Genomic DNA, 56696 nt, shown 5'->3' with positions numbered 1-56696 from the left:
GGGGATCTGGCAGATTCACACTGAGACTCACCTCTCGGCCTTGTCTCTTCTCTTCCTCGATCACTTTCGATCAGTACTCAGCTCAGCTTTTCTCTCAATTAATTGGCCCTCATATCAATTATACCCATATAGAGTATATCTTCTCTAAATTCTATGGGGTATTTATAGGTGAAAAGCTTTGACTCTTGGCTTGTGGACCCCACTTCTTGTTATGGAAATTTTGAAGATGGAGGAATATATTCCTTCTGTTATGCAATCAGATCATCAAATCTGCACAACGGTTAGTTGTACACGTGTCATAATCCTCCGTGTTTGCGTTGCTCAGCTGCATCTTTCGATCGGTTGCTTGCATGCGATATTGTTTTTATTACCGCATGCGGTTGAAATTCAGCTATGGGTCGACTGTCGCATTGTGCCTCATTGCGTTAATCGTCTCCTCATTGTGGTTTGACGGGCGCAATGTAACAGAGATGCGTTGTTTAGTTTCTCGTTGAGCCTTGATCGCAAACGGTGACTTGGTTTCCTGTAAAACAGAGTAAAAATATTCTCTTCTACCATCTTGACGATATTAGTGGGTGTAATTGCGATAATTATATTTATTGTATTTTCGAGCTAATTTTCATACAATCGACGAATATTCCTTCTCTTTTGGCCACAATATCTAGATAAGGCAGCATAAATAACTTGTATTTCTACAAGTTATCAGTTGTAACATAGGATTTGAAACAACTCAAGCTCTAGGGATGGATAAGATTTCTTAGGTCCATTCCCAACCTTGACTCTCCACTATGGTAGCATAGTTGAGGCCGACACTTTGACGTCTGAAAACGGAGGGTTACACTTACAGAATTATTAATTGTTAATAATTTCTGACCAAAAGCGGTACCTAAATGGCTATCAGAATATGAGTTATTCTGGAGATAGTATTTAGACAAAAATGTCTAGTTGTAGTATCGTTGCAAAAGAATAATCTTGGGTACATTATTAAAATTGATAAAACTTGATTGGATTATAGTGGAGCTAAGAGAGATGAGTTCCTCTGGTTAGTTAAAAGATCGATGACGGTCGCTAAATATGAGCAGAGATTCACATAATTGTCGCAATACACTCTTCCAATTATAGCGAAAGAGAAGGATAAATGCAGGAGATTTGACAACGGTCTGAGGAAAGAGATCCATACTCCAGTCACTTCTACAACTAATAGGGTGGATTTCACGAGACAACTGTCAGAGTTGAGAGGAGTCTAGCTGATGTAGATCAGACATACAAAGGAAAAGAAGAGCAACATAAAATTCCAATAGAATCGGGAGGTAAGAGTTTTAGGCCTCCATTCTTTGGATAATCAGCTATAAGAGGACAGGGAGTTGTGAGCCAGCAAGGAGCGACCAGAAAGAGATCGAGACCTACAGTTGGGTCAGTTAGTAAATTAGTAACTAGACATACTGGTGAGTCTATAGCTAGTACCGGTAGGCAACCCTCTTGTGAAAACTATGGTAAATAGCACTCAAGGATGTGTTATAGTGGCAGGAATGTTTGTTTCTATTGTGGACAGACAGGACATTTCAAGAGAGATTGTCCTAAGTTAGCTTGTGAGGCTCAAGCAGAAACAAAAAGTTGCTTCTCAGACAGTAGATCGACAAAAGGCAATTGGAGCCAAATGAGAGGGTTCCAGTGGAGCTAAACATAATGGGGCAGTAGGACGACCCTAGTAGCAGGGTAGAGTGTATGCAGTGACCCATTAGGAAGTAGAAAAGTCTCCAGACATCGTGACCAATACAATAACTTTGCATTATTTGATCCTGGTTATGTATTATTTGATCCTGGTTCTACGCAATCATTCATATCTAACATATTTGCATTGCATATAAATAGAGTGCTTGAGAATATGCCTGAGAATTTGTTTATTTTTACGTCTGTTGGAGATGTTTTAGTAGTGCATAAGTATTACAGGAATTGTGAGGTAGTCATTGGAAGTCAAAGTTTATGGGTTGATCTGATTCCATTAGAGTTACTTGAGTTTGATGTTATTTTAGGCATGAACTTCCTAAGTAAGTATCATGCCTCTGTTGATTGTTTAAAGAAAGAGATAGTATTTAGGAGACCAGGGAATAGAAGACACTATTTGTAGGAAGTAAGAGATTACTCTTAGGTAGCTTAATATCAGCAATGAAGGCTAGGAAACTGCTAATAAGGGATGTGAAGCCTATCTGGCTCATGTAGTTGTTTCACAGGATAAGAAGCTGAACCTGTAGATGTACCATTGTGCAGGAGTTCCTGGATGTATTCCCTGAAGAGTTATCCGCTTTGTTGCCTAACAAGGTAGTAAAGTTTAATATTGATTTGATTCTAAGCACCACACCTATTTCATAGGCACCATACAGAATCACGCCAGCAGAGTTGAAGGAGTTAAAAGTTCAGTTACAGAAGTTAATGGATAAGGGGTATGTTAGACACAGTGTGTCACCTTGGGGAGCAACAGTCTTGTTTGTAAAGAAGAAAGATGGTACTCTCAGGTTATGTATAGATTATAGGCAGTTGAATAAGGTGACGAATAGGAACAAGTACCCATTACTTATTCAAGATTACCTACGAGTGGAAGCGGATCTTTCCAATTCATTGTGACAAAATTTCCACATGTACATTCAAACATACTAAAAGGCATTCATAATGCTAGAGAGATCGAGAGGTCATACCGGTTGAAGACTTCTTCTTCACAGCAAATCTAAAGCCCAACCGTCTACCTCGAACAGTCTCCACAAGAACAAAAAGAAACGGAGATGACACCACTACTCAGAGCCCTCAATATTCTTGGAGTGAAAATCCAAAGTGTGGGCTTTTTTTGGATTTGGAAGAGGGGAGGAGGAAGAGAGATCGTACACAACGATCAAGCAAGTGGGAGATGAGTTTGTCTATCGTATAGACAAGATGCTTGATCGTTTAGGTGAAGTATACGATCGTGTAGGAAAAGGTAAGCGATCGTCTAAACGATCGTGTAGGAAAAACTAAGCGATCGTTTATACGATTGTTTAGTAAATATCGGGAGCTAAACTCTTTCTTAGGAAAAGGTAAACGAACGTTTAGTAAATAGCACGCGAAGGTATAAACGGTAAACGATCGCTTAGCAATATCGTATAATTAAGCAATCGTGTAGGCACTATCGTATAGGCACTGCTTTTCTAAGCGATTACACACTCTTTAACACAATGTCTGTGCATCTCATGCTTAACACATCGTGAGCTATTTATGCATCTCAAAGTGATCTTTCAACTCACTCATCCATTATTAAAACAAAAGAGATGCCGTCCCATTTCCCTTTTAACCGACGAATGAATGTGATCACATCATATTCATAACATATAAATAATATCATATATTAATTATAGTATTTTTCCTCTACTAGATATAAATCATATTTATACCCAATTTTCTTCAAATTAATGTATCTCATACATAAAGTTAATTATATCATATATAATTAACTAGTTCAATTATATCATATAAAATTGAACTCCCTTTTGTCAATTTGAACATTTCAAACTGACCTAAAAACTGACTCTCAACTTGTATCCAAGCTACCAAATGGACCTTATGGACCTAAGGCTCGAAGCTCCAAGGTACGTGAATAGCTGACTAAACTCTTTAGTCACGATATCCACCATCCGTTAACTGCCAGGCATTCCACTAAAGACCGACAGTTGAACTCTTCTTGCCATAGATATATTTCTATATCCATTGGATATAACAAATCATCAGTACGACGACCTTTCACAGATGCTCATAATTACAGTAGGCCAATTTTCTAATTTTTCCTTTGTAATTACATCTTACTCCTTAAGTACCACTGATCTCTCTAATGAATAATACAACATAGTCCTACTATGTGTGAACACCTCTCGGGCCATGAGAATGTGTGTGGCTCTACATCGTTCAAGGGATCAGCTCTTAAGAGAGCAATCTATCTACTACTTACCCCTGTTTTGGGGAAGGAGTGAACTCCATCTTGTGAAGTTGAGTTCCTAGCTCCCAAATCAGACAAATCCCCAACGTGGTAGGTTTGAGTCGGCGCTCTGCCACCTGCACCCATGAAAATCAAAGTACCATCCTCAATGGCAGGTGTTCCCAACTCACTTAGGATTGAGGTCATGTTACCTATGATCATTCTAGTGAAGTGAAGTCTTAGTCATGAATGAAGTTATATGACGAGACATTAACACTTCGAGGTCAGGTCTTGTACAAACTCTTCGTATAGGACACCCCCGCTCACATGTCTATTACACGAATGATCAGGATTAAACCATTTGTGACAGGTCCAACATTTGTAACAATTGATAACGGGCAGAAATGCAAGTTATAACAACACAAAGATATAAAACAATGAAGGATTGCGACGGTAAAAATATATAAAAAAACGTGTCCAAAAGCATTAAGTTGAGAACATTGTGATCGCATGCGTCCATTGCATTAAAGTAGCTAATTTACGTATTTTGTGCAGGAAAATGCGTTGGCACAAGGCAGAATTGCAATTCAAGGAATTCAACGTCCGAGCGCATTAAGAGATTGCGACCGCAAGGCTATGCGATCATTTGCGTTCGCGAAAATCTACTCAAGAAGGTGGCCGCATAGAGACGGCACATCAAGTTGAAAGCTTAATAAATCACGATGGGATAGAAAGCTGATGACGGTCGTATCCGAATTTAGTTGACAAGCCGTTAACGACACACTGTAGCAAGTACACTCAACCTGTCTCTTATACACATCTAGATGTGTATAAGAGACAGATGGAGAAAGGGTCTACTCTTGCGAAAGCAAGATTGATCTTTTTGGACAAAGTAGAGAAAAACGCAGTGTAAAAGCTTTGGGAAGCAAGACATTGCTACCAGGCTCCCTATCCTTACTTCCCATTGTCATTCTGTATTCTGATTTCATTTATAAAATGGAAACTGCATCTCTACATCTGTTCACTCTCTTTAAATTACACATGAGTAACTAAACTTCCTAATGGGTTGAGAAGCACTTATCTAGCATGACCTAAGATCTTTATTGTATGCAATCATCTTGTCTTATGCATGCATCCATCACCCCTTTAGAGCTGCTCGAGAGAGAGTCTAAAGAAAGAACCTAGGCTTGAGAGAGCTAGGTTAGAATCTAGGCTTGAGAAAGTTAGATTAGAACCGTATAAGCAAGAGATAGAAACTTAAAGATAAGTTTTGTTTGCTAATATGCATCGCATGCACCCTAGAAATAGGTTATGGTAGTATGCGGTCGCCTTGTGTATGTGCGTGTCATTCATCATCACATAGACAAGAATAGAGGCTTAGATGTAAGTCCTATAGACATCATCGCATACATCGTATGCGTCCTGAAACTAGGAGCTGTAGCATTTGAATTGAGAGATGATTTACTGTTGTATGTGTGTAGCATGATTGCATAACGTGAACACAATCTTAGAAAGTATTAGCTAAATCCCTTCTCAACCCGTTCCCCCACATACTCATTATAACTTTCGTGTTATTAACTCTTTTCTCAATTCTGCCGCATAGAGTCTATACCTTAAACAAACATACCAATCAACTCATTGTTTTATTTGTTACCGCAAAGAAATCTGAAATTACTGTCGCATATTGTCTCTTTAGTCCTTGTGTTCGACCCTGAGCTTACCAGGCAACCTAGTAGGATTTATACTTGGATTTTGCTAGGAAAACTTGCATGCACAATGCATACACCACCATTGCAATATACACCATTATTTCATCATATTCACAATGCACAAGTTTTTGGCACCATTGCTAGGGACTACAGCAGTACATATTATGTTAACAGTAACTTTTTTATTTTCTTTACAGCTTTCCATCTCTGTGCACTGCCTCTCCTTTGGTAAGGGAAGAAGCGAGCGTCGTATGAGCGAAGGACAAACTCCTGAGCCCAATTACGACCCAGAGATTGAGAGAACTTTTCGAAGAAGAAGAAGAAACAGCCGCCACCAACAACAAGATAAAGATCCTAACATGGCGGAGCAACCGGACCAAACGCAAATAATATCATGGTGAACCCCATCCTCTTGGCAAACAATCACAATAGGCCCATTTGAGACTATGCATCGCCCAACCTTTATGATTTCTCACTAGGAATCATGAGGCCAGCTCTGGACGGATCAGGTTCAAGATGAAACCAGTGATGCTGCAGATGATTCAAACTGTCGAACAGTTTGGCGGTAGGCATGGCGAGGATCTGCACGCTCACCTCCGAATTTTTATTGAAATATGCAATACGTTTGTGTTCCCAAACATCTCTGCTAAGGAGGTTTGACTAACGCTATTCCCATTTTCGCTGTGTGACCAAGCACAGAAATGGGCTTATTCTCTCGAACCAAGGGAGATCACATTGTGGAAACAAGTAGTGGAAAAGTTCATGAAGAAGTACTTCCCTCCAACAGAAAACACCAGAAGGAGAAAGCTGATTACCAATTTTGAACAAGATATCGAAAAATCGCTCAGTGATTCCTGGGCGAAGTTTAAGTGATTGGTGTGAGATTGTTCGCACAATGGCTTACCAGATTGTCTACAGATGAAAATATTCTACCACGGTTTGAACCCTGCATCGCAGATGATTGCCAATGCGGCAGCAGCTGAAGGTCTGCTTGACAAGACATATGACGAGGCTAAGAACATACTTGATCGCATTTCAAATAATCATGAAGACTGGAGAGAAAGTGATCAATGACTGAGAATTAAAGACAGTGATGCAAGCAATGGGACCATCGCATCCCTACAAAACCAAATGAATACGATGTTGAATTTAATACAAGGAATCGCAATCAGCAGCACGGGAAGGCATAAAGGGCTGGTCAACTCAATCACTCAAATGACCATGAGTTGCATCACCTGTGGGGAAGCACATCCGATTGAAGAATGCCCAAGGAATCTGCAGTCAGTGTGCTTCATAAAGAATAACCCTTTCGCGATACATACAACCTCGAGTGGAAAAATTAACCCAATTTCATGTGGAAAAATCAACAATAAACTATCAACCTATGGCGCAAAAGGAAGGGCCGTCGGGATTTTTCCCGCGAATGAATGGTCAAACATGGAATCAAGCCAATAGTTCACAGGCACCGCAATCTTCATCTCTGGAAAGCTTACTGAAGTAATATACTGAGAAAAATGAAACAGTACTCAAGAATCAAGCAACGTCTATTCGCAACCTTGAAATTCAGATAGGAAAAATTGCGGGCGAGCTCAAAAGTAGACCGCAAGAAGTGTTGCCGAGCTCAACTGAGCTCTCTCGCAACTCTGAGGGTACAGGAAAGGAACAATGCCTAGCAGTCTTCTTGCTAAGTGAAAAAACGACAGCGGAAAAAGAGGAAGAGCTCATCAGGACCAACCCAAATATGGTGAAAACCAAGAACCCATTGACATATGATTCAGAAGATCCCGAAAAGATGAACCCAGAAGTTGCATCCACCTATAAGCCTCTAGAACATGAGACAGAAGAAGTACAGTTACCACCGTCCCGTAGAGATTGAAAAAGAAACAGAATGATGAAGAAAAGATCGCTACAGTGGCAGTAATGCAAGGGTTAAATACTATGATCCCACAAAAAATGTGCGACCTAGGAAGCTTCACGATACCCTGCTCAATTGGAGGGGTCTATATTGGTCAAGCACTATGCGATCTTGGAGTGAGCATAAACTTAATGTCGCTATCAATTTTCAAACGATTAAATATGGGAAAGCTAACGCCCACAAAGGAAACTCTCCTGCTTGTGGACAGATCCCAAGTACACCTTCAGGGAGAGTTGAAGGATGTCACGGTCTCAATTGACAAATTCATTTTATCGGCAGACTTTATCATTCTGGATCATAAAGCGGACAAAGATGTGCCCATCATAATGGGACGACCATTCCTATCGATTGGTCACGCTCAAATTGATGTACACAATGGAGAAATCGTGATGAATGTTAATGCGAAAAAGCTCCGGATTGAGGCAATCAAGATTCCAGAAGATCAAGAAAAGAAGAGAAAATCACCTTGGATGTAAAGAGCCCAGATCGTAAGGAATAAGCGATCCTTGCGTTGTTATGCGATTCAAATTCATCAAGGACACAATCCTTTTTTAAGTATCCTCTGAAATCTTCAGTTCATGAACTCAGTTCTACCCCTTTATATCCGTTATCATTTTTTCCCGTTCTTTACATAAAAAAAAAATTAACTTTGTCGTTTACACTTTTGACCCTCTCAATGTTTTCTTTGCAACAATCGTGGTGAAAGATTACGGGGGAGCTACATGATAACTGAACGATGTGACTAGTTTGGACAGCCACCGCAATCGAAGAAATCGGCTCGCCGCAAAGAAGGATGCAATCACAAATAATGCGGGCAAAAGAGCAAATTTGGGGGTTGTATCTTTCCTTGACTTTATTTATTCCAAATTTTACACTCTCACGTCTCATTTTAACTTTGATAATTTTATCATCACATCCTCTTTAGTCGGCACAATCATTAAACATTGATTAATTTAGTAAGTCACTGCATTGTTTTTCTTTGCCAATTATGATTTCAATGATGAAATGCGTGACTCTATTTTTCATCACATGCACTAGAGTCAACTTAATTTTAGGACAGTAAATTCATGAAATATTTCTAAAAGTTAGTGGTCCAGCAGCTTTCTTTCAAACTAACCTTTATGAAACCTCCTAAGAGCATCACATGAATTCTTTCAATTTTTCAGTAATGAGGCCCTGTCTCTTATACACATCTAGATGTGTATAAGAGACAGGATCTTACTCGTAGTTGGATGTCCGCATGACACACTTGGGGGCAAGCCAAAACGAAGGTAGGAATCGTGATCAACGCATAAATAAAATGATCGCAACTCCGCTGCCAAATGGGTATGAGTTTAGTCTGAGAAAGAGTGCATTGCTCGAAGTTGGATGTCCACATGACACACTTGGGGGCAAGCCAAAACGAAGGTAGGAATCGTGATCCGCATAAATAAAATTATTGCAACTCCGCTGCCAAATGGGTATGAGTTTAGACTGAGAAAAAGCGCCTTGCTCATAATTGGATGTCCGCATGACACACATGGAGGCAAACCAAAACGAAGGCTAGGCACTTGGATCAGCGTAAGGTCATAGAAAGAATATCTAAACTACGCAAAGATAAAATTCATTTGAAAACACCCTAGTGAAAAAGTATTTTTATGAAATAAATAATGTGATGCCCTGGAAACAAGTAAAGTCTTTTTTTTTTAATGTTAAACTTACGATCCCTAAATTTTAGAAATATTTTAAGAAGAGACCTGGATAGGAATTAAAGAGATTTTGGTACATAGGATTTGAATAAGGCAACGATGAGAAATCTAGGAAAGAAGAAGGCGGTCGACTTTCTAGAGAAAATCTTTAGTTTATGCTTGAGGACAAGCATTGTTTTAAATTTGGGGGTGTGATAACGGGCAGAAATGCACATTATAACAATGCAAAGATATAAAACAATGAAGGATTGCAACGGTAAAAATATGTAAAAAAGTGTCCAAATGCATTAAGTTGAGAACATTGCGATCGCATGTGTCCATTGCATTAAAGCAGCTAATTTGCGTATTTTGGAAAATCTGCTCGAGAAGGTGGCCGCATAGAGATGGCGCATCAAGGTGAAAGCTTAATAAATCATGATACGACAGAAAGCTGATGACGGTTGAATCCAAATTTAGTTGACAAGTTGTTAACAACACTGTAGCAAGTAAACTCTACTTTTTGGTGACAATTAATCGGTGCATCAGACAAAGATTTAATGACATCCCATCAGTGCAACCATTTGAGAGAAATGAGTCCTTTTAGCATGTTTTGTCCTCACTCACATGCATCTTAGGAAAATTCCTAGGATGTCACCCAACATAGGATTGCTCCAAGCTAAACACGCTTAACTTTGGAGTTCTTATGATTGAACCACCGAAAAGGAAGGTGCACCTTGTTGGTATAGGTAGTAACTTTCAATTCTTTTTAAGCCTTTCTTAACCATACTTTCATGTCCTTAGGATCCCTCTCATTCGGATATGATACCGGTTCATTCATGTACCTCTCCTGAACTCGGGTTGTTACATGCCCACCAGCTTCCGCTTGGTTCATTTTCAGACCACATCTTACTGGGAGAGGTTCTGCTCTGATACCATCTGTAATGCCTCAGGCCTAGGATTATGAATCTTGGGCCTGGGGCATTACATAGAAGGCGGAGATGGGTGAAGAGAGAAGATGCCGGAGGATTTTTCTTAGTCAGCTCGAGAGAGTGCCGAGAAGTGTTGAGAACGGAGAGAGGGTCGACTCTTGAAAAAGAAAGATTATTTTTTTGGACAGAGTAGAGAAAAATGCTGTGTAAAAGCCTTGGGAAGCAAGACATTGCTACCAGGCTCCCTATCCTTACTTCCCATTGTCATTATGTATTCTGATTTCATTTATAAAACGAAAACTGCATCTCTACATCTGTTCACTCTCTTTACATTACGCATGAGTAACTAAACTTCCGAATGGGTTGAGAAGCACTTAGCTAGCATGACCTAAAATTTTCATTATATGCGATTATCTTGTCTTATGCATGCATCCATCACCCCTTTAGAGTTGCTCAAGAGAGAGTCTAAAGAAAGAACCTAGGCTTGAGAGAGCTAGGTTAGAATCTAGGCTTGAGAAAGTTAGATTAGGACCGTATAAGCAAGAGATAGAAACTTAGAGATAAGTTCTGTTTGCTAACATGCATCGCATGCACCCTAGAAATAAGTTATGGTAGTATACGGTTACCTTGTGTATGTGTGTGTCATTCATCATCGCATAGACAAGAATAGAGGCTTAGACATAAGTTCTATAGACATCATTGTATACATCACATGCGTCCTGAAACTAGGAGCTGTAGCATTTGCATTGAGAGATGTTTGCTATTGTATGTGTGTAGCATGATCGTATATCATGAAGGCAATCTTAGGAAGTGTTAGCTAAATCCCTTCTCAACCCATTCCCTACATACTCATTGTAACTTTCGTTGTTATTAACTCTTTCTCAATTCCACCGCATAGAGTCTATACCTTAAACAAACATACCAACCAATTCATTGTTTTATTTTTCACCACAAAGAAAATCTGAAATCACCGTCGCATACTGTCTGCACAACGCATACACCACCATCGCAATATACACCATTATTTCATCATATTCACAACGCATCAATATCATGTAGACCCAAACTTTCTAGATGACCCTCAAGCACTTTAGCCATGAGAGCCTTTATAAATAGGTTAGTAATGTTATGCTCCAACGCGATCTTCATGACAATCACATCACCTTGATGCATAATCTCCCAGATCAAATGATATTTCTGTTCTATGTGCTCTCCTCTTTGGTGACTCCTAGGTTCCTTAGAATTTTCCACAGCACCACTGTTATCACAATAAAGTGTGATGGGCAAAGAAATATTTGGAATAACTTCCAAATCAATAAGGAACTTCTTAAGCCAAACAACATCTTTAGCAGCTTCACTAGTAGCTACATATTTGGCTTCCATAGTGGAGTCCATGGTGCATCCTTGCTTGATACTTCGTCATACTATAGCTCCTCCATTCAGAGTGAACACTAACATTGATGTGGATTTCTGAGAATCCCGATCAGTCTGAAAGTCAAAGTCTGTGTATCCTGTAAGGATCAAATCCTTATCTCCATACACGAGCATATAATTCATCGTTCTCTAAAGATACTTGAGGATCGTTTTGACTGCCGTCCAGTGATCTAATCCTAGATTGGACTGATATCGACTGACAATCCCTATTGCATAGCAAATGTCAGGTTTAGTACATAACATTGCATACATAAGGCTACCAATAGTCGATGCACAGGGAATCCTCTCATTTCCTCAGCCTCTTGAGGAGTCTTAGGTCACTATTCCTTAGACAATACAATTCCATGCCTGAAAGATAATAAACCCTTCTTGGAATTGTGCATCGAATATCTAACAAGCATCTTGTCAATATACGATGCTTGAGACAAGGCTAACCTTTTGTTCTTACGATCCCTTATAATCTGGATTCCTAGAACAAACTGTGCCTCTCCCAACTCTTTCATTTGGAATTAGGCGGCTAGCTATTTCTTAACATCAATAAAAAAACCTACATCATTCCTAATGAGTAGGATATCAACCATATACAACTGAGCTCTTGATGATTTTCTTGTGACCGACAGTTGAACTCTCCTTACCGCAGATATATTATGTGTCCATCTTAACCAATTAGCATTCAAAAATGTAGTCTTGACGTCCATTTTGCATATCTCATAGTCATAATATGTGGTTATGGACAAGAGAATCACGATAGACTTTAACATGACAACAGGTGAAAAAGTTTCTTCATAGTCTACTCCCTCAACCTAGGTATAACCCTTTGCCACAACACTAGCTTTAAAGGTCTGTACCTTTCCATCTATACCTCTTTTTCTCTTGTAGATCCATTTACAACCTATAGATTTTACCCCATCAGGTTGATCGACAAGCTCTCAGACAGAATTGAAGTACATGAACTCCATTTCTTAATTCATGGCTTTAATCCATTCATCTTTGTCAACATCTTCCATTGCTTGCTTATAAGACAATGGGTCCTCAACACCATCATCAGATATGATATTTTAGGCTTTTGTTAAACCCTTGTAGCGTACAGGTGGGTTCATAACCCTCCCACTACGTCGAGGCAATCTCAACTCTTGAGATGGATGACTAGATGAACTGACATCAATAACCCTTGTTGATCTATTAGTTTCTTAAAAAACTCTTGTTGAAGCCTCAGCAATCTCATTAGAAATCTCATTTAAAACAAGTTTACTTCGTGGTTTATGATCCCTCATGTGGTCTTCTTCCAAAAAGGTACCGTTTGTCGATACAAATACTTTATTCTCACTTGGATCATAGAAGTACCCACCTCTCGTTTCCTTGGGGTAACCTACAAATAGGCACACTTTTGAACGAGGTTCCAACTTTTTGGGGTTTTCTATAAGCATATGGGCTGGACATCCCCAAATCCTAAAGTGTTGTAAGTCTTTTTTGAAACCCTAATTCCTATTTTCCCCTTCCTTGCATGTTGTAAATTGAATGTTGTGATGCATAATTTGTTCTAATTTTTTTATTCTGTGTAAAAATTAATATTGGAACGATCCACACTTTCACATAGGGCATTCACAGGTTCCTTCACACACGTCCAAACATATGTTTTGCTGTTGGAATAGTCAACAGATTTAAGTCCAATCCTGAATATAATCATTGGACTATCGTTAAGAACATCCTCAAGTATCTTTGAAGAACGATGGCCTATATGCTCCTATATGGCTCTAAGGATTTGATTTTTACAAGCTACATTGATTCTGACTTTCAGACCGATGTGGATTCTAGGAAATCTACATCGAGATCAGTATTCATTCTGAATGAATGTTCAATGTCAAGAATTTATGACGTTAGTTCAAGCTTAACCCAAAACAAAAAAAAAATTGTAAAATTTGCACAACTACTAATACTAACACGTAGATCACGGGATCGATCCTTAGGGAACCTATATTTATTGGGAAATCGAATTTTGAATTCCAATTGTGAGGCAGGGGGGGATTTGTTGGTTTCTGAAAAAAAAAGTAAAATTAAAACAAGAACTTGATATGAATTTTTGGTAATGAGATTAATGAGAGGAAAAGTTTCAAGAATTTCAATGGAAAAGAAATCTTGGGGTTTTTTTTTTTTTTTTTATGTAGATTAACCCAGTTCCATCATAAGCGTAAATGATTTCATTCAATTCAATTATTCCATAGTTCATTAAGGTTAAGCCCTAATGCCCTAATTAGCTAACTAACCTAAATTTGTCAATCAAAAGCCAATTAACCTAATTTGGTCAATTAACCTTAATTTAGTTCATAAATGCTTCCTAAAGACACTCCACATTTAATTCCTAAATTGCATGTATTTCATGGGTTTCTTTAACTATGACATTCGTGAAATTAAGAAGATTAAAATCAAGCATGATTAATATGAATGTTCTAAATTGGTAAATCTTTTCAAGAAAATAGAAAAAGAAGTCCAAATTTTCCATCAAAATCACTAGTTCTCGCAACCTAATTACAATTTTGCTATAGATCTATATAATTTTACATACAAAAATCATTTAAAATTGAGTTGTCAATTCAATCTTTAAAATATTTAATTGAAATTAACAGCAAAAACATTCAAGAACAACAAATTGCAAGAAGAAATTTAAAGAAAAGCCTCAAGAATTGATTAATCTAACATAATCCTCAAGAAAAGAACTTACCTACTCATGAAGTAATAAAATCCTTAAGAAATCCATTGAATCGTGCAATAAAATGTGCATGGATTGAAAGAATGATAAAAATTTCTCTAATAAAATACAGAGAATAGCTTTCTAATTCGTAAAATCTGTTATCTCTCTCTTGTTCTTCACTTCCCATTCACTCTTAATGAAATTCATTGAGAAACTGACTTTTAATTACTGAAGGTCGTAACGTTGCAACGCTTGGCATCAGCATCGCAATGCTTGCTTGCGCAAAGGCGTACGCACTCTTATTTTTTCTTCCGTCAATATACATAGTGTTGCAACACTTTGGGATAGCGTTGGAATGCTGCCCTATTTTGTAGAATATGATGCTTTCTGCTTCTAGCGTTGAAGCAACATTGGACCTTTGTAATTTTTTAGTATTGCTACTGATAGAGTAAAGATGCATAAAATGGAAGCTAACATAATCATTAAGCACTCTAATTACACTTAATTTGAGTAATAAGCATGACAAAATAAGTTTCAAAATAGAAAAGGGTTTCAACATTACAACCTTTGTAGAATTCCACTTAATCCTTGCAAGTTCCACAAAATTGACCTTCAATTTCTTCAGTAAACCACCAAGAGAATCTTCTCTACTATTCTCAGCCTTAGAATTGAGTGGTGGAACTCTGAATAGAGAGGGATTAAGATGGGTTTAAGAGAGCTTGAGAGTAAAAATGGTTTTTGCAGAAATTTCACAAATTTCAGATTGCATCATACTTCAACTTCATAAAATGGAGCATTTAACAAGTTGATACATGCAAACACTTGCTAATTCAGCAATTTGACACATCAAATTGCACTTAGAAAGTTTGCTAGGTCTTGAATTGTGGAAAAGTCTACTAAAATCCCATTTTGGGATAAATCCACTAAAAATGTCAAATTTTCAAATTTAAATTAATTAAATAAATTTAATTTAAGAAATAAATTAAATATAACTTACATTCAATTTAAAAAATTGAACTTCCTTTTAAATTTGAAATTAATTTTAATTTAATGAATTAAATAATAATTTAATATCAAATATTAAATTAATAATACACCTAATTTACACATGAATCCTTATTCACGTAATCAATATTTAAATATTTAGAACTCTCCAATTACATTTAAATATGAGAAAATTAAATGTTTAATTATATTAAATATAATTATCCAAACCCTAAAAACAGAATTTGAACATTTCAAATGGCAAACCCTAATTTCGAATTTGAACACTTCAAATTCGCTCAATATTCTAATCCAAGGTTCAATCTTTTACGAGCTAATAGAGGGAGCTTATGGACCTACAGATCATGAGCTCCAACGATTTGAGATTAATTGGTTAAACTTTTTAATTCAAATTAATCAATATTCGTTAACCACCAAGACACACCACTATAGCTCGATGGTTGCACTCTCCTCACTGTAGACATATTTCTATCCACTTGATTTAACCATAATCAGTAAGTCGATCCTTCACTGGTTGTTTGTAATAACAGCTGGGTTAAAAGTTGTTTTACCCCCGAGATTACATCTTGTTCCTTAAGTTCCACTGATTCTCTAATGAACAATTGGTTTGTGATCCAATGACCAAAAGAAGTCCTTATCGGGCCAATGAAAGGGTGAGGCCCTTGTTCAAGACCTAGAATCAGTACTTAAGATAACAACTACTCTACTATCCCTAAACACGTGTAGAAGTGAATTCCGTCTTGCACCCTATGTCCCCAGCTATCTACCCGGTCTTATTCCTGAAATGGGATGCTTATTGAGCTGGTGCTGTTGAGCCAACCCTCACCTGTGCAAATCTAAGGATAATCCCGAATAAACAGGAGTTCATAACTAGCTCAGAATTCAGGTCGAGTTACTTAGGTCATCGATTTGAAACAGACAGTCTTAAACAGTAAATACGTTATAAAGTATGAGTGACTTATTTCTTTGTCCTAGTCTTATACAAACTCCTTGCATAAGATGCCTCCACTCGCATGTCTCCATATGAACGATTCAGGATCACATCATTTGTACTAGATACAAAGTGGATTATATCCAATAGTGTTACCAGAATAAAGTACCTAACCTTATTCATATATATAGACCGTTTTGGCTATTTACTATCCATCTTTATGTCTCCACATAAAGCCCAAGTATTCATGTAATAGTCATGGATCTTAATTTATTGGATTTAGTCATTACAAGTGCAATTTACAGACTCAACAACAATTTTATTGAATAAATATCAATAACATCTTTATTGCAAATAGCATATATTTGACATTACAAATTATGAGTTTTAGGACATACAATCCAACATCAACGTTGCTTTAATGATGGCAAAACTGTAAATATATTGATTTCTTCTAATTAGGTATTTTTCTGGTTTTTGCTCCGTTTAGCTCCAAATTTCTTCTAATGACTCGAAGGTGCTCCAGGAACTACTTAACCCCTTCTCTAAAGAATGTACTTGGTATTTATAGGGCATCAAAGATGAAAGGTGGCTTCTCTCTCCTGGCTGTATAAATGGGACAACTTTAATTCCTGACTGATGCGCCAGATAATTGTCACCGATAAAGCTGGATGTACTTTGTGACCGTTATTGGCTGTCAACTTAATTTGGTTCCGACTGCTATCAGCTTTCTGTCCCATCGATCTTAATTGTCCTTTCATTCGGTTGCGCCCACCATGTTGCGATGATTCTTCTTGGGTGAATATTTTTTAGCGCGATCAACTCAAAGTCTTGCGGTGAAGTTGCGCTCGACCGATGAATTCCTATGATCGCAATCTCTGCAATGCGTTAATGCATATTCTGCACAAAAAATACAAAAATCAATAGTTCCAATGCACTGACGCACGCGACCGCAATATTATAGATTTTATGCTTAATAGATGCAATTTATCATTTTTTATCAACACAATCTAACATTGTTTAATAACTTAGCACTATGAGAATGTGCATTTCTACCTGTTATCACACCCCCAAATTTAAACAATGCTTGTCCTCAAGCATAAGCTAAGGATTCCTTTAACAAGTCCACCGCAAAGTTCTTTTCCTAGATTTCTCAAGGATACTTCATTCAAATCCTATATACTAGAATTTTCAAAAGGAATTTACTAAATTCTTGGAACATCGCACGATTTATTTCAAAAAGAAAATTTTCTACCGAGGTGACAAAGGATTTATCCTTGCACAAAAAATTTCTTTATTGCTATTTTTTTCTGACCTTGTTTTGATCCGAGTGCCTTGCCTTCATTTTGGCTTGCCCCCACGGGTGTCATGTGGACATCCAACTACGAGCAATGCATTCTTTCTCAGACTAAACTCATATCAATTTGGCATTGGAGATGCGGTCATTAATTTATGCGTTGATCCTAGTAACTTACTTTCGTTTTGGCTTGCCCCTACGTGTGTCATGCGGACATCCAACTATGGATAAGTGCCATTCACAACTTAACTCTTATCAACATAGGTTTCCCCTTTGCGTTGATAGTGGAGTTGTTATTCTAAAAAAAAATGTTTTTTTTAGAACCGAAAATAGCAAGGTCAAAAAATAAATACCTCACCCCCAAATTTAAAATGCGGCAATGTCCCCATTGCCAAAAGATTAAAATAAATTATGCGATATTCTAGAATACGTTGTAAAGAGAGTTTGAAAGAAAGCTAGCAAACCCCTAACTTCTAGAAATATTTTATGAGGTGACTATCTTAAGATTAAGTTGACTTTAATATATACGAAAGAAATAGAAGCATATTTTTCATTATTGAAATCTTACTTGTTAAAGAAACAGAATGCGGTAAACTACTAAATATTTATACTTGTTAATTGATTGCGGTAATAAAAAAGGATGTGATGATAAAACTTCGAAAAGAGAAATGCAATGTGATAGTGCAAAATTTGAAATAAAGATAAGGAAGAGTACACCCCCAAATTTTGCACTGTCGTCTGCATTGTGTTGACGCATCCATCCTTTCGGCGATCTTTCTTCTATGGGTTGCGGTGATGGAATAAAATGAATGCTTCTTCGTTTAACATCGCCGCAATCCAACGCCTCGATCATTGTAAGAAAAACAAAGAGAGGGTCAAATTATTTTAAACAAAAGAAAAATCGTTAACGCAAATTATTATTATTATTATTATTATTATTTTGTAGAAATAGAACTGAAAAACGAAAAGATAGTTGAAAGATAGTGAAGATTCTGAGTAGTGGAGAAAAGAGTTGAAGACTTGAAGTTTTCCAAAACTTGCATCCCTAAGAAATTGTGATCATGTGACAATGCAGGGACCACCTACTTCCTTCTCTATTCAAAGTTTCTTAGTTCAATGTAGTCGACTTGGCGATGTCAGTCTTCTCCATGATATACCTTTACTCTCTGCCCATTGACTTTGAATATGTTGGTACCGTTGTCATTTGATAATTCCATCGCGCCATGCGGAAGTACTTGTTGAATTATGAACGGTCCCGACCAACGAGACTTTAGCTTTCCCAGGAAGAGTCGTAGACGTAAATTGAAAAGCAAGACTTTCTGTCCCACTTGGAGGTTCTTGCCTCATATGCGTTGATCATGCCAACGCTTGGTGCGCTCCTTATAAATTTTTGCATTTTCATATGCGTTGTTCCTCCATTCTTCTAGCTCGACCAATTGCATTTTCCGCGCTTCCCCTGCTTCCTTTAGATCGAAATTCAGTTTTTTGATTGCCCACAATGCTTTATATTCCAGCTCCAAGGGCAAGTGACACGCTTTGCCGAATACCAACGCATAGGGGGAGATGCCTATAGGTGTTTTAATTGCAGTCTGGTATGCCCATAATGCCTCATCAAGCTTCATTGCCCAATCTTTTCGTGAAGGTTTGACTACCTTCTCAAGTATTGATTTAATTTCTCAATTTGACACTTCAGCTTGGCCATTCGTTTGCGGATGGTATGCGGTGGCCACTTTGTGGAGGATGTTGTAGTTGCGCAGCAGCTCCTTTATATTGTGGTTGACAAAGTGTGATCCTTCATCACTTATGATGGCACGGGAAGTTCCAAAACGCATGAAAATATTTTTCTTCAGGAACTGGGAGACTACTGCTGCATCACTTACGGTGCATGCAATTGCCTCTACCCACTTGGAGACATAGTCAACGACTAATAAAATATAGTGTTTACCGTTTGAATGAGGGAATGGTCCCATGAAATCAATCCCCCATACGTCGAATAGTTCCAGCTCCAAGATAGTATTCATCAGCATTGCATTCTTCCATGAAATGTTGCCAATGCATTGACACCGATCACATTTCATTGCGTAGTCAACAACATCCTTGAATATTGAAGGCAAAAAGAATCCACTTTGCAAAACTTTGGCTACAGTACATTGTCCTCCAAAGTGCCCTCCATAAGGTGAATGGTGGCACTGTGACAATATGCATTGCTGAGCAGCATCCGGTATGCATAATTGAATGATTTGATCTGCACCTCTTGTATACATATTCGGCTCATCCCAATAGTAGCGTTTGCATTCATTCTTGAGTTTCTTCCATTGATGGTAGGTGTAACTTTAGGAAATTGTTCACAGACCAAATAGTTAACGATGTTCGCATACCATGGCAATTTTTCTATGCGAAACAGCTGTTCATCCGGTAACACGACACTCATTTCAGATTCATTATGGTCAACCTCAGAATTTTCCAGTCTGGACAAGTGATCCGCAACTTGATTCTCTGTCCCCTTTTGATCAATTATCTCGATATCAAATTTTTAAAGAAGGAGAACCCATCAGATCAATCTCGGCTTTGCATCCTTCTTTGTCATCAAATATTTGATTGTCGAGTGATCAGTATGAATGAGTACCTTGGTTCCTAACAAGTATGCGCGGAATTTTTCCAACAAAAAAATCACAGTCGGGAGCTCTTTTTTAGTGGTGGTGTAATTAAGTTGAGCAGGGTTCAGGGTTTTACTCGCATATGCGATGGGTGCAAAATTGTTTTCTTCTTTTGCGCTAACGCAGTTCCCATCGCATACCCACTTGCATCGCACATGATTTCGAATGCCAATGTCCAATCCGGCACAATTAAGACGGGTGCAATAATCAGCACATCCTTTAGAATTAGAAATGCGTTGAGGCAACTGTTGTCAAATTCAAACTTTCTGTCTGCCTCTAGTAACACACTCAATGGTCTTGCTATCTTAGAAAAGTTTTTAACGAATCTTCTGTAGAATCCAGCATGCCCCAGGAAGCTTCGTATTGCCTTCACGTTGGTTAGAGGTGGAAGTTTTTCAATTGCGTCAATCTTTGCTTTGTCCACCTCTAACCCTTCTCTAGAGACCTTATGCCCTAACACTATACCTTCTGTCACCATGAAGTGACATTTTTCCCATTAAGCACCAAGTTCGTCTCTTCACATCTTTTCAGAATTTTTTCCAAATTGGCCAGGCAGACTTCATAAGTGTTCCCATATACGGAGAAGTCATCCATAAACATTTCTACTGAGTCCTCGAGAAAATCTGAAAAGATTGCCATCATGCACCTCTAGAACATGCTTGGCGCATTGCAGAGGCCGAACGGCATGCGGCAGAAAGCGAATGTCCCATATGGGCAGTGAATGTGGTCGTGTCTTGGTCTTCAAGAGCTATCATGATCTGGTTGTACTCGGCATATCCATCCAAGAAACAGTAAAAATCATTCCCTACTAATCTGTCCAGCATTTGATCGATGAATGGCAGAGGGAAATGATCCTTCTTTGTGGCCGCATTCAATATGCGGTAGTCCATACAGATGCGCCATCCAGTGATGGTCCTCTGCGGTATTAATTCATTTTTCTTGTTGGGGACTACCGTCATTTCGCCCTTCTTCGGCACATATTGCACGGGGCTGACCCACGTTCTATCTGTAATGGGATAGATAATGTTCGCATCTAGCCACTTGATGATCTCTTTTTTGACGACCTCTTTCATCGCAGAATTAAGTCTGCGTTGATTCTCAATGGTTGCATTGTGATCATCCTCAAGACGAATGTGGTGCATGCAGTACGCGGGGCTAATTCCTTTGATATCAGCGAGCGTCCAGTCGANCGTTGATTTTCAATGGTTTCTTTGTGGTCGTCCTCAAGACGAATGTGGTGCATGCAGTACGTGGCGCTAATTCCTTTGATATCAGCGAGCGTCCAGTCGATTGCTCACACATGCTTTTTGAGAATGCTCATCAACGCATTCTCTTGATCTGCGTTAAGTGCGGAGGAAATTATCACTGGCAGCTTCTCATTCTGCCCCAGAAATGCGTACTTCAGGTGTGCTAGTAGGGTTTTTAGTTCAAGGGTTGGTAGCTCCACGAGAGAAGGTTGCGTTATTTTACTTTCTTCCTTTGTCTCTTCTTCTTGTGTTGCGATCGATCCTTTTTCTTTGTGCGTTTTTGCTATGATCGCATTACAGGCAGCTACGGATGCGTCGGCATCCTCTTCTTTTTACTCTTCATCAGAATTTTCTTCTTCAATCAAATTCAATACATCTTCCGAATCTTGCAGGTTTTCCTCATCAGGAAATTTCATGACACGAATTATATTAAATTTGAGCGTATGTCCATTTATGCTCAAAGTGATCTCGCCTTTGTGCACATCAATTTGAGCACGACTTGTTGATAGGAAAGGTCGCCTCAAAATGATGGGCACATCTTTATCGGCCTCATAATCTAAGATGATGAAGTCAGCTGGCAAAATAAATTTATCAATTGTGATCAGCACGTCCTTCACCTTACCCTCTAGATGAACCAAAGATCTGTCGGCCAGTTGAAGAGGCACGGATGTGGGCACAAGTTGCCTCACATTTAGTTATCGAAAGATTGACAGTGGCATCAAATTTATGCTGACCCCCAAGTCACACAAGGTTTTCCCAATATAGAGTCCTCCTATGGACCAAGGAATAGTGAAGCTCCCAGGATCGCTCATCTTTGGTGGGATAATAGATTTGGAACTTTGCGTTAATGCCACTGTGGCAAATTTTCCAGCGCCTCTTTTCTTGGTTACCATATCCTTCGGAAACTTGGCATAGGCAGGCATTTCCTCAATCGCTTCACTGAAAGGAATGTTAACATGTAATTGCTTTAATATAGATAGGAAGCATTGGTACTGTACCTCTTCATTTTTCTTCTTCTTTAGCCTCTAAGGGAAAGGTGGTAACTGGACTCTCACGGTTCCTGTTTCATTTGACTTTGAGGTTAACGCAACCTCAGGTTCTACTGCTTCATTTTCCTTTTCTTCTTCTTGCGTCACCACAATTGTAGGTTCAGCGGCGATGGAGGTTGATCTGTTCTGCTCCTTCTTTTCTCCCTCCACAGTCTTTCCACTGTGCAATGTCACAACTTGACATTGCTCCTTACCTGAACCTCCTGGGTTGCGTGGAAGCTCAGTTGAACTTGGTAGCGCCCCTTGTGGTCTAATTTTGAGCTCATTTGCAATCTAGCCCATTTTCAATTCAAGGTTGCGAATGGACGTAGCCTGACTTTGAAGCACCGTCTCATTTTTCTCTATACATTGCATCAATAGGCCTTCTAGGGAAGAAGATTGTGGTGGTTGTTGTGAGCTACTTGCTTGGTTGCTCTATTCACCGTTGCTGGCATTGAAAGAACCTGGTGGCCTTTTTTTTTGTGCCACAGATGAAAACTTTTGTTTGTTGATTCTTCCAAGCAAAGTTTGGGTGGTTTTTCCACTCGAGGTTGTAGGTGTTGGAAAAGGGGTTGTTCTTTTACAAAATATATACTGACTGTGGGTTTGTGGAACAATCCTCCATCGCATGCCCATCACTGCAAATCCACACCTGCGGTGTTTTACTTTAATGTGTGATTTGCCACCTTGCGGTGTGGGACTGCGAATCATCATTCCTTGAATCAAATTCCATCATTGTTTGGTCATTTGTTCTACAATGAAACCAATAGCAGCGTTATTTGCAGTCAGAAATCTATGAGTCTTAATCTCTGAGTCGTCTCCCTCCAGTCCTCATGATTCTTTGAGATGCGATCCAGATATCTTGGCTCATCTAAAATCCTTGTCAGCAAACCACCCAGCTGTTTACTGCAATTAGGCAGCGATCTGCGAAGCAGATTCCAAACCTGACGTGGAGAAAATTTCCATCTGAAGGTAGTCTGGATAGCCCATTATGCGGACAATCTCGGACAAACCTTTTAAACCTCGCCCAGGCATCGCTGAGCGATTCGTCCATGTCTTGTTCAAAATTAGTAATAAGCTTTCTTCGTCTCGCGTTCTCTGGTTTGAGCAAGTAAGCCCATTTCCTAGCTGATCATAGAGAGAAAATGGAAACAACGTTAGTCGAACCTCCTCAGCAGAGATATTCGGGAACACAAAAGTATTGCAGATTTCAATAAAACTTCAGAGATGGGAGTGTGGATCCTCGCTACGCCTTCCTCCGAATTGACCTGCAGCCTGGATCTTTCGCAGTATCACCGATTTCATTTCAATTCTTCTTCCGTCTAAGGCAGGCCTCATGATTCTCGGAGAGAAATCATAGAGGTTTGGTGATGCATAGTCCCTAATGAGCTTATTGCGATTGTTGGCCAATAGAATTGGATTTGCAATGACATTGTTGTTGTTTGGTGCTTCATTCCTAGGCTGCTCCGCCATTTCTTCTTTATCGGATTGTGGTTGCGGTTGGCAGTTCCTTAGTCTTCTCCTAAAATTCCTCTCAATATCCGGGTCGTAATTCGCCAGAGATTTAGAGTCCTGCAAAGAAATAAAAACAAAACTACTGTTAACAAACAATTTTGCTGAAGTCCCCAGCAACGACGCCAAAAACTTGATGTGTTATTTTATTAAATGTGGAATTATGTTGTGCACTCAAGTTTCCCCAGCAAAATTCAAGTGTAAATTCCCCTGAGTTTTCTGGTAAGTCCAGGGTCGATCACAGGAACTTGTGAAAATAGTTTGCGTTGATAATTTTCTTATGAAAACTTTGCGGTAACCGGGTAAATAAATAAGGTGGTTGGTTTGTTATTGTGTTGATAAAAAGATTAATAAATGCGACAGAGCTCAAAAAGAGTTGGCAACAGGAAATACGATGAATATGCGGTGAACGGGTTGAGAAGGGTTTCAGCTAACACTCCCTAAGTTGCGTTCGTGCCTTGCGATCATGCAACATGCATACAATAGTAAACCACCTCTCGGCATGAATGCCACGACTTCTAAGGCTAGAACGCATGTGATAAATATGCGATAAATCTACAGGATTTACACATAAACCTCTATTTCTATTTATGCGATGACAACATGACATTCACACAAATATGCGACCGCATTATATCATTCCTATTCCTAGGATGCATGCGATACAAGTTGACAAACAGAGCTTGTCTCTAAGTCCCTATTTCTTGTGTATGTAGGCCTAATCCTTCTCTCTCAAGCCAGATTCTAACCTAGCTCTCTCGAGACATTAGGTTCTTTCTTTAGATTCTTTCTCGAGCAACTCTAAAGGGATGTTTCGCACAACATAAAACAAGACAATTGCAAGCAATGAACTTCCTAGATCATGTTAGTTTAGTTCCTCTCAACCCATTCAACTAGTTTAGCTACTCATATGTGTTAAGAGAGTGAGCAGATGTAGAAATATAACTTCTATTGAATAGATAAAAGATGAAGTACAGATTAACAATGCAAGTATAGTAAAGTGCCTGAAGCAATTTCTTGCCACCAGGTGTTACATTGTTCTACTCGTGCTCTAAAGATATTCTCGCTTTCGCGAGAGTCAACCTGCTCTCTGCTCTTACGCCCAAGGTCCTCTCTCGAGCTGCCTTGGATGATCTCCGACGTCACCACTCTTCTCTAGCTCCGTCGTGACATGGAAAAGAAAACTGTGAACAGAGGTGTGAACTTGTAATGTGATGAAGTAATCGATTGCTTAACCCCTTCTCTGAAGAATGCACTTGGTATTTATAGGGCATCAAAGGTGAAAGGCGGCTCTTTTGGCTGTACAGATGGGACAGCTTTAATTCCTGACTGATGCGTCAGATAATTGTCATCGATAAAGGTGGATGTACTTTATGACCGTTATCGACTGTCAACTTAATTTGAATCTGACCGCTGTCAGCTTTCTGTCTCATTGATATTAATTGTTCTTTCGTTTGGATGCAGCCTTCATGTTGCGGTGATTTTTCTTGGGTGAATATTTGCGAGCGCGATCAATGCAAAGTCTTGCGGTGAAGTTGCGCTCGATCGATGAATCCCTATGATCACAATCTATGTAATGCGTTAACGCATATTCTGCACAAAAAATACAAAAATCAATAGTTCCAATGCGCTGACGCACGCGACTGCAATATTATAGATTTTATGCTTAATGGACGCAATTTATCATTTTCATCAACGCAATCCAACATTGTTTAACAACTTAGCACTATGATAACGTGCATTTCTGCCCGTTATCAATATACTTGTATATGTTTAAACCTACTGGAGTTTAAGTCCAAGTGGGAATTTGTTGGGTTATACGCCTAAAACTCGCAGTTTTTAAAATTTAAACATATTTATATTTACAATAAAGATGTTCTTGAGATTGTTTCAATAAAGTTGTTATTAAGCATATAATTTACATTTATACATTCCTAAATCCAATAAACTAAGGTACCCATGGTTATAACATGAATTAATAAATTTTATGTGGAGGCATAAAGGAGAATCAAGTTTGAGTATATAGCCAAAACAATCTATAAGTATATGGATAGGGTTGGGTATATTATCCTGGAAACACTAAAGTCGTTTTGTATATTGTACAAACGACGTGATCCTAAAGTCGTTCATGTGGAGACATATGAGTGAGGGCATCCTATGCAAAATATGCTTGCATAAAACCAGACCAGGAGATAGTCACTTTTCTCTATAACAACCATTTACTACTAAAACTAACTATTTCAACTCAATAACCTAAGGCAACTCGATCTCAATTCTGAGCTAACTATGAACTCCTGTTTATTCGGGATTATCCTTTAATCTGCATGGGTGAGAGTGATCAACATCGTCGCTTAACAAGCCTCACATTTTAGGGGTAAAACCGAATAGATAGTTGAGGACATAGTCCTGCGGGACGGAATTCACTTCTACCTGTTTTAAGTTAGCAGTATGTTGTTCCCTTAAGTACTCTCCTAGTCTTGAACAAAGGGACCCCACCCTCTCTATGGTTGAGAGGGACTCGGTTTATTGGTAAGACTATAAAATAATTGTTCATTAGAGGATCAGTGGAATCTTAAGGACCAAGATGTATTATAGGGGTAAAACGATAATTTTGATTTAGCTGTAAATACAAACAACCTGTGAAAGACCGACTTACTGATTATCATTAAATAAAGTGGATAGAAATATATCTATAGTGAGGAGAGTGCGACTACTGAGCCATAGAAGAGTGTCTCAGTAGTTAACAAATATTGATTAATCCGGTTTAAAAAATTCAACCAATTAATCTCAAATCGTTGGAGCTCATGATTTGTAGGTCCATTAGGTCCATCTACTAGCTCGTAAAAGGATTAAACCTTAAAATAGCATGTTGAGAGAATTTGAAATGTTCAAAATCGGTTTAGGGTTTGGATTATTATATTCGATATAATTAATGTATAATTAACAAATTAAACGGTTTCGGAGAGTTGTAATATTCATGTTTGGATTAGATATTTAATTAATTTAATATTTTATATTAAATTATTTATTAAATTAATTATTTAGTTATTTATTGTTTGTTACTATTGTGAGATGTTCTAGAAGTGTATTGTATAGAATAAATTGGAGAAATAAGTTCTAAGTATAAGTGATGCGTTTATGCTTTGATGTGTCTAAGTAATGGTAATGCATTGGGGCGTTAGTAATGTGCACAGAACGCACACAACTCCTTCTAATGACGTTCAAGTTTTCCTAAACCAGATCCAAGTATAAATCTAATTTAGGTTCCTGGCAAGTCCAGGGTCGATCTCAGGGATTCAGTTAACCAAACGCAGACCTTGCATTGTATCTATTGTAGGGGTTTTCCTAAATGAATATGAGAAATGTATTATCTACACTAACTTCCTGAGCCTGTGCAAGAAGATACAAAAGAGTTGAGTGGTGAATGATGGATCATGCGAAAATGGAATTTAAGGTAGGTGGACACGTCGGTCTAAGATGAATGTACACAACTAAGATGTGATTTGGATTAGATGAGATGATTTGCTTATTTTCTTGTTTATGCGTTAGTCCTTATTCCACACTTCTCAATGCGAATAACATACAAAGCCTATCTCTAGGGTGCATGCATCTAACACAGAATGTAGGAAACACTAGTAAGTCTATCTCCAGCTATACTAGGCGTTCTATTTGATGTAGCTTATTTATTCTTTCGAACAATCTAAGTTAAAGATACTTTTACCAAGTTGTCAAGTTGGTTTGAGCGTTAGAATGAAGTTGTGCATAAAGTATTAATGTGTTCAACATAAACAAGAGATAAACAATAGTAAGTATGATGGATCAAACATATGAATTTTATAAAGAAACAAGGAGTCTGTAAAAAAACAATATTCAATCTAACGGAGTGAAAGCGATAAATAAGAAGGAAACTGAATCAAGCCAAAGAATACAATCTCTTGTAGTTCTTTGGCTCAATCTCGTTGTGTACAATCACTTATATAGGCAGTGGATGGAGTATCTTTCTCAAGAGTGGTTTCCTTCACTCCTCGACCGACGGTGTTGGTGGTTCTCAACCCTTTTGATCGTTTCAACACCACAGCACAGCTTCTACAAAACTAAGATTATAACTACAATTTACAGAGAGTAAGGATCTTGATGATTTTCGAACTTCTTAACTCTAGAGGGACTTCATCTATTTATAGGCATTGGTCACATCCACTTGTTGAATGAGCAGCATTAAAGTCCATGCCCTGGTTAGTCGTCTGACTTTCGGGAGCTTTTCAGACGCCGCCTACTGCTTGGAAGCTTTTCAGACGCCGCCTGCTACAGGTGCCCATATTTGCAAGTGGTGATGTGACATAATCAGCCTGGAGCAATGAATCTTCTCTGCATTGAACTCCCTCCGATGCATGGCCCATGCGTTAGAGCTTTTCCTGCAGAACTTGTATAATGCGTTAATGCTAATCCTTACATTGAAATCATGCAAATCAGTGCGTTAGTGCTGCGATATTTAGTCATAAACTTCTTTTGCATGAGTTTGCTGATGTTTGAATAAATCCATGCGTTTCTACTAAAAATGAGGAGAGTTTATCATTAAAAACTTTAGTTGTTCCAACTCAAGAGCAAAAATAACTTGTATTTCTACAAGTTATCACCACCCCCAAATTTGAACAATGCTTGTCCTCAAGCATTCCAAAATAATCTTTATTGTCTCCTTTGTCTTAAGTGTGAATAGTTCACCTCTCATCATATTCAGTCATAAACTTGAGATAAGAGTTTGGAAAATATAACTCAGATTGACTCTTTTCTTAAAAGGACTAATGTTTAATTTCCGGTGCAACAGGCCTTTTATCACAACTTCTTTCATTTCTCAAAACATTCCTATCTTTTCTAAACCAGCAATGTGTTAGATGCTCTTTGTAAAATAAATGTCGTATAAAAAGAAAAAGATTATGAACTTACTTACCCATGCGTTGTTCCAGGTATCTCACTTTTATTTTGGCTTGCCCCCATGAGGCTCATGCGAGCATCCAACCACGGGTGAGAACCCTTCACAACTAAACTCATATCTAATATCCATGTGTTTCAAGATATAATTTTTTTTTTTTTCAGACTAGATAGAGGAGTTATATGGGACGCATTGGTCTAGGAGACTTAACTTCGTTTTGGCTTGCCCCCACGGGTGTCATGCGAGCATCCAACTACGGCTAAGTGCCTGTTCCAACTAAACTTATGTCATTTAAGGTTTTTTTTTTTTCTTTTGAAGTAATGACAGAGGAGTTGCGTTTAACATTCTTCTTATTTTGCTGCCTTTTTCTTTATGATGTATTCGTTTCATGCGTCTTAACTTGGATTTCCTCGTTGTTAAAAGAGAAACAAAATTTCAAAAGGCTCTGAGAATCTGAAAGGAGTTTAAGATTTCATATAGTTGATATCATTGAGGTTAGGCCAAGCACAAGACTTAGAAAATATCCAAAGAACAAAAATCAAGCATGCCAAGGTTAAACGCAAGGAGCAAAATGATAAAGAATTTTCATTCATTTTCAAAATTTCACATGAATTGAACAAACAAGGCAAGTACATGCAAAAGAACAATTAAATCAAAATACAAAAAAAATAACCCAACACCCCAAAACTTTATTGTGCTGGCGCATCGTTTCTGCGTTCTTCTTCGGGGTTTTCATCTATGAAGCGTAAGGGGTTTCTAAGATGAGCAAGTAGTGGAGGCAGAGCAAACGTTCCAACCAAAACCTGATTGATGTATTGCATTGTGTAAACAAATAGGTCTTGCATCCGTCTTGTTTGTTGCCTTAAATAATCCCTTAGTACCTGATTCTACTGCTGGAGACCTTCTATAGACGCGGCTAGTGGTCTGAGTTGATCACTGATAAACGTTTTCAACTCTTCCAAGTCTGCACTGCATCGAGGTGTTGGTTCATCTCTTCCAATTGGGTCTTCAAAAGTTGCTGCATTGCTTGACCCTAGACCAGTTGGCTCAAAAATTATTGGAGGAGGCACGAAGTTGGGAATCGGACTTGGTTGGGGCGAAGGAAGAGAATAAGGGATGTCCTGATCCATAAGAGTTGGTTCTTGGTGCATTTGATCAGGATTCCCTTTTAGCAGGGCCAATGGTGAATCATAGGAATTAAAATCAAGGGCTGGTTGCGCTTCTTCAGCCAGAAGTTCAGGCTCAGCTTCATGTTCTTCATGCTCTAAAACTTCATTGTTATGTTCAACAATCAGGACGCATCTTCTTTTGGGGGCGCATTTTGATGTTCGAGGCTTATGTGCCACTTCCTTGGCAGGTAAGGCAGGTTGATGTGGTGAACCATGAAGTAGATGCCTTACTAACTTTATGTCTATTAAGCCATCGACATCTTCATGATCATCCCCCAGAGGGATGCCCCCACGTTCGCACAATGAACAGATCAGCCATAGAAAGTAGAGTTGCCCTCGTGGCTTAGTCTTGATGGCTTTGATATGATCCCTTATGATCCTTCCAATGTCTAGAGGGATGCACTGCATAACGCAATAAGTAGCCAGGATGCGTTCCTTTCATAATGTCTCATCATGTGTTGTATGTATGATGCTACGTTTGATCAAGTAATACCACAAATTCGCGTCTGGAGTTAAATTCCTGAAAGCTAACATTTTTGCCCCATTTCTCAATGTTTGCCATTTACTTCCAAGCTTGGCTACTGTCTTTAACGGATCTTCTAACTGAGATGATGTAGGCTGCTCCAAAATTCGATTTCCTTTCGTGTCTAGGTTACTGTCAATGTTGAACACTTCATTTATTTTATCAGCTGAGAAGCGCACTAACACCTCATCAACAAAAGTAGTGTTCTTCTCCATATCGAACTCACTATTGTAGAACGTGCGGACGAGGTTGGGCCAGATACGGGTGTGCCCAATGCAAAACTGATTCCATCCCAATGCGTTTATTGTCTCAGTTATGTAAATCAGTAGTGGGTGGCGTTCGAGGAAGAAGTCCTTTTCTACAAGTATGTCATTAAACTGACGCTTTCTTCCCGAAGTTTTCTTAGGTAACGCATCGGTTACCTTGCGTTTCCCCACCGCATACTCTTTTGCTTCCCTTGCCAGTTCACTCAGTTCATTCTTCAATTCCCTTTGGAGATCAGTCTTCCTTCACCCTTGCCTCTCGGGCTCGTAGTTTTCCAATTCTTCCTCTAATACATTGTGTCTTGAGCTGTTTTCATGCATTGCACCCTCAGGTTCGGATGCAGCTTGCTCATCTTCTTCTTCCTCCAATATCAATCTTCTTTTTCTCGATACTCTTTTTGATTTTAAAGGCCCATCATTCGCGTTGGATGAGCATGGTTGAGACGCGTCAGGGCCAATTCTCCCTTCTCTATTTTCTTCTCACCTTTCTTCTTCTTCCTCCTTTTCTTCTTCTTCTAGTTCCTCTTCAAGCATCATCGCATACCGCTCCGCTTCTTCTAACTCAAGTGATGCATTAGGTAGGTCTGAATGCATCACTTGTTCTACCTCTTGGCCTTGATTGAGGGATGCCAAGATTGCACCAAAGACCTCTTGCTCGTCGAGTCAAGCCAACTCTGCCAACTCTTCAAGATTGCGCTCTGACGCACGACTGTCAGTGGGTGGTATGGGTGGAGTAAATGGAGGGGTGCCCACTGGGGTGTGAGGCATCCCAGGGGAAGATATGAGGATGGGTGAAGGAGGTGGTTGGCTCGACGCGTCCGATTCCACGGGATAGATGGTGGCCAAGGGTTCGATAGAAAGTGGAGGTGGTGGACGCACTGCTGGTGAAGGTGCATTGTGGGCATAGTCTGGGAGTAGGTTGTACGTTGCACCCACCATAGTGATGTTATGGATAATTGGTGGTGGGGCAAGCTTATTGTAGGGTTTGGATGCGGCCGTAGATGACGGATGCGTCCTTGGTTTGGCAGGTGTCTTGGCCTTTGGCTTGGGGTCAGTTTTGGGTTTTGGTTTAGGGGTTTTAGGTTTAGGTTGAGAGGTTTTGGCCAAAGGGGTAACAACGGCTTTGGAGGCTTTGGAAGGGAGTTTCGTGGGGGCTGAGGAAGGTTTCGAAACGGACGGCCGCTAGGAAGAGGTAGCGCTGTCGTGTGTGGGTTTCGTTTGGGTGAAGGTTGTGGTGGTTTTTCTAGGGCTTGAGGGGGTGAAATCGACACAGAGGTAGAGGAGTAAGATCTTACCGGAGAGTCGTTTCCAAAGCTCACGCTCTGATTCTGGCTATCTGAAGCGGACGACATGGTGGCCGAAAAAGCTCGAGCGATGGAAGCGAGGGAGGTGGAGGGCTTCGACTTGCTTTTTTTTTTCATTTTGTTTCAGAGGTTTCGAGGGCGAAATCAAGAAGAAGAAGAATAATAAGACTCGGATTGTTGGGCTAGGCAGAGAGGTGATCGTGGTTGACGTCAGGCAGCGCCTAACATCTGTAATAAATGTGAAGTTGAAAGGTCATCTCAGTTATTTAAATACTCAAGTGTTTTTGTGTTCTCGAGATGCATCCCTTCAACTGGGCCATGCATTAGACTTGCGTCTAATGCGTCCGTTGTTTCAAATTCGATCATACACAACTTTTTAAAGAAAAACAAACAAGTTTCCAATTTTTGTAAAAGCAAAGATAATCAATTTCAAAACATCCAATAACTAAATCAAAAAATTCAAACACATCATAGAATACAAAATGCAAAAAGATAAGGGTGAGAGAAGCATCCCTAGAATATATGGCGTTCCAAACGCAGGGATACTTTGACGCGGGCCTCAACTAGATTCGCGTAGTGCGAGAGATGACTTGTGGCGATCCAATCCATCTTCAAAGTAAGGCTTAACTCTTTGGCCATCTACCTTGAACGCGTTGGTGCCATCTTCTTGTATTATTTCCACAGTTCCATATGGGAAGATTGCTTTAATGATAAAAAGTCCTGACCACCTGGATTTCAGCTTTCCTAGAAACAAACGCAGACGTGAGTTGAACAATAAAACTTTTTTTACCAACAACAAGTTCCGTTGATCATGCCAACACTTTGTCTTTTCCTTGTACAGCTTGTTGTTTTCGTACGCATTCAATCGCCACTCCTCGAGCTCATTGAGCTGAAGCTTGCGTTGAACGCCCGCGGCATCCAAGCTCATGTTCAACTTCTTCACTGCCCAAAACGCCTTGTGCTTCAACTCTACAAGTAAATTACAGGCTTTTCCAAATACGAGAGAGTATGGAGACATACCTATAGAAGTTTTGTACGCAGTCCTGTAGGCCTAGAGCACCTCATCCAACCTCTGTGCCCAATCATTTCGTGTTGCATTGACGACCTTTTCTAAGATGGGCTTGATTTCTCGATTTGATACTTCCGCTTGACCGTTTGTTTGTGGGTGGTAGGCAGTGGCAATCTTGTGCCTAACATTATATTTTGCAAGTAATTTGGAAATGATGCGATTAATAAAGTGCATACATTTGTCACTTATTAGGGCTCTTGGCGTTCCATAGCATGTAAAGATGTTCCTGGTAAGAAACTTAGATACAATGGACGCATCATTCCTGGCACAGGCCACTACTTCTACCCACTTAGATACATAATCTACTGCTAGCAGGATGTACCATTGGGCACATGACAGGGGAAAAGGTCTCATAATATCTATGCTCCAAATATCAAACAACTCAACTTCGAGAATATTATTCAAGGCATCCCTTGAAGAAATATTCTCGGTGCGTTGGCAGGGGTCACATTTTCGAACAAACTCCCTTGCATCTTTAAAGAGGGTGGGCCAAAAGTATCCGCTTTGAAGGACCTTCGCTATGGTTCTTTGCCCACCGAAATGCCCTCCGTAAGGAGAGTTATCACACTCAGCTAAAACGCATTGTGTCTCCTCCTCTGGAACGCATCGACGCAGTATGGAGTTAGGGCCTTGTTTATATAGAAATGGTTCATCCCAAAAATAAAACTTGCTATCATGAATTAACCGTTTCTTCTGCTGAGAGTTGAAGTTCCCAGGGAATTGCTTGGTGGTTAAATAATTGACTATGTCCGCATACCAAGGTTCCTTGCCTTCAACTCTAAATAGGCTTTCATCAGGAAATGCATCCTTGATTTCACATTCTTGGGCTTGCATTTCTTGATTCTTTAGCCTGGATAGGTGGTCAACCACCTAATTTTCTGTCCCCTTTCTGTCCTGGATATCAATGTCAAACTCCTGTAGTAGCAGCACCCATCTTATCAATTTTGGCTTTGCGTCCTTTTTGCTCATCAGGAATTTAATGGTTGAGTGGTCGGTGTATATGGTGGCTGACGCACCAACTAAGTAAGATCGAAATTTTTCAATACCAAACACTACAGCCAACATCTCTTTTTCAATAGTGTATAATGTTCCTAAGAGTAATTTAATGTTTTGGATGTGTCGGAGATGGGATGTATCAAGTTACCCTTCTTCTACCCTAACATAGTTCCTACTGCCACATCACTCGCGTCGCATATAAGAATAAAGTGCTACGTCCAGTCCAGTGTTATCAGTACTGGGGCTATCGTCAACGCATACTTCAAAGTCTCAAACGTGTCAGTGCAATCTTCGTTAAAGTCATAGGGCTGGTTCACCTCTAGTAGTGCGCTCAGAGGTCGCGCAATCTGAGAGAATCCTCTAACAAACCGTCTATAAAAGCCAACATGCCCTAGAAAGCGTCATAAAGTTTTAACATTTGCTGGTGGTGGAAGTTTTGCAATGACATCTATTTTGGCTTCATCTACTTCCAAGCCAACCTTAGATACTTTGACCCAAGAAAATTCCTTCAGTCACCATGAAGTGACATTTCTCCCAATTCAACACCAAGTTTGTCTCCTCGCATCGAGCGAGGACGACCTCCAAATTATCTAGGCATGACTGGAATGAGTCTCCAAAGACTGAAAAATCGTCCATGAAGTCTTCAACGGTCTTTTCTAGAAAGTCAGAGAAGATGCCCATCATACATCGTTGAAATGTCCCTGGTGCATTACACAGCCCAAAGGGCATGCGTCTGAATGCAAATGTTCCAAAGGGATAAGTAAACGTAGTCTTCTCCTGTTCTTCCGGATCTATCAGAATTTGGTTGTAACCAGAATAACCATCGAGAAAGCAATAAAATTCTTTACCTATGAGTCTGTCAAGCATTTGATCGATGAAAGAAAGGGGGAAGTGGTCTTTCTTAGTTGCTGCGTTGAGCTTCCGGTAATCCATACAGATGCGCCAGCCCGTGACAGTTCTCGAGGGTATGAGTTCATTAATACTGTTGACTATCACGGTCGTTCCCCCTTTCTTGGGAACGCATTGAACTGAACTTACCCAACTACTGTTGGATATCGGATAAATAACTTCCGCATCCAACCATTTTAAAATCTTCTTCTTGACCACTTCTTTCATTATGAGGTTCAGCCTTCTTTGAGGCTTGATTGACCTCGACTTCCCTTCTTCCTGCCAAATCTTGTGAATGCAATAAGATGGACTTATCCCACGGATATCCGCAAGCGTCCAACGTATTGCACACTTTGCTTTTTCAGCATCTGCAAGAGAGATTTCTCATTAGGCTCTGTAAGATTTGTGGAAATGATTATAGGTAAAGTGTTGTTGGTTACAAGGAATGCATATTTCAAGTGTCTAGGTAACTGTTTCAACTCGATTTCTGGTGGTTCTTCAAGTGATGGACGCGTTGGTTTTGTCCACCGCTCACTCAGACTTGGCGGCTCTGATTCCTTCAGGGTCTCCTCCAACGCGAGGACCTCACAAACATGAGTCTCTTCTTTAGGCAACTCAATATTGTTTAGTTGACAAACATCACTGTCTGGGAATTTAAATGTATTGAGCACATTAACTTCACCTCTTCATTGTCCACGCGCATAGTAAATTCACCTTTATGCACGTCAATTAAAACTTTCCTAGTAGCTAAGAAGGGGCGTCCAAGGATAATTGGTACCTCTCTATCTGCTTCGTAGTCCAAGATAATAAAGTCTGTTGGGAATATGAGATTGTCAACCTTTACCAAAACGTCTTCAATCTTCCCTTCTGGGTACTTAATTGTTCTGTCAGCAAGCTGAAGGGTGACAGAAGTAGATTGTGCTTCGCCCATCCCAAATTTCTTAAAAATTGAAAGTGGCATGAGATTAATGCTAGCTCCTAGATCGCACAACGCATGACCCACATCTAATCCTCCTATCGAACAAGGAACCGTGAAGATCCTAGGGTCTTTCTGCTTCTTTGGTAGATTGTTGCTTACTAACGCGTTACATTCATGCGTTAGTGATGTCACTTCTTTCTCACTGACTCTTCTCTTCTTTGTTAAAATGTCCTTTAAAAATTTTACATATATTGGTATCTGCTCCAAAGCCTCAATAAGTGGAATTTTGATGTGCAACTGCTTTAGGAGCTCAAGAAAGCGCTTGAATTGATGTTCATCATTCTTCTTCATCAGACGCCTAGGGAATGGTGCGTTCAGCGACACCTCAGGCCTTCCCGCGTTAGACATACTGGTTTCTGAATGGCTTGTAGTCTCGGGCATTCTTTCTTCCTGATCCATTGAACGTGTAATTCGTTCTTTCGAAGGACAGCTGTTTCTTGGATTCATTCTTCTGTCTTCAAGAGCTCTTCCACTCCGCACGTCACCGTGTGACATTGCTCCTTCCCATTATTGTTCCCAGTGTCTCCGTATTAACTTAGTAGAACTCCGGTACCTTTTTTTTCAGCTCGCTTGCTATCTTGCCCTAAAACTGGATCTTACAGTTCCTGATAGAGACGCCTGGCTTTCAGCAATGCATTTGTTCTGGCTATGTACTCCTTCAATAAGGTCTCAGCGGAGAGGTCCTGACTCGCACCCGTGTCCTCCTTATGATGGTTGTTGATGCTACTGGATGCATTTTATTGAATGCAAGCGCGGTCCATTCCTTGCGATGTTTTCGCCCATTTGTGCTCCTGCTGATCCTCATGTCCAAGAAAAATTCGGATGGTTTCTCCTTCCAGGGTTATATGTATTAAGAATAGGTTATTTTTTATGAAGCATACTAACTGAGGGTTTTGTGGACATTTAGCATAGGAGTGAAGATCTCCGCAGCCCATACCAGCTAACCATGGGGCTGCCCAAACGCCTCTACTGATTCCCTTCTGCTGATTCGATGCGTTCCCAGCGTTTATGTTCTGCAGAAGGCTAGTTCACGTAAGCCACTTGAGTAGAAAAAGGTGGCTATTGTGTTGGCATCAACAGAATTAAAACTTGTCTGAGTTCTTCTTCTTCTATCATTTCTTCCATCAATATGTATCACTACATTCCATAATTGTGTTTAACAATGCGGTCTAGTATCTCTTTAGCCTTAGTAATGGATTCCATAAGTCCACTAGCCCGCTGTCTGCGTCTACTAACCATCTATGATGCTTTATTCAGTCCTCCATAAAACGTCTCCATTTGAATAATCAGTGGTAGTCCATGGTCGGGCAATTTCTTGACCAAAGCCCTTAAAAGCTCTCATACGCGCTTAAGGTTTCAACATCTTCTTGTTCAAAGTTCATAATTTCTCGACGCCTCCTCGCGTTGGTGGTGGGTGGGAAGTATTTTTGCATAAATTTTTCCACCAACTTCTCCCAGGTGGTGATTTCACCAGGCTCTAGTGAACTCACCCATTGTTTTGCGTCATCACGCAAAGAATAGGGAAACAAGGATAGCCTGATCGCCTCTAGGGTGATTCCAGGAATCATAAAAGAATTACACATTTCTAGGAAACGCTTCATATGGGTGTGAGGATCTTCACCACGACCACCCCCAAATTGTCCAGTAGTCTGGAGCATTTGGAGCATAACAAATTTTATTTCGAACATGGTTCCATTCGGAGTTCGGTATATGATTCCTGGAGAGAAATCATATAGTATAGGGGACGTGTATTCCCTCATGGGATGCGTGCTGCTATTCACCATCAGGATCGGATTCTATGCAGCATAAGCTAGTTGCTGAGCTAGTTGCTACTTTGGTTGCTTTTCCACCATTGGTCGTTGCCTATTTTGTTGTCTGAGTAATTGTTGCCTCAACCTTCGATGACGGTTGGATCGGTTCCTACGTCGGAAGGTTCTTTCAATCTCGGGGTCATATCTGAATTTAGGAGTGCTCTCCCTATTCATAAACGTTCACAAGCTTAGGCATAGCTTGTAATACTCCCTTGACTGAAGTGTTCCTACAACAGATACAAACGAAATTCTGGTTAGTTCTTGTTTCTGAATCCCCAGCAACGGCGCCAAAAACTTGTTCGTTACTATCGTGAGATGTTCTAGAAGTGTATTATATAGAATAAATGGGAGAAATAAGTTATAAGTATAAGTGATGCGTTTATGCTTTGATGCGCCTAAGTAATGGTAACGCGTTGGGGCGTTAGTAATATGCACAGAACGCACACAACTTCTTCTAATGACATTCAAGTTTTCCTAAACCAGATCCAAGTATAAATCTAATTTAGGTTCCTGGCAAGTCCAAAGTCGATCTCAGGGATTCAGTTAACCAAACGCAGACCTTGTGTTGTATCTAATGTAGGGGTTTTCCTAAATGAATACGAGAAATGTATTATCTACAATAACTTCCTGTGCCTGTGCAAGAAGATACAAAAGAGTTGAGTGGTGAATGATGGATCATGCAAAAATGGAATTTAAGGTAGGTGGATGTGTCGGTCTAAGATGAATGTACACAACTAAGATGTGATGTGGATTAGATGGGATGATTTGCTTATCTTTTTGTTTATGCGTTAGACCTTATTCAACACTTCTCAATGTGAATAACATACAAAGCCTATCTCTAGGGTGCATGCGTCTAACACAGAATGCAGGAAACCGCAGTAAGTCTATCTCTAGCTATACTAGGAGTTCTACTTGATGCAGCTTAGTTATTCTTTCGAACAATCTAAGTTAAAGATGCTTTTACCAAGCTGTTAAGTTGGTTTAAGCGTTAGAATGAAGTTGTGCATAAAGTATTAATGCGTTCAACATAAACAAGAGATAAACAATAGTAAGTATGACGGATCAAACATATGAATTTTATAAAGAAACAAGGAGTCTTTACAAAAACAATATTCAATCTAATGGAGTGAAAGCAATAAATAAGAAGGAAACTAAGTCAAGCCAAAGAATATAATCTCTTGTAGTTCTTTGGCTCAATCTCGTTGTGTACAATCACTTGTATAGGCAATGGACGAAGTATCTTTCTCAAGAGTGGTTTCCTCCACTCCCCGACCGACGGTGTTGGTGGTTCTCAACCTTTTTGATCGTCTCAACATCACGGCATAACTTCTATAGAACTAAGATTATAACTACAATTTACAGAGAGTAAGGATTTTGATGATTTCCGAACTTCTTAACTCTAGAGGGACTTCATCTATTTATAGGCATTGGTCACGTCCACTTGGTGAATGGGCAGCATTAAAGTCCATGCCCTGGTTAGCCACCTAACTCTCGGAAGCTTTTCAGACGCTGCTTGACTCTCGGAAGCTTTTCAGACGCCACCTGACTCTTAGAAGCTTTTCAGACGCCGCTGACTCTCGGAAGCTTTTCAGATGCCGCTTGCTACAGGTGCCCATACTTGCAAGTGGTGATGTAACACAATCAGTCTGAAGCAATGAATCTTCTCTGCGTTGAACTCCCTCTGATGCATGGCTCATGCGTTAGAGCTTTTCCTGCGGCACTTGTATAATGCGTTAATGCTAATCCTTGCGTTGAAATCCTACAATTCAGTACGTTAGTATCGCGATATTTAGTCATAAAACTTCTTTTGCATGAGTTTGCTGATTTTGAATAAATCCATGCATTTCTACTAAAAATGAGGAGAGTTTATCATTAAAACCTTAGTTGTTCCAACTTAAGAGCAAAAATAACTTGTATTTTTACATGTTATCATTTATAGTAAAGTATTTTAAATTTGAATTTGAAATTATCAAATTCAGAATTAATTTCTTTTGATTTAATTTCATTTTATATGAAAATTAAATTAAAAGGAAATTAATAAAATAATGGGAAAGTGGGATTTTCCCACTTTTCTCATACAAATTACACCTAATCCATTATTCTAGTGGGAAATTGAGTGTCAATTCCTTATTAAATCAGGTTGCATGATCAATCTCAATATATATCAGTTTGAATTTCAGTGATCATTATCATGCAAAATGAATTTTTGAAGAAAAAAAATCTTTGTAAGCCTTTCTTCTCCAATTCTTCAATTTCACCTCAAAACTCTCTCAATTTAGATCCCACAATCCAATCTAAGGTCTGAGAATAGTAGAGAAAACTCGTGTGGTGGTCTATTACAAAGTTGAAGGAAATATTTATGGAGATTTGAAGCAATTCGGAGGAATTTTCAAAGGTATACTCCTGAAACCCTAAACACTTGAATGAACATGCTTACTAATTCACTATTAATGTAGAGTGTTTAATATCCAGATCTCTTCTACATGTTAAATATCAACTCTATCATAAATATCCTGTAAAATTAAAACTAGGATTCCAATCTTTCCGCCACGAGTATTCACGTACTCTTTCAGTTATATATGTCATAGGAGTGATACTTGGAGAAGGTTCTTGATCGTTTCAACATGTGTAAAGCAAAACCGGTCAGTTCTTCTTTATCAAGTAACTTCAAACTGAGTAGTAAACATAGTCATTCTACAGATAAAGAGAAAGAAGATATGAGCAAGATCCTTTATCCTTCAGCAGTTGGGAGCTTGATGAATGCCATGGTATGTACTAGACCTGATATTGCTCACGTTATTGGTGTTGTTAGCCGTTTTATGTCCAATCCAGGAAAACAACATTGAAAGGCAGTCAAGTGCATCATGAGATACTTGAGAGGCATTTCCAGTTTGGAGCTCACATTTGAAGGTGGAAAGCAAGAACTTTCTAGGTACACTGATTCAGATATGGCAGTAGATCTAGACAACAGAAAGTCTACCTCCAGTTACCTGATGATATTTGCAGGTGGTGCAGTGTCTTGGCAGTCAAAGTTGCATAAGTGTGTTGCATTTTCTACAATTGAAGCAGTGTATATTGCAGTAGCAGAGGCTTGTAAAGAGATGTTGTGGATGAAGTGCTTTATACAAAACCTTGGCTTCAAGCAACAAAGATATGTGATATACTACGACAATCACAGTGCTATTCATCTTGGTAAGAATGCTACATTTCATTCCAAAACAAAGCATATAGATGTGAGATATCATTGGATGAGATATGCTTTGAACGATGAATTTTCTGAGCTTGAGAAGATACATACTGATCATAATGGATCCGATATGTTGAGAAAGAATCTACCAAGAGAGAAGCTTGAGTTTTATCGTTCCACTATGGGAAGGACAAGCTCCTCCACAAAGTGAAATAGGGGGGAGATTTGATGGGTTATTTTCCACTTTATGTGGAGGCCCATTAAGGCCCATAATGGGCTATGTTTTATTTATGTTTTTTAAACCAAGGAGCAACTTCTGGCTTTTATGACACACAAGACCGATGACAATGAAAAAAGGGCGGAGAAAAATTGAGAAAGCTTCATCTGACTAGCAGTGTTTCTCAGTCATTTGGGGTTCAATCCGTGGTCCAGTTGAGCTGGAGTTTCCATAGAGTTTTCTTGACATGAGGGTCTTCAATCTGGATGGTGTAGATTTCATTTGGAGCTAACTATAGTCAGATACCGTGGGTAATTGTTTAGCACTTCAAGTGAGATGTTTCTAATTTTATTTTTCTCTATTTGTTCTTGTTTATTGCCTAGATTATTAATCTTGAGATATATTTGTGTATGTCTCTAGTTGTGACTATGGAGAAAATGTTTGTAGCCATTATTTGATTATAGTGGAGAATTTGACTTTGGTCCATAGTTTTTTTACTCTTCACATTGAGGTTTTTCCACGTTAAAATTCCTTGTGTCCTTACTTGATTATTATTGTTGTTTCTAGTTGATTGATATTCTATTAAATTCACACAAAAGTGGGATAATTGATCCAAAAGATATAGTGTTTATCCCAACAGAAGGATTAAAAAAGAAGAATAGATAAGGGGAAAAAAAAAGTACATGTGCCCTCAATTTTGTGATCATCCTCTTGCCAAGAATTGGAGGAATCCATGATGCCTCTTATAGTATTTATTTTTCTTTTCTAGTTGATGTTTTTTTTTTTTTTTGTGAAATTAATAGGTATTCTTATCTCCATTCTTATCTCCCCACTTTAACCAGTTCTCTTGAGTCTTGCTTCCAATAAATTTATTCATTAAGAAACAATTTATATAACTCAAGCGCAATATTATGAATCATGTCAAAATCAGTATTGTGAATGTATACTTAGTCCTCTTAGTTGGAGAGTCTTTAGTATGTTTAGAGCTTTTGTTGGCTCTACTCTTAGACTGTTAGTGTAGTATTTATACTTATGTACGCTTCTTGTAAATAGATAATTTAACATGGTATCGGAGCCCTTTCTCCCATAACCTCTTCTTGCTTCAAATCTCCTCGTGCACGTCTCCTCAGATCTAGCGAGTCAGCTCGCTTTTGTGCGCTTCTAGATCCGTTGAGCTTCGATGTAACCCTCTATTCTCTGTGACCTCCTCTGAACGTAGAACCAACTAATCACTTGTAGAAATACAAGTTATTTTTGCCTCTTTCTTAGAATATGCGATAACAGAAAGAAAGAAAATGTGTCAATCATTGGTGAATTTATATTAAAAAAATCAAAGTTGTGCTAAAGAACTTAAAACACACCCGCTGATCGTATTTCATGGGCAAAGTGTGCCAAAGTTTGTGTTTTGCTGGAAAGCAGGAATCATCACATGCGCCAATCCTTCAAGGAAAAATGCAATCAATGTATGCCTCGAAATTTTTGAAATCGTACAACAGATATTCTAGCGTACTTCCTGATCGTTGACCATGATGTGGCACTGACATTCTCACCTACCTTGACAAATGATAGCAACTAATCAGAGCAGGAGTTCCAAGGCAAAACAGCGCAGGGCTCTATAAATAGAGCCTCAATGCATCAAATGAGAGGATCTAAAGGCTAAAAATTACAGAGAACATTCCGTTCCAAATTTCCACTCCTTTCTTGAAGGCTCACTAGAGAAAGATCCTGAGAAGGGCTTTCACCACTCCACCCATCACATCAAGCCGACAATCTTTACCACCATCTATCATATCAAGAGACTGATATTGACCGTGAAACCATTTCATTTCTTTTTTATTAACGAGTTGTAAAATTTGCTCGACTGATCTCTTAGACAACTTTTATTTGAACGATTTTTCTATCTCAATATTATCACCATGTTTATCTCTACTCTACTCCATGTTCATTCATTTGTCATTTCTTTTCTCATGAATCACTAAACCCTTAGGGTAAAAGGGAAGGTCACTCTTATGATTTAAATCATATCTTAAGATGCTACCATGTTCGCTTAACATATGTTTGAAAGTATACTTACCTGCGAAAGCAGAGACAAGTAATATAATCAACTCCTTGAAAGAGAAAAGTTAATAAACTGTTAAGCGAAGCAAGAAGTATTTCTAGATATAGAAACAACCTTGCATTCTATAGCACTCCCATTTACAACTCACAGAAATATGACCATTGAGGTAGCCACTGAAAGGTTTGCACCAATCGGGAGCAAGAACTGTGGTAGTATCTTCAGTGAGATTTATTGATTCTTTAGTTACCTTTCCTCTGGCCCTTCCATTTCCACACAGTCTCTTTGTCTAGTCTACGACATCACTCACCCATTCCCATCTCATGATTATTAGACCATCAGTTACTTAGAATTTCATTAATTGCATTTAGTTTATTGTCATCACAACAAACAACGCATCTTTAATACCATCGCATGATTCACCTTACTTCAACATTATCTCATCAAATCCCTGTGTTCGACCTTAGGTTATCCTGAGACACTCGTTACCAGGTTTCATTGGCTTGTTAACGAGAAAACTTGTGATAGGCACATGTTCATTAAGTTGATCGCATACATTTGTCATCGCATAATCTTTGTGAATCTCAAAATTTTCGCACCTATTTCCATAAACACCAACCTAAGCCGATCCTCCTCTATACACAATTTGTTCATGACCAAGTTCCTCCAATAAGCTTCGATGCAAGCCATCCAACTCCTCTATTCTAGATCTGGTTAAGACCTCCGCCTCTGCGCCAACCCCCTTCGACGCAAGCCTTCCAACTCCTCTGTTCTAGATTTGGTAAAGCTTTTCTATTCCAGATCCACGCCACCCTGATTCGAAATTCCAGATCTGGTCAAGATCCGATCAAGCCTTCCAGATTTGGTGCTTCCAGATTCGATGTGCTTTTAGATCTAACACGAGCCAAGCCGATTCGGTCAAGCCGAATCAAGCTGATCCGATTAAGTCGAGCCAAGCCGATCCAATTAAGTCGAGCCGAGTCAAGTCGATCCTGTGAAGTCGAGTCGAGCTAATCCTATTAAGTCGAGCCGAATCGATCCTTTCAAGCCGAGCCGAGTCGATACTGTCAAGTCGATCCGAGTCGATCTTGTCAAGCCGCGACAAGCCAATCCTGTCAAGTAAAGCCGAGCTGATTCTATTAAGCCAAGCCAAGCCGATCTGTGTTGATGGAGCCAGTTTCTTCTCTTCCCAAGCCACAAGCCACATGGAAAAAGATCATGTATTTAGCCCCGTTAGTACTATTCTTGATGGGACAAATTACATTACTTGGGCTCATCAAATGAAGAGCTTTCTAATTGGGCATAAATTATGGCGCATTGACACTAGTGATATTCCTCAGCCAGTCAAGATATCCACTAAGGATGATACTTAATTCATCGAATGATTAGAGGATTGAGACAACAAAAACCATCAGATCATCACTTGGTTCGGAAATATGTCTATATCAACCATTCACGTTCAGTTTAATGTGTTTGATGATGCCAAGAGTTTGTGAGAATTCCTATCTACTCGGTTCCAATCTATTGGCTTAGCTCACTACTATCAACTGCTCAACACTTTTGTTAATCTTAATTAGGAGACAGGGAAACCCGTTAATGACTATTTGCCCACCTTCAGCCAATTTGGACACAATTGGATCAAGCTAAAATTAATACTGATCACCTTCGTCTCATCAAGGTTCTTATAAGGCTTCGTCTAAAATATGAGTCGATTCGTGCTGCTTTGCTACACCATAATCCCCTCCCGTCACTAGATGTAGCAATCTAGAAAATTTTGTTTGAAGAAAAATGTCTTGGTTGTTCGGTTTATGTCCTAAAACTCGTAGTTTGTAAACAATAAAACTTATTCTGAAAATTCAATAAAGTTATTATTGAATATATGAATTGCTTATTTCGTTTTAGAAATAAATCCAATAAACTAAAAGATCCATGACTATTATATGGGTATTTGAATTTTATGTAGACACATAAAAGTGGATCAAGTTCGAGTAAATAATCAACATGATCTTTAGTATATGAATAAGGTTGGGTGCCTTATTCTAGTAACACTATCGGATGTGGCCTATTTTGTAGTTGTTACAAGGAGTTGTAGAGTGCTACAAACAAAGTGATCCCGATTCGTACATGTAATGACATGAGGAGTGGGGGTGTCCTGTGCAATGAGTTTGCACAAGATCAAACCACGAACTAAGTCACTCTTACTTTATAATACCGTTTATTGTTTAAGACTGACTATTTCACAAGTATGACCTAGGTAACTTAATCTGAATCCTAAGCTAACTATGAACTTCTGTTTATTCGGGATTATCCTTAGATTTGCATGGGTGAGGGTTGGCTCAACAGCGCCGGCTCAATAAGCCTCTCATTTCAGGGGTAAGACCAGTAGATAGCCGGGGACATAGGTTGCAAGATGGAATTCACTCTTACCCACTTTTAAGGATAGTAGGGAGTTTGTTCTCTTAAATATTAACTCCAGGTCTTGAACAAAGGGCCCTGCCCTCTCATTGGCTTGAGAGGGACTTGGTTTGATGATCGAATCACAAAGAAATTGTTCATTAGAGGATCAGTGGGACTTAAGGAACAAGAGGTAATCTCGGGGGTAAAACAACTATTTGACCCAGTTGTTATTACGAACAACTTGTAAATGGTTAATTTACTAATCATGGTTACATCGAGTGGACATAATATATGTAGAGTGAGGGGAGTACAACTTTGGGCTTTAGTGGAGTGACCCAGTAGTTAACAAATGGGGATTAATTCGGTGTAAAGTAGTTAACGAATGTTGGAGCCCATGATCTGTAGGTCCATGAGGTTCCCCTACTAGCTCAAAAATTGATTAGCCTTAGAGTAGTGTGATAAGTTGATTTGAAACGTTCAAATCAAAATTAAGGGAATCAGTAACTATATGTGATATAATTCCATGTTTAATTTTAGAATTAAACAAAATTGGAGAATCAATTAATATTTAAATATGATTTAAATATTAAATTCATGAATAGAGCTTCATGATGGTAGATTTAGTGTTAAATTAATTTAATATTTGATATTAAATTAATTTGATTAATTAATTATTAATTATTAATTTTATTACTAAAATTAAATATAATTTCAGTTTTAATTATTGAATTAAAAGCTGAAATAATTTGAACACAAGTTTCAAACTAAAATAAAAAGAAAAGAATTGGAAAGTGGAAAAACCCATAAAAATGGGATCTTTCCACTTACTTCTTAACCACCTTACTCACTATTCCACTTTACGAATTCAGTCAATCTTCCAAGCATGAGCTGTAATTCATGCAGCAGTAGTGTTTGCATGATAGTCATGCATTAAATAAAGAAGACTGGACTGAAAAAAAAAAGGTAGATACAATAGTTGAATTGAAAAGAAAAGGTTGAAGAAATAGTTCTTCAAACTTTCTGCTGAAACCAGTAACCTCCTCTTCTCATTCCCTTAATCTAAGCTTATTTTGAGTCCTACAACTCAATTCAAGGCACCAAGAGGATAGTATGGAATGCCTTGTGATGGTTCACAAGCTAGATTGAAAAAGATTGCAGTTGAGATTCAAGATTAAAGTGTTTCTTCAAAGGTATGTCATGAAACTCTCTTGATAGTTTATGAGCATACTTAATTCAAAGCCAAAGTTAGTGAATTAAAATGCTTAATGATTCGTTTTTCTTTCGTTGCATGTTTTTTAATTCTATCAATTGGTATCAAAGCATCATTTAAGTATTCAATTTGGTTTAATTTTGGCTTGGTAGGTGTTTTTTCATGCGATATATGAAAATGGTGCATTGATAAGATTTTTGAGATTTGGCATTAAAATTCTCTTCAATTATGTTGTAGTTCTTGTAATTGGCTCTTGATTGATGAGCCTTAATGTGTGATTAGCAATTCAGTTGGAGTCATTAGAGTTGAAATTAGGATGTAATTGAAGAAAGAAGTGAAGAAGGTCGAGATGCCAATTTATTAAGTTAAGCTACATTCCAGGCAGCGTTGCAATGTTGCTCATGTTGCTGCCCAGTTTTTTGAAAAATGCCCGCAGCGTCACAACGCTACTCACCTCAGTCCAGCATGCATGCTTCAGCTCGAATCACCAGTCTAGCTGAATCGGTCCGTTGGTTCGGGTTAAGGAGGTTCGGTTTGACCAGTTTCAACTCGGTTTAGCCCTTTTTGAAGGTTTGAAGATCCAGTTCGAGTCTGGTTCGGGGCAGTTCGAGCGGTCCAGAAGCATTTTGGAGCCAATTTTTGCTGAATTTTGTAATAGTTAGGCATTTGTTTGCTTGAAAATGCCAAAACTAAAACCATATCAATATATGTTTAATTATTTATGCATGTGATATATGTTATAATTAAATAAATCTTGTATGTGCATAAAGTATGTCATGTAGATTTAAAATCCCACCATAGAAAGCATGTTACATACATTAAAAGTATATGATAAAATGTTATAATATATAGTATGCATGTTTAGGGTTTCTTTGATTTAATATAAATGTTATATTAAATATTGAATGTCTTTGATGTATGTTGTGGATGGATATCATGTTTAAAATTTTGTAAGTTGTTATAAAATTGGGTTAGACATTTAAAATCCATAACAAAGATAAGCTACATACTCACGTAGGTTAATCACATGTTTTCATAGTTGAAATAGGTCGACATCTTGTAAAATATGGTTACAAACTCAACCGGTATATAATCCTGTCTAAGGCTGGGGGTATTTAAGTTGACAGTCTACGGAACACCTCCTACCCAGGGATTATGGCCGAATAATTGAGTGTTGTTTACCGATTTTATGAGCAATACGTGAGCAGTGTGAGATTTTAAAAGTGGTTTATCACCTAGACATTATAGGTTAAATCCAAATATAAACATTATACTTGGATAAAAATCTAGACTTAGGTTGTTTAATTAGTCGGAACAAACTTGAGTAAAGTTATATCCAAAAAATTAATAGGACACTTCAGTGGGAGTTTAATAGCATATATGATATGTTATTAGAACACTTCAGTGGAAATTTAAAATACTTCAGTGAGAGATTAATAACATATACAATATGTTATTTTTAGCTCTCACGTCCCTAAGAGTTCACGATCTCGATCCATGTTTCGCTTCGTGTCACCCTGGAAGTAACCTCTATTAGGAAAGTGAGTACATGAATCGAAATTATGGTGAATAGGGGAAGTTATTCACAGCAAAATACAAAGTGATATTTTGATTTTCATTCTCACGTCCTAAGAATTTCACACCGTGAGATTTATACGACGTTGTCACCTTGGGAGTGACCTCCATTCTAAAAGTGTTTGCATAAGTCAATATCAAGGTGAATGAAGGGAAGTTGTTCAATGGAAAATCAAATATATGATATATGGATTTCAACTCTCATGTCCCTAGAAAATTCACACCATGAGATTCATATGATGCTTCATGTCACCCTGGGAGTGACCACCATTCGGAAAGTATTTATATGGGTCAATACCAAGGTGAATAGGGGAAGTAGTTTATAGTAAGTGGGTGAAGGATATGTGTCAACATATCCTACGGTCTCTTCTGTTTTTTTTGGACCGTGAGATTCCTATGTTGTGCCTGCTTGTCGTCTTTAAGTTGGCCTCGCTAGTCGTTTTAACGATGGCTATCCCCTCGGAGGGTTGTAACATAGGATTCGAAACAACTCAAACTCCATAAATGAATAGGATTTCTAAGGTCGGTTTTCAACTTTGATTTTCCAATTCGATAGTATCATTGGGGCTGACTTCTGAAGTCTGAAAACAGAGGGTTATACTTACAAAATTACTAAAGTGTTAGTAATTTCTGACAAAAAAATAATAGCTAAATGACTATCAGAATATGAGTTATTCTGGGGATAGTATTTAGTCAAGAAAGTCTTGTTATAGTATCGTTGCGAAAACTAATCTTGGGTACATTATTACTTTGCTAAAACTTGATTGGATTTAAAAAACAATTCACTAATAAAATTTGTTTATATTTTCAGAATGACAAGTTCTTTAGTACAATTATTGGCATATGATAAACTTACTAAGGATAACTATGCCACCTGGAAAACAAACCTGAATACTATACTAGTGATAGATGACCTATGCTTCGTTTTAACAGAGGAGTCTCCTCCCGTTCCTGGCTCAAATGCAAATCAAAATGTTCGGGATGTATACGAGAGATGGATCAAGGCTAACGAGAAAGCTCGTGCCTATATTCTTGCCAGCATATCTGATGTATTGGCAAAGAACATGAGTACTGCCAAGCAGATCATGGAGTCTCTGCGTGGGATGTTTGGACAACTGTCCTTCTCCCTGAGGCATGATGCTATTAAATACGTTTACAACTGTCATATGAAAGAAGGGGCCACTGTTAGAGAACATGACCTGGATATGATATTCCATTTCAACGTGGCAAAAGTTAATGGTCCCGTCGTTGATGAGAAGAGTCAAGTTGGTTTTATTCTTGAATCTCTTTCGAAAAGTTTCTTGAGGTTCTACATGAACGTGCTCATGAATAAAGTAGAATATAACCTGACTATACTTCTCAACGAGCTATAGGATTATCAAACCATGATGAGGGCTAAAGGATTGGAACTAGAAGTAAATCTTACTACTGCTAAGAAAAGAGGATCATCCTCTAAGAAGCATGACATTGTTTCTTCTTCACAGAATAAAAGTATTCCAGTAAAGAAGAATAAAGGGAAAGGAAAAAAGAAACCTACTTGTAGAAAAGGCAAGGCAAATGCTGCAGATAAAAGAAAATGTTTCCACTGCAGTGAAGAAGGGCACTGGAAGAGAAATTGCCCACAATACCTTGCTAAGAAAAGAGCAGAGAAAGCAAAATAGGGAAACTAGTTCCTGAGGATTGCTTGCTGCGAGATAGTACTCCAGATTGTGAATATAGGAGCATGTCTTAAAGTGACCAGTGGAAGATGTTGCAGTTGCTGTCAGAAAATAACCTTGTCTACTCTTTGTTATTGTAATGAAAGTTAGTTTATCTTGTTGTAAAGAACAAATTGTATAAACTTTTTTTATAAATGAAATGTTCATTAGCAAAAGTTATGTTTGTTCTACTGTAAAGCAACTTTTGTTAGAACCAACCTAGTTAAAGGCCATTTGTAAATATTCAAATATTTAAAATGGCTAGAAATCAATAAAGGCAAGTAGTTATTTAAACTAAGTGATAAGTTTAGAACACTTGAAAAGTTCAAAGTGTACAAAACTTGTTAGGTAAAATAAAATCGAAATACTTCGATTCGATCAAAATATAGAAAGTTTGAGATTTATAGGACTATTTGATAGAACATGAAATACAGTGAAAACTTTCTACACCTAATTGCCTTAATTGTTTTTTGAACATCATTTCATTTTAAGGTATTTCTGAAAATCCATATGAGACATGAAGAACTTAAAAGTTGTTTATGACATGTAAAAGTTGTTTACATAGTTCAGAAATCTGAAAAAGATTGATATAAGTGTTAATGTCAAACCCTTAAGTATTGGAATATTGTTCGAAAGGCATGCCTATCTGTAGACAAGATAAAAGAAGAATTTTTCCGTGTAAATGAAAAATTAAGTGTTTGTATTGAGAAATACCAATTTTTTTTTTAAATATACGAGATCACCATGTATTATTTGTTTCCATAAAAGCTTGCATATATCAATAAAGAATTATTGATTAAAACTGACAATGTAAACAAAAGGTTATTCAGACAAGTAAATGCATCTTACTCAAAAAGTTGAGGGTACCTTGATATAGTGGGAGGAATATATGATAGCCTAGCCATAAATTGAGTTTAGTGGAAACTCAAGTCATCAAGTCTCAGTGATAGCATTGAAAAACAAAGAGTTGTTAAAATAAGATACATTGCCTACATTGTTTAAGTGAGAAGTCTTTTGTATACTAATGGGTTTACAAGCGATTCTCTCGGGTAAAGTATTTGAGAATCCCCTAGTAAGACTAGGACTACGAGGTATATAACCTAGGGCAAGTGGGAGAATAAACCATGGGTATGTGATACCCTAGTTTATTGTATTTCTCTGTAAAACTCAAAAACTCAACGTTATGTGTTACCACTGGAGTTTTAGTCCAAGTGGGAGTTTATAGGATTTTAAGTTTTAAAACTCGTGGTTTGTAAACAATAAAACTTATCCTAAAAATTCAATAAAGTTGTTATTGAATATATGAATTGCTTATTTCGTTTTAGAAATAAATCCAATAAACTAAAAGATCCATGACTATTACATGAGTACTTGAGTTTTATGTAGAGACATAAAAGTGGATCAGGTTCGAGTAAATAGTCAAAATGATATATAGTATATGAATAAGGTTGGGTGCCTTATTCTGGTAACACTATCGGATGCGACCCACTCTATAGTTGTTACAAGGAGTTGTAAAGTATTATAGACAAAGTGATTCCGATTCGTACATGTAATGACATGAGGAGTGGGTGCGTCCTGTACAACAAGATCAGATCACGAAATAAGTCACTCTTACTTTATAACATTGTTTACTATTTAAGACTGACTATTTCACAACGATGACCAAGATAACTTAACCTAAATCCTGAGCTAACTATGAATTCCTGTTTATTTGGGATTATCCTTAGATTTTCATGGGTGAGAGTTGACTCAATAGAGCCAACTCAATAAGCCTCCCATTTCAAGGGTAAGACTGGGTAGATAGTTGAGGACATAGGGTACAAGATGGAATTTACTCCTACCCGCTTTTAGGGATAGTAGAGAGTTTGTTCCCTTAAGTACTGACTCCAGGTCTTGAACAAAGGGCCCTACCCTCTCATTGGCCCGAGAGAGACTTGGTTTGATGATCGAATCACAAATAAATTGTTCATTAGAGGATCAGTGGGACTTAAGAAACAAGAGGTAATCTCGAGGGTAAAACAACTATTTGACCCAATAGCGTAGTGATCAAATCACAAACAACTGTGAAAGGTTAACTTACTAATCATGGTTATATCGAGTGGACACAATATATGTACAGTGAAGGGAGTGCAACTCTGGACTTTAGTAAAGTGACCCAGTAGTTAACAAATGGGGTTAATTCGATGTAAAGAGTTTAGCCAATTAATCTCGGATCGTTGGAGCCCATGATCTAAAGGTCCACAAGATCCCCCTACTAGCTTACAAATGGATTAACCTTAGAGTAACGTGATAAGTTGATTTGAAATGTTCAAATCAAATTAAGAGAATCAGTAATTATATGTGATATAATTACATGTTTAATTTTAGAATTAAACAAAATTGGAGAATCAATTAATATTTAAATCATATTTAACTCACGAATAGGGTTTCATGATGGTGAAATTGGTGTTAAATTAATTTAATAATTGATATTAAATTAATTGGATTAATTAAATTGTTTAATTAATTATTAATTATTAATTTTATTAAAAATTAATTTAAGAATTAATTTTTTTTAAATTAAATATAATTTTAGTTTCAATTATTGAATTAAAAGCTAAAATTAGTTTTAAAAAAAAAAGAATTGAAAAGTGGAAAAAACCCATAAAAATGAGATTTTTCCACTTACTTCTTAACCACCTTACTCATTATTCGACTTTACAAATTCAGTCAATCTTCCAACATGAGCTGTAATTCATGCAGCAGTAGTATTTGCATGATAGTCATGCGTTAAATAAAGAAGATTAGACTAAAAAAAGGTAAATACGATAGCTGAATTGAAAAGAAGAGGCTGAAGAAATAGTTCTTCAAACTTTCTGCTAAAATCAACAACCTCCTCTTCTCATTCCCTTAATCCAAGCTTATTTTGAGTCCTACAACTCAATCCAAAATACCAAGAGGATAGTAGGGAAGGTCTTGTGGTGGTTCACAAGCTGAATTGAAGAAGATTGCAGCTAAGATTCAAGATTAAAGTGTTTCTTCAAAGGTATGTCATGAAACCATCTTGATAGTTTATGAGCATGCTTAATTCAAAACCAAAATTAATGAATTAGAATGCTTAATGATCCGTTTTCCTTTCGCTGCATGTTTTCTAACTCTATCATTGGTATCATTTCTTCCAGGCAATCTGAAGTTGTCCTTGCAAGCATTCATTTGCTTGGTACTTCTTGAGCTACCTTCCGTAAAAAATTGCAAGCTTACTGGGGCATAAGTTTGCTGACTACCCAAAAGTCGAGTGCAGATATTGTCACAAATGAGGCCATATTCTGAACAGCTGCCCTACACAACCACCGCGACAGCTGGGACATACTTCCATGTCTAAAAAATTTAAACCTGTTCCTAGCTCTACTTCTGTTGTTGTTGCTGTCTCCTCTGGTGATTTTGAACCTTCTCCGTCTACTTTTCAAATGAGCGACTTACAAGACTTGCTTAAACAGGTGATTTCATCCAATTCCTCCGTGCTTGCAATCTCCCCAAGTAATAGGTGGCTCTTGATTCCACTTTTAGCAACCATATGACGTCTGATTTTTCTCTTCAAACTACACCCGCTTCTACCAAATCTCTTCCTCCCATTTATGCTGATGATGGCAGTTGTATGACCATATCCCATGTTGACTCCATTGACACTTCCAAGTTGCAGCTTTCCAATACTTATTGTGTTCCAAATTTGACCTTTAACCTTGTCTCTGTCGGGCAATTGTGTGATCTTAGTTTAACTGTGTCTTTTTCTTGTATTGAGTGTTAGGTTCAGGATCTGCAAACGGGATAGACAGTTGGTACAGGTCGCAAAGTGGGACGATTGTTTGAACTCACATCGCATCAGCTTCCTGATTATTCTCTTTCTATTGTTGTCACTGACTTTGCTATATATCAATGGCATCTCCGTCTCGGTCATGCTTATTTCGAAAAACATTGTCATTTAATCACTAGTAACAATTTGAATAATGTCTCCAAATTTGTATCTTTTGACTATTTGAATTGCAAACTTGCAAAACAAACTACACTATCTTTTTCCCATAATTCTATAAGTGATCGATCTTTTGACTTAATTCATTATGATATTTTGGGGACCTGTTCCTATTTCCACTGTCAATTGGTATCACTATTTTGTCTTGTTCATTGATGATTACTCTCGGTTTACCTAGATATATTTTCTTAAACATTGCTCTTCCTTGTCTCAAATACATACTGATTTTGCTAATGTGGTTCACACCCAGTTCTCTCACATAATCAAGGTTCTGTGGACAGATAACGGCTTGGAATATAAGGACTCTAGTTTCCTTTCCTTTCTCACCCAACAAGGCACTCTTGTTCAGCGCTCTTGTCCCTATACCTCTCAATAGAATAGGCGAGTGGAACGAAAGCATCGTCACATTTTGGACTCTGTCCGGGCCCAACTTCTATCAGCCACCTGCCCTGCAAAATTTTGGGGTGAAGTCGCTCTTACCTCTGTCTACACAATCAATCTCCTTCCTTCATCTGTTCTTCAAAATGCTTCTCCATTTGAACGCTTATATGGTACTTCTCCTGATTACTCTAACCTCAAGATCTTTGGTTGTGCATGTTTTATACTTCTTTACCCTCATGAACATATCAAATTAGAACTGCGTGCATGTCTCTAGTACTTCCTTGGCTACGGAACTGAACATAAAGGTTCACATTGTTGGGATCCTCTTTCTAACAGATTGCGCATCTCTTGGCATGTCACCTTTTGGGATCACACTATATTCTCTAGTCTCTCGACCTTTCATGATTCTCTCTTGAGTCCTCTTCCCTATATTTCTGACGATGCTTTTGATCTTTTTCCTTCCTCTACATCCTCCTTTGAATCTGAGTTTGAGCAATCTGTGCCAGTCTCTATTGATCGTGATCAGCCTTCTGTCTCACCTGTGGAAACTAAACCTATTCATGACCTTGCTTCTCCTGTTCGATGCTCCACTAGGGTAAGGGCACCTCCTACTCATTTTCGAAATTTTCACTGTTTTTCTACTATCAGTTCCTTTTTTGAACCTACCTCTTTTCATGAGGCAAATACTAATCCTCTGTGGCAGCAAGCTATGAGAGAATAACTTCATGCTCTAGACAAGATGCACACATGAGACTACGTTGATTTACCCCCTGGTAAAAAAAATCCATTGGTTGCAAGTGGGTCTACAAAATCAAGACATGCTTTGATGGTTCTATTAAGCATTATAAAGCTTGGTTAATGGCAAAAGGCTATTCTCAAGAATATGGGATCATTATGAAGAGACCTTTGCACCTATGGCATGAATGACGTCTGTTCGGTGTTTCTTAGCAGTTGTTGTAGCCAAATAATGGCCACTTTTTTAAATGGATATCAAGAATGTCTTTCTTAATGGGGCCTTATCTAAGGAGGTATACATGCAACTGCCCCCAGGTGTCTCTTTTACATCCCATAAGGTATGTCTCCCTCGTCGAGCATTGTATGGTTTGAAGCAAGCCCCTCGGGCTTGGTTTACAACTTTTAGTTCAATCATCACTCAACTTGGATATACATCCAGTCCTTATGACACAACACTATTTACACGACAGACAACTCATGGTATTGTTCTTCTTCTCCTGTATGTTGGTTTTTTATGATTTACAATGCTACCTTGGCGAACACTTTGAGATGAAGGATTTGGGCACTTAGTTACTTTCTTGGCCTTGAAGTATCATTGAGCTTTGTTGGTTATTCGTTGTCTCAAAAGAAGTATGCCTCAGATCTTTTAGTGCGCTCCGGTATCACTGACTCTGTTACGGCTCCAACACCACTCGATTCCAATGTTTGTTTGACTCCATTTGATGGAGTTCCACTTGAGGATGCCAGTCTCTATCGTCAACTTGTCGACAGCCTTATTTATCTGATAGTCACTCGTCCTGACATTGCATATGTTATGTCAATTCATAACTGCTCCTCGAACCATACATTTTGTTGTTGTTCTTCGTATCCTCCGTTATGTCAAGAAATTTTAGGACATGGACTTCAGTTCTTTTCCAGTCTTCCATGGTTTTGTCTGGCTTCTCTGATGCTGATTGAGCTGGTGATCCTACTGACCGACGTTTTACCTCCGGTTATTGTTTCTACCTCAATGGCTCTCTCATTTCTTGGCGAAGTAAGAAATAGAGTGTTGTTTCCCATTCTAGTACGAAGTTTGAATATCGTGCTCTGGCTGATGCTACGTCAGAGCTCTTGTGGCTTCGTTGACTTCTTGTTGATATGGGAGTCCCTCAGTCATCTATAACTATCCTTCACTATGACAATCGTAGTGCCATTCAAATTGCTCACAATAATGTTTTTCATGAGCACACCAAGCATATTGAGAATGATCGTCACTTTGTTCGTCATCATCTCCTAAGTAAAACTTTACTTTTACGATCTGTCTCCACCATTGAGAAACCCACTGACATTTTCACCAAAGCTTTGTCTTC

At 38.5% G+C, this 56696-nt stretch overlaps 2 protein-coding genes across 2 annotated transcripts; both read right to left on the bottom strand.

The window, feature by feature from the left end:
* Positions 1–32702: 32702 nt before the first annotated feature.
* LOC120079542 lies at positions 32703–33161 on the bottom strand. The gene has a single exon (XM_039033760.1). It carries the CDS (start codon positions 33159–33161, stop codon positions 32703–32705), a length of 459 nt encoding a protein of 152 aa, XP_038889688.1.
* Positions 33162–35407: 2246 nt separating this feature from the next.
* LOC120079535 lies at positions 35408–36474 on the bottom strand. Its single transcript, XM_039033749.1, has 2 exons — positions 35811–36474; positions 35408–35742 (listed from the first exon to the last, which is right to left on the bottom strand). The coding sequence occupies exons 1-2, from the start codon at positions 36472–36474 to the stop codon at positions 35408–35410; spliced, it is 999 nt and encodes a 332-aa protein (XP_038889677.1).
* Between the last annotated feature and the right edge of the window lie 20222 nt (positions 36475–56696).

This window comes from Benincasa hispida, chromosome 1 (genome assembly GCF_009727055.1).
Source record: "Benincasa hispida cultivar B227 chromosome 1, ASM972705v1, whole genome shotgun sequence".
Lineage (NCBI taxonomy): Eukaryota > Viridiplantae > Streptophyta > Magnoliopsida > Cucurbitales > Cucurbitaceae > Benincasa > Benincasa hispida.
The sequence above is the reverse complement of the archived record's forward strand: the minus strand, read 5'-3'. Positions and strand labels throughout refer to the sequence as shown.

What these genes read in the sequence shown, in the direction of transcription:
- LOC120079542 (XM_039033760.1), bottom strand. Translation starts at nt 33,161, where the DNA reads ATGTCTCCATACTCTCTCGTATTTGGAAAAGCCTGTAATTTACTTGTA.
- LOC120079535 (XM_039033749.1), bottom strand. Translation starts at nt 36,474, where the DNA reads ATGGATCAGGAAGAAAGAATGCCCGAGACTACAAGCCATTCAGAAACC. An exon ending in TTTAATTGACGTGCATAAAG is followed by an intron (nt 35,743 to 35,810) that starts GTGAATTTACTA and finishes TTAAATTCCCAG; the next exon opens with ACAGTGATGTTTGTCAACTA.